The sequence below is a fragment of the Phyllostomus discolor genome, chromosome 3 (genome assembly GCF_004126475.2).
Source record: "Phyllostomus discolor isolate MPI-MPIP mPhyDis1 chromosome 3, mPhyDis1.pri.v3, whole genome shotgun sequence".
NCBI classification, from domain to species: domain Eukaryota; kingdom Metazoa; phylum Chordata; class Mammalia; order Chiroptera; family Phyllostomidae; genus Phyllostomus; species Phyllostomus discolor.
This window is the reverse complement of record NC_040905.2, coordinates 51,516,752-51,588,840: the sequence shown is the minus strand read 5'-3', so window position 1 is coordinate 51,588,840 and position 72,089 is coordinate 51,516,752. Positions and strand designations below refer to the sequence as shown.

General features: G+C 38.0%; 1 long non-coding RNA gene and 1 other non-coding gene across 2 annotated transcripts; one reads left to right on the top strand and one right to left on the bottom strand.

Annotated features, from left to right (window-relative positions):
* The first annotated feature begins 32,888 nt into the window (after positions 1–32,888).
* Positions 32,889–33,052, top strand: LOC114514806. Its single transcript, XR_003686121.1, has one exon. It is a non-coding gene; the product is annotated as a U1 spliceosomal RNA (small nuclear RNA).
* A 6,621-nt stretch (positions 33,053–39,673) lies between these two features.
* Positions 39,674–70,317, bottom strand: LOC118499312. The gene is made up of 5 exons (XR_004901834.1): positions 70,129–70,317; positions 52,114–52,118; positions 44,988–44,993; positions 43,316–43,327; positions 39,674–39,685 (listed from the first exon to the last, which is right to left on the bottom strand). It is a non-coding gene; the product is annotated as an uncharacterized LOC118499312 (long non-coding RNA).
* Between the last annotated feature and the right edge of the window lie 1,772 nt (positions 70,318–72,089).

Genomic DNA, 72,089 nt, shown 5'->3' with positions numbered 1-72,089 from the left:
GACAAAATACCAGGCCAAACAGACATGGCTCTCCAAAACAACTCTCACCCCAAGAACAAGGCATCCAGGAGAAGTCTGGAAGTCTGTGGAGCATTAAGTGTAACCACAGCAGTATTAGACCTCAAAGCCAGCCCAACTACTCACTAGACTAACTTCAAACCACATTCTAAACACCTAATGAGAGGAAAGGTGTATCTGTTTCCAGGCATAAAAACTATTTACCTGAGTCTTTCCTATCTAATACAAGATACCAGCTTCAAAAACTATTATGAAGTCTATGCAAAGGAAGGAAAGAAGGCACAAAGCAAAGCAATCATCAGAACCAGACTTAGCTATGATAGCTGTGGGAACCATCTGACAGGGAATTTTAAAATAATGATGATTAATATATTAAAGGCTCTAAAGAAAAAAGTAGGCAACATGCAAGACCAGATGCCTAATTTTATCAGAGAGAAAAAGAATCAAATGATGTTGCTAAAAATGAGAAGCACATTGGTGAAGCTAAATAGTGAGTTTGCGAGGCTCACCAGTATATTAATTCCACCAATAAAAGCATCAGTTATCTTGAAGAGAAGTAAATAGGAATTACCCAAAGTAAAATATTAACAGAAAAAAAAGAGTGAAAAATAACCCAAAAGCTGCAGAACAATGCCAAATATTATTAATATGCATATAATTGGAGTCTCAAAAAAAAGAAGAGGAAAAACAGGGCAGGAGAAATATTTGAAAAATAATGGTCAAGTTTCTCCAAATTAACAATAGATACCGAGAATAGATCCAACATGGTCAGAGAAAACCAAGCAAGATAAATACTGATACACACCTTCAAATGTCATATTCAAAGTGCTGAAAACAAAAGATAAATGCAAAATTTTGAAAGCAACTAGAAGAAAAAGAAAGATTACATCCAGAGAAAGAAATGTAATTATGACAAAAGATTACTTATCAGAAATCAGTATATCAGAAGACAGAGAGACATCTTTAAAGTTATGGATTGGGGGTTGAGGGTAGGGAGACTACCAACTGAGAATTCTGTGACCTGTGAAAATTAAAAACTGAGGGAGCAAAAAAGCATTTCTCAGACAAATATAAAATGACTGAATTCACTGCCTGAACATGTACACACCACAAGAAATGTTAAAGGGCGTTAACCAGGCAAAAGTAACATGATATCAGACTGAAACTTGGAAACACACACAAAAGTAAATACCGTAAGTCAGTGGGAAGCACCAAAGGCTGAGAAAAAACGTCTGCAAATTAAGTGTATGATTATTAACTTACACCCAAAATACATAGAACTCTCAAAACTCAATTTATAAAAACACATACAACCCAATTTAAAAAAATGGACACATTTCTGAACAGATGCTTCATCAAAGAAGACATATGGAAGGTAAAAAAGCATATGAAAGAATGCTCAGCATCAGTAGTCATTAGGGAATTTAAATTCAAACCACAATAACATAACAATACGCAGAATGACTAATATTAGAGAAAGCTGGGTTAAGGTCAGAGACTCTATCTTTACAAATCTTCTCTAAGTATAGTATGATTTAAAAATAAAAAGTTACAAAAAAGCCATGGGGCCATTTTCCATTGTTGAGGCTGCAGCAGAAAGGAGATCATACTTACTAGCAGGGAGGACAACAGGAGAAAGAGGACAGCCTTACAATGCTAAAGACACCTTTTGGCCGGGAAGGCCCTTGTTAAGTGACACTTGAAGGAAACCAGAATATGTCACCCCAAAGTAGCTCTCTCTGACATAAAAATCATTTTGAGCTAAAAGCAGTTAAGAAGCACAAAAAGGGAACAATTCTCTGCCCAAATGCATGTAAAGGATGTAAATTCTCCTTTAACTGGAGACAGACTTATCAGCCAGGAGATGGCACTGGAACAACCTGCCAGCAAGTCTTACTCCATTAGTTTCCTCCCATATATTTGCCTTCTCACAGTTTCCTATTCTTGAAAGCTTAGAACTGCCTTCCTTTGCTTTGTCCTGTCATTTCTCTATAAATTTATTTTTTTCTGTTGAAGATGCTATATAAACTGGATGTCAAAGCGGTCATGTTGAGTTGCTTTTGGTTTAGTAACTGGTGATGCACACTGCAGGAGTTAATAGCTGTTTTTCTCTTGTTAATCTGTCTTTTTGTTAAAGAGCCCCAGCTAAAAACCTCAGTGAACATAGGTAAAGTTTGTCCTCCCAAATACACTCAGGGATGTAAATATATCCTAGGGACTAGCTGACAACACCAGTATATTCAGGGCAATCACAGACCTGTAAGCTTTGGCAATCACACCTCACTTGCCATACATGATCAAGTCTCATGTGATGAGTTTTCCTTAGTTGTTTTCTGCAATATTGTTCATAACCAGGTAATAGAGTATAAGAAAACAGAGAAGAAATCAAGGACTTTCTCAGGAAATGAACTATCTGGTAAATTTAAGTGACCTCATTCAGTTCTGGTTTATTATAATGTCCAATAATGAAACACACTTAAGTTAAAAAGTGGGCTATTTCGGTGGTGATTGTGCCTGTCTTAATGACTACTTCTACTTGTAGTTATGGACATTTTCCCCTTTCATTTAAGACAATTCTAAGACCCACCAGGCAGAAGTTGATTTGGGGCTTCATGTAGATCTGGCTTCATTGATTGGGCCTCAGTAAGCTCACCTTCTAAACATTATTATTCTTCAGTCTTAAGAGTCTTTTTAAGAAAAATTTAAAATGTTAAGAAATAGTCTTGGATTCAGACTTTAACTAGTACTTAAAATCCCTTTCAGGTGTCCTCACATATAACCACACAACATCTGGTGAATTTCTCAGAAAACATTGGCCTAAATAGCCTTTGAAATCAGTTCATAATTCTGTCGATTAAATTTAAAATAACCGAAAATAGGACTTAAAATTTCCTTCACTCATCTCCACACTTGACCACCTCTTAGGAAGCCAAATACAACCTTCTTTTGGCTGATGAACCATACATTTAAACCACATTTCTACAAATGTATCAAATGGAGACCTAAGTGAAGGAGTTCTAGCAAGTGCTCCAAAGAATACTCCTCCATCTGGAATGAATATGTAGAAAACCACCCTTTGCTTTATTGAACCATCAGGCTTTCTACGGAGGCAAAATTCGGCTGTATCTTACTTTCTCTATAAATTAGTTATTCTAGCTCTGCAAATGAAAATTAGACCCCAAGAACTATGCTTCCATCATCCATTTTTCTCTGCACCCAATGTAGAGAGGAACAATCTCAATCATAAAGTACTTAGAGGTATTCCTTATCCTTCTTATCTTACTTAGTTGGCTTAAAATGGGTGGGAGTGCTCCACCTGCACATCAGTTTGACCACAAGCACTCTCCACCAGCTTTGCTGTTCTAGACAAGGGAAGGAGCCTCCGTCCTCAGGAAGTCATCATCTGACCAAGGGCTCCTGTGTCCATGCCTTACCATGAGCCTGGAAGAATATCGAGTGAGTTCCCTCCTTTGGCTCCAAATCACCTCTCAACTCTGTTTCCCATGAGAAGCACATATTCACAGGGAGAGGCTGCCTTTGGGTGTGTCCTTTTGTGTGATAAATAGGAAGGAGTAGCCAAACTCGAGGGCAGAGGGCATAGCTATCTACCTCACCACCTGGTGTTTGTTTATTTTCCAGATTCTCTCTAAGAATTGTGAGAGCTTTGAGATCATAGACTATGTCTTAATGTCATCATATCTGACCCAGAATAAATGTTCAGTACCTTTTAAAAATTACATATTAGCAGTACTAGTTAATCTTTGCTGCTAACAGCAATAAAAATAGATGATAGATAGATAGATAGATAGATAGATAGATAGATAGATCGATCGATCGATCCTGGCCAGGTAGCTCCATTGGTTAGAGCATCCTCCTGATATGCCAAGGTTGCAGGTTTGATCTCCAGTCAGGGCACACACCAGAATCAACCAATGAATGCATAAATAAGTGGAATAACAAATAGATGTTTCTCTCTCTTTCTCCCCCTCCCTCTCTGTCTGTCTGTCTGTCTGTCCATCTGTCTGTTTCTCTCTCTCTCTCAAGTCAATCAATCACCCAAATACCCCAGAAAACAAACAAACATATAAAAATAAAGACAAACTAATTGGGTTTTATCTACAGTGGGTGTTAATAATAATGACTATTTGGTTCTTCAGGAACATTTTCATTTAGATATATAAGCTACAGTACCTACGCACAAGAATCTAAAACCCAGCAATGGAAGAGAAGAAAACAAAGACTATTTTCTAACTACTTTTTGTAAGCAAGACAATTTCTAATGAGCTACATACCTCACAACAGCTGGTTTGCCCAATTCTCTTTTTTAGCTTGCACTCTAGTCATAATGAGCTTTGCTTTTAGCCTTGACATAACAGCAGAATAATGGTATTTAAAAAGTAATAATCCACTTAAATTTGGGCATCCCCAGCCTTTGAAAAAGAGAAATGAACTCATGAACAGGTTTGAGTCATAATTTGGTTTTGTTGGAGTCTAAGAAAAGTAGAACCTGAGTGCTGAAGGCCTCTTTCCATAAACATACTCATTTATTGGCTCTATCTGAAAACCTACTGAAAACCTCACAAACAAGTTAATATCTCTGTGATGTGTGCAGTTCCTTAAACAAACTGCTTATCATCCTGTTGAGAATGTTTTCACTTGGCTTTTTAACAGACAGTCAGAAAAAGAATAATACCAAGAACTCCACAGCTGCTTCTGCATGAGGCAAGAGTTTTCCATCCATACTGTAGTATTTGGCCCCCAAGTCACTTCTTACACTTCACAGTGCATGTCTGCATAGTGAGGAAGGAAAGGGAGTTGGAACTTCATGAGGCCACATGAGAAAGGAATTGCTTCTCTTGGCCCTAGGTGCTAGGCAATTCAAGAAACTACTCCCTGGGATGTGCCAACAGTTCTTTATTAACTTCAAGATCTTAAGGCTAGAATAGCCAAAGTCAAGGTGGATGTTCTTAACATCTTGACACCTATGGCCCTGCCCAAGAGCTGCCAACAGGCCTTTGAGGGAACTATTGAGACACCCTCATTCCCTTTTCCCATAAGAGACACGGGGGGACCATACAATGTAATGGTTAATGGCTTTGAGGTCAGGCAGACTTCAGTTTAAATATCAGCCCTGCCACAGACTAACTTCTAGAGAAGCTTCTCTGAGTCCTGGATTCTTAATCTGTAAAATGGAAACAATTAATAATACTAAACCTCATTAGTTTACTTGGGGAGGAAAGAGGGAATGAGAGTAAAAGTACCAAAAAACAAAGCCAACACACAGTAAGCTCTCAGTGAATAGTAGCTATAATTATAAATCTCTCTTCTTTCTCTCTTAGCATTCCTCTCTGTTTCTTTCCTTCCCTCCTTCCTCTCTCTTTACATGTCAGCCTGCCTCTGCCTTAGACTTACCAGAGACATCTAAGAAGACCCACAGTCCCTGCACAGGCAGCCTCCCTGCCTAGAAACTACACTGGCTCCCATTTAAGTCTGTAGTTTCTCTACCACAGGATGGCTTTTCCCACCTTGTAAACATCAGCCAAGTGCTTTTGCTTGTTCAAAGGGCTTTCCTTTATACAGTTCATTGAAGTTTGCTTCCTACCTGTAGTATTTTCTTCAATGATTTGCTTACAATGCAGTGCTCTGTGCCACCCCTAAAGCATTCCAAGTATTATGATGTTGAAAACTGGAAAGCTATAATTATTTTGGTTGATAGTGAATTTTTATTTATTTTTTACCTTTTACTTAGAAACACTTCAAAGTTTCAAGAACAAGAATAGTGCAGAGCAGACTTGTATACCCTTTAGCCAGATCCAATTATTGATAACATTTTGTACCATTTGCTTTATCATTTGTTCTCTCTTCCTTTTCACATATATATGCACATTGTGGTCTAAATGTTTGTGGCCTCATAAAATTCCCATGTTGAAAGCCAAACCCCTCGGGTGATGTTATTAGGAGGTTAGCCCTTTGGGGTGATTAGGTATGAAGGTAGAACCCTCAAAAATGGGATTTGTGCCCTCATAGAAGAGGTGTGACAAAGTTCCTTTGCCTCTTCCACATGTGAGGTCACAGTGCAACAATGGATCTCACTGACACCAGATCTGTCAGTGCTATGATCCTGGGCTTCCCAGTCTCCCAAACTGTGAGAAAAAAAAATGTTTGTTATTTATAAGTTATCCACTTTATGGTGTTTTTGTTATAGCAACCTGAACAGACTAAGACTGTGTGTGTGACATGTTCATGTGTGTGTTTGTGTTTGTATATGTGTGTGTATTTATATATATCTATATAATACCATATTATGTGTAAAAAGTAGATACAATATTTTTATACACAATTTGAAAATAAGTTGCATACACATTGAGTCTTTACCTCTAAACACTTCAATGTGTATTTCCTAATAAAGGTATATTCTTACATAACCACAGTATAGTTATAAACTGTACTATAATTATATATCATTGATAAAACTCTTTTTTGAATACACTCTTCTTATTCCATTTTTTCAATTGACCCATTATTTTCTTTTATAACATTTTTTCTTCTACTATAAGTTCTAATTTTGTATTGCCTTAGTTGTTTGATCTTTTTATTCTTCTTTAATTTGAGCATTTCCATAACCCCAAAACCTTTATTTTTATAGCAATGCATTCTTCTTTCCACAAGAGGCCTCATAAACTTAGACAATATGTTGAAGAATAATGTTTCCTCTTCTCAGTCTCTCTCCAAACCTAAGACAATTTAACCAGTCATTTCAAACTACGTCAGATGTGCGATTTCCATTCTAGATTACATTTTCTTCAATGTTACCTATTTGGAAAGTGAGTGAAATGAACCCCAAAACTCCTCAGCTTTATTATTTTGTGTCCCAGAATAAGAAAAATGAGCATGTTGCATGAAATCTGTAAATATACTTAACATGTACCAGAAAAGGCATCATTCAGCATATTTCTTCAAAAGTTTGAAGTATTTGAGAACACTTTACTGATATTCATTATTTTTCAAAGGGCCCTTTTAGGAAAATTTTAAAAAGTGGTGTTCATCTCCCTTTAAATATATTTCATGTACACTCCAGTTTGAAAAAATCAGAGGCAGACTTATTAAAGAATGGCTATGACAAGGAAAAATTCAACTGCCAAAGATATTAAAGATATTGAAAATCAGTAGCATCGATTTTATCTAGGCTCTAATAGCTGCCTTCTTGGGTCTTTCTCTGGAATAAAGTGTCCCATTGGGAAGTGCTAAGCATGTGTTCCCTCCTCTAACATTCAGCTCCTCCTCTCATGCCCTTATCTACCCTCTCCTTAGATACACAGAGAAGGTCTGCACAGTTGGCCCTGAGGCCCTGAGCAGGCTAAATACCCACCCACATTGCAACCCAAAGACTCATACCCGCTCTCCTCCATGATTACCCTGGAATTCATACTCTCTTATTGAGCAACTACTAATGAAGACTTCCTAACTGTTCTATACAGCAACTTGGACAAGAGCCAGTGAGAAAGTGCTGAGGGCTTATAAAAGTGAGTGTAAACTTAAGCAGGCCAGTGAAACACAGAACCCTTCCAGATTGCAAACTTAGATGTTTTGCAATAACATATAAGTCAACTCTTAGATTGACCTAGATGTGTTTATCAATGTTTTCTCATGACCTAAGATTGCCCTAGGCTGCATACAAAAGATAAAGAGAGATGCCATCTCTGATGTATAGTATACAGTTGGGGGAATGTATTCTTTTCCTATAATCTGTAGGTAATAGCCAACACTTGTTAAATACTAACCTGTGTCAGCTACTATTCTAAAGGAGTTTTACACAGATTAAGTTCTTCATTGCTCTCAACAACCCTGTAAGTAACATCCACATTCTAGAGATAAGTAAATTGAGACACAGGCAAGTTGAGTAACTGGCCCAAATTCACAGAACAATAAAATTTAATGTCTCTAATACTTTCCAATGGAAGATGCTATGGACTTAATGTTTGTGCCCTCCTTTCCTAATTAATATGTTGAAGCCTTAACCACCAATGTGATGTTATTTGGAGATGGGGACTTTGGGAAGGGATTGAGTTTGAATAAGGTCATGAGGGTAGAGCTCCCATGATGGGATTGGTGCCCTTATAAGGGGGAGAAAGGATCAGAGCTCTCTCTGCCAGGTGAGCGTGCAGCAAGACAGCCATGATCTATAAGTCAGGAAGAGGACTCTCACCATTAACCCAGCCATGCTGGCAGCCTGGTCTCAGGCTTCCAGCCTCCTGAACTATGATCAACAAATGTTTGCTGTTTAAGCCACCCAGCCTAGAGTATTCTGTTACAGTTGCTCAAGGTGACTGAGACAGAAGGTAAACATCAACCCCTTGTGTATTGGCTTTCTTTGCAGTTACAGACCTGGGAGTCTGAAAGGACCAGCAGGAGCCTACAGAGGCTTAAAGACAGCAGGCTCTGAATAGCAGTCTAGATAAAAATCAACAATATCTCCCTCTGCATATAATTATGACTGTTTTTGAGGTCTTGTGGATGTGGTGGAAGGGAAGATTAAAGTATGCTAAAGGCAGGTGAGACTGCTATTTGACAAAAGGGACATTGAAGACCTCAGAGGCAAACTGATGTACCTGTGAGCATTTGCTAAGTTTTATTTCAAATTTTTTCTGAATAAAGTAGATATCAAATGAAATTATAATCACTGAATATTTTACTCTCTTTGCTTTTCCCTTTAAAAGCCATTGCATTCCCTTTGCCATTGCATTCTCAACTAAATGTTTAGTGTTCCTAAAAGAACTAAAAGAATAAGAAATATGGTTGGAGAAGCAGAATAGGAAAACAAAAAAAACCCTTATAATAGAGACTTATATTGTTCTTATATTAGTTTCTTAATTATTGGAGCCAGTGGCTTTTATAATGCCTTGTATCCTTTCTTTAAGATTTTTGAAGTTTTTAATTTGTGCGATTGAATGTTTTTTAATTATAAAAGTAGCAATTGCTTTTTAGTGCCTAAAGCACAGGTGGCAAACACAAGGCCAGCAGGCCAAATCCACCCTTCCACCTTGTTTTATCTGGTCCGGCACCTTGTTTCTACCTGGTGGCTGCGCCAAGCTCCTTGGCCCTAGTTAAGGGGTAGTTACATTTATACAGTCCTAAAATTACATTCGGCCCTTTGAAGGCAATGGTGAGGCTGATGTGGCCCCCAGTAAAAATGAGTTTGACACCCCTGGCCTAAAGTGTAAACAATAAATAAGCACTCATTGGAGTCAACATGGAGTTTTCAAAGTTATACTCTGGATATGCCCCCTGGCATATATTTTGGTATTCACAGTTTTTTTCCCAAAAAACTTGAATCATTATTTTAATATCAGAGATTTTGCATAATGACCCAGATTTCTATTCTCTTCTTTAACAACTAAGACTAGGACGATATTATCCTATCATGACAATCAAGTTCAGCTAAGTAATGGCCGTGGGAGGTAGGGAAGGAAGGGAAGAGAGTGCATCAGTAATCAGGCCTGTTTGTCCTAATTTTCCTGCACAGTGGACTTTGGGAGTGAATGAGCTCATAAGAGGAGGGAATAAAATAAGCAAACAAAATGTATGTTAAACAAGTCATAAGAGGTGTTCTCATGTATAGACAAGGAAAAATAAAGGGTAAGGGAGACAGACACTGGGCATTCATCAGGAATGTGAAGTTTTTTTTTTCTTTTCCAAGCAAATTTCAACCAAGTCAAATCTCCCAACTATAAATGAGACTAAAATAGATCAGAGAAGAATAAATAAATTAACAGTGCATCTGGAGCCTAGGAACAGTACCTGACACATAGTAAGTGTTCAACAAATATTGACCATCATCATCATCATCTATTCAAAGAAAGTCATAGAAAAATGGACAGATTGAATGTTCCACCATGCAGTTTTATATCAACACATGTAAGTATGACCTATGTGTTTAGAAATGTTGCCACTTTATATTTAAACCCTGACAACTTAGTGATTTAATAATGCAATTTCTTATGAGTATTTGACAACCCAAAATGTATGTTTTAGCTATTCACACAATACATGTTATTGAACTTGCAATAGTTCTCCAGCCCTCTAATTCTGTCCACCCACTACCCAGAAAAAAAATCACAAAAACTTAGTAATCTAGTGAGAAACTTTTCTTCATGTGACTTGCAGTACCCCTTGTTACTCTGCCGTACTGGATAAGCAATGGTTCCCTTTAGCCCATAGTGTCTATTAACTATGGAAACCGTACTTACATGCCATGGTAAACATGGATTATTCTGAGGGCCTGATTTGGTAAATACTGTAGTCTGTGGGATTTCTATATAAAATGACAACAGCAAATGTAAAAGGAAATCTCTATAGCTTTTACCTAAATTTCAAGGAGGAGAAAGGTTGAAAATTTCTTTCACAGTAAACATGATTAGGTTTCAGAAAATGATAAAAATACATTTTTAAATGAATTTTAAAGAAAGGAAAACCACTTTTCATTATTTTCTTTTATATTTTCTTGTTGTTCAACTAGAGTTGTCTGCATTTTCCCTTCATCACTCACCCCCACCCCATCCATCCCCACTTCCCTTGCCTGATTTCATCCCCACCTTGGTTTTGTCCATGTGTCCTTTATAGTTGTTCCTGAAAACGCTTCCCCACTCTCATCAAAATAAAAAGCTTGTGCATGCCTAAAGAAAACAGCATTAAAATGAAGAGAAAAAACTGTATGGGAAAATATATTTCTGATAATAGCTCAGACAAGGGTTTCATCTCCAAAATATATAAGGAACTCACATGAGTCCTCTCCAGGAAGACAAACAACCCAGTTAAAAAATGTGCAAAAGACCTGAACAGATACTTCTCCAAGGAGGACATACAGAGGCCCCAGAGACATATGAAAAGATGCTCAGCATCACTATCTACCAGAGAGATGCAAATTAAAACCACAATGAGATATAACTTCACACCGATCAGAATGGCCATCATTAACAAATCAACAAACAAGTGTTGGAGAGGTTGTGGAGAAAAGGGAACCCTAGTACACTGCTTGTGGGAATGCAGACTGGTGCAGCCACTGTGGAAAACAGTATGCAATTTCCTCAGAAAAACTTAAAATGGAACTGCCTTTTGACCCAGCAATTTCATTGCTGGGATTGTATCCTAAGAATCCTGACACACAGATCCATAAGAACCTATACACTTGTCATAATTTATTGTTATAGAAACAGATATAAACTTTTTTACATTTTAATACTTTATTTTTACTGTATTATTTCCATTATGATTTGTCCCCCAATACCCTCTTTCACCTCCACCCACCCCCTACACCTGCAATCACCACACTATTGTGTATGTCCATGAGCTCTTTTTCTTTTTTTGCTCAGTCCCTCCAACCCTCAATGCCACCTGAAGAGCTATCAGTCTGCCATCTATGAGTACATCTCTATTTTGCTTGTTAGTTTAGTTTGTTCATTAGATTCCACATGAGTGAAATCTGTAAGAGAAAAAATGAGATATTCCAGACAGGCATCTGACCACACATATAATTTCATGGTAGTGATTAAAAATACTAAAAATAGGACATTGGGTCAAGATGGTGTCATAGGCAGATATGGCTCACCTCGGCACATAACCACATCATCAAAATTGCAACTAAAATATAGAAAAACCTTCATTCAGAACCATCAGAAAACAAGTTGAATGGAAGCCTGACAACAAAGGAATTAAAGAAGCCACATCCATCCAGACTGGTAGCAGGGGCACAGACACAATAGGCTTGTCCCTCATTCACATGCGGTAGATAAAAATTCAGGAGGGATATGTCTGGAGTAAGGAGTGTCAAACCTACACTAGACCTCCCAGCCCATGGTTCCAGGGGCAGGAAGGTAAGTCCCCACAACTTCTAGATGCAAAATCCAGAAGAGATTGAGTTGGTGGAAGAAACTTCTGGAACCCTAAGCAGTTCCTCTTAAAGAACCCACACATGGACTCACCTACTCAAACTTACTCCTTCTGTCCAGCGCTGGGGCAGCAGAATGAAAGGCATCAGTGGCATAAAGGGAAGAGCTGAAGTATCTGGCATCAAGGTGAGCACAGGTCATGTTCCCTTCTCTAAACCCTCCCCCGCACAGAGCCGACAAGCTGGCATAACTGAGACTCCATCAACCTGGAAAACACTGTTTGACCCACCTTGGAGATGCCCAGAGAGTCCATCTTACACAATTTATGGGCTCACCCAAGCTGCTTTTCCATGTGAATGACTAGTCTTGGCTCATGATTCACAATTTCCTAAATCTTCTCAAACAAGCAATAGCTAGCCTCAGTGAGCCCTAGGCCCAGCACTAGCAGCAGCCAGCCTAGATTCACAGCTTGGCTTTGCCTGGGAATCTCCAAGTCCAGTACAAGTAGCAGCCATCCCAGATTGCTTTATAGTTCCAGCAGGGTTGCCCTGGGCAAAACACAGGTGGAGGCTGAACTAGGTCTGCACCACCAGGGAAACCCCAGGGCCAGCAGTGGACAGCTGTAGACCACATCAGTGCAGCCCCTCCCTGCCTGATCATTCACAAAGGGTGGAGGTTAGTGGTAAGTGGTCACAACTAGTCCTGCAGTTAACTGGCTTGGGTAAATCCGTCCCATTGGTCTGCCAACAGCAACCAAGGCTCAACTACAAGAAATGGGTGTACTTAGCCCACCCCAAGGGCACACTTCAACTACCAAGCTTGGGTGATAGGAGAGACTGAACCACTGGACCCTACAAGAAACCTACTACATTAGGTCACCCTACCAAGAAACAGAGTCAAAACAGCTGTGTATAAAAAATAGAGCAAACATTTGGAGGTTACCAAAATGAAGAGACAAAGAAACATGGCCTAAATGAAAGAACAGATCAAAACTCCAGAAAAAGAAATAAACAAAATGGAGATAAGCAATTTATTAGATGCAATGTTCAAAACACTGGTTATAAGGATGTGCAAGGAGCTTAGCGACGACCTCAACAACATAAAAAAGATTCAGTTATAAATGAAGGATACACTAATTGAAATAAAGAACAATACAAGGAAACAACAGTAGAGTGGGTGAAGACAAGAATCAAATCAATGATTTGGAACATAAGGAAGCAAAAAACAATCAATCAGAACAACAAGAAGAAAGAAGACTTCAAAAAAATGAGGATAGTCTAAGCAGCCTCTGGGACAACTTCAAGAGGTCCAACACTTGCATCAAAAGAGTATCAGAAGAAGAAGAGAAAGAGCAAAAAATTGGCAATCTATTTGAAAAAATAATGAAAGAAAACTTTCTTAATCTGGCGAAGTAAATAGACATGCAAGTCCAGGAAGCATAGAAAGGCCCAAATGAGAGGATGCAAAGAGGTCCACTCCAAGACACATCATAGTTAAGATGCCAGAGATTAAAGATAAAGAGAGAATCTTAAATGCAGCAAGAGAAAAGCAGTTAGTTTTCTACAGGGGAGTTCCCATACGACTGTCAGCTGATTTCTCAAAAGTAACTTTGTAGGCTAGAAGGGAATGGCAAGAAATATTAAAAGTCATGAAAAGCAGAGACCTAAAGCCAAAATTGCTCTACCCAGGAAAGATATTATTTAGAAATTGAAGGGTAAATAAAAAGCCTCCCAGAGAGGAAAAAACTAAAGTTCATCATCATTCAAGCAAAATTATATGAACCATTAAAGAGACTTATTTTTAAAAAAGAAGATCAATTTACAATAACTAAGTGCTGGAAGCAACCTAGATGCCCATCAGTAAATGAATGGATCAAAAAGCTATGGTACATTTACACAGTGGAATTCTATGCAGCAGAAAGAAGGAGCTCCTACCCTTTGCAACAGCTTGGATGGAGCTGGAAAGCATTATGCTAAGTGAAATAAGCCAGGCAGTGAAAGACAAATACCATATCATCTCACCTTTAACAGGAACCTAATCAACAAAACAAAGAAACAAGCAAAATATAACCACAGACACTGAAATAGAGGACAGGCTGACAGTGACCAGAGGGGAGAGAAGAGGGAATTTCAGGGGAGAACTGGAAGGGTTTACAGGAACAAATTTAAAGGACACATGGACAAAAACTAAGAGGAGGGTGGTAATGGGAGGGAAGTGTGGGGAGGGTTGGGTGGGTGGGCTGGAATGGGAGTAAAATAGAGAAAATTGTACTTGAACAATGATTAAAATTAAAAAAAATTAAAAATAATAAAAATGAAAGAATATCAAAACCATCAACAATTAAATAGCAAAAAGTATAAATCTATCAACAATTAAATCTAAAAAAGAAACTAAACAAACAAGAAGAACAGAGACAGAATCATGGTTTTGATGGTTGCCAGATGGGAGTGGGGAGGGGAAGAATGGATGAAGAGGAGAGAGGATGAAGAAGTACAAACAGGTAGTTACAGAATAGCCATGGGACGTAAAGTACAGTATAGGAAATGAAGTAGCCAAACAACTTATATGCATGACCCATAGACATGCACAACGATGAGGGCATTGCCTGAGGAGTGGGGGTGCTAGGTGGAGTGGGGCAAAGGAGTTAAAACCAGGACGACTGTAATAGCATAATCAACAAAATATAATTAAAAAATAAAATTTAAAAAAAAACAATTCCTAAGATAAAAATAAAAATTAATTAATAATAATAAAATTATTTATCTAATAGTAATTACACTTATTTTCAGGCAAAACTTAATTCAAATGCATCATTAATTCACATACAATAAAATAGAGCTGTACATCTACTTAAAGGTAAACAATTTTAAAGTTTTCTAAAATCAACCTCATTTTTTAAAAAAACTGTGATGAAATTTGGAAGATGTTTACTTTTAAACAAGTTAAGACTTCAGCTTGACCTCCTTAAGCATTATGTGTTTTCAGACTTGGAGATAGTCTTGAATAACTAAGCAAGCTCTAATCAAAATGGACAGCCTTGCAAAGGAACTGCATGGCAAAATCATACAGTTATAACCTCTTGTTCTCCACAGTAATCATGACAAGGCATTGTGAGAAATAATGAAAGAATGTATAGGTTTAAGCATATACACTTGTGTGCACTGGCAAACTCAAAAACTGCATTTGTGTGGAAGATAGCTAGAATGTACATCCCCCTAGGGTTTATTCATTAAAATGTCCAAGACACTTCAAAGCAGTCTCTTCTCAGAAAATATCCCTTGATGTTTAAAGTGGATAAGGACCCGTATTCTTGTCTGAATACGAATTTGCTGTAAAAAGTTGTTATATTTACTTCCATATATTACCATAAAAAGGGAGGAAAGAACCTATAATCTGCTGAGAGAAACTATTAAGAGTATGATTGCTAAATGACCCCCTCAGCATTTTCCATTTCCCAATACATCATTACATTGAGTAGCATTTTAGGATAATTGGGAGATAGACACACAGCCTCTCAGAGTCTCCTTACAGAATTAACAGCAAAACACTATCTGTAGTCAATCCACTCCACCCATCATCTTCTGACATAATCATGCATAGCTTGCCCCGAAGCCACAAGGGCAGCTCCTGGACCACAGGCACACTGGGAAGTGTATTCACCTATGATCCCAGAATGACATTTACTTAGGGAAAGCTTTCATCCCAGTATTAAGCTTCTCATTGGGAAATGCTAGATTTCATGGGGTTGAGGAGGTAAGAGAAGAAATTTAGCATCTCCTGGATGTGAAGGAGAAATAAACTCTTCTACATCCTGGCCTATTTATGGAGAGAAAAGTTGATTTTTATGCAATTTGAGCATCTACCAGAAAAGGGGGCTACCAGAAAAGGGGACTGCATCCAGGGCTTTCTTCACTCTGCTGCACTTGCTGAGGGCATCAGTCAGGAAGAAAGCCAGCTATACCAAGACAAATGTCTCCACCTAGACCCCAAGTGGCCTAGAGCTATATATAGTGCACATATACCAGGATTAAAAAAGAGGAAGGAACTTCCTTCACTAAGCAAGCATCTATGAAAAGTCTTTGCACATTTGTGACACCTAACTCTTCCTTTGTGAGAGCATCAAGAAGTGTGGTATGCCTACCAAGTCCTTAAAGATATATTCATGAAACCTAGATGAATTATTTAATCTGGTTACTGAGTCTAATGGCCTCAATATATAGCACATGACAACAAATTTCTGTTTTTGTATAACCTACATAAAGAGAAATAAAATTAAAAAATCAGTGCATGTCCATGATGTTTCTTGCATGTTCATGACACTTTTTGCACATACCCTAGCAGACCGGTCACTTCCATGAAAGCAATATTTTACTCACATGTGAATATATAAAACACATTGCTCTATTTTTAATCTAATGGCAACTGCCGAACAATTAGTGATTATCTAATAACATGATTTCTTGGCTTAATGGAATACAGTTTAATTAAATTGGAACTCAGCACTCCTGTTACTCACTGAAATTTCATAGTGACCTAAACAAATTCAATGGAAACTTATTCCAGGGAAATTTCAGTGGTTCAGAACATACTTAAAAATCTTTTGACGTCTGGGAATATTCTACAATGCACACCAAATTTCTTTAGGCTGAGAACTTCAAAATCTCTCTGCAATACAAATGCTAAACAGAGGTGACATCTGACCTTCAAACCAGCCAGCTCTGAGCAGTCCTCAATTAAAATATTATGTGACCCTATGAAGAGATGTAAACATATATGTAAGATATAATTTCCTGCAGTCTTGAAAAGTCCCTTAAAATGTGGTGATGCTGTTCATGTTTCACACAGCCAAGAAGGAAAATGAGTTTCCATGAGATTCACTTTGGCTGCCTTCAATACATGCTTTAAAAAAAAACTGTCTTATTGCAACGTAATTATGATACTCTATTGAGTGAAGATTTTCAACTTTAGACTATCAGAAATATCATTCTGTACAGTTCAAGGAACAAGTGTCCAAGAGTTCTCAATAGTTGTCCTCTTTCATTTGAATGGGCAAGAAATGTTAAATTTTCTAGCTTTGATTCCCAGGGACTTGAACCAAAGGTCAACTGGTAAAAGTTATAAGGAGGCATATATGATCTCAAAATTGAAAGATTTTTTTCTAACAGCTAAAAATGTTCAAAAGGAGAGTGAGTTGATTTCTGGAGATGGCACATCTGTGTGTGTGTGTGTGTGTGTGATTCACATATAACTAAAAACACACTTGGGATGGAGAGAGGACAGATGCAGTATTTATCCATTTATTGAGCTTGTTTTTGAGACCTTGCCATAAGCCAATCACTGCTGGACAAAGTGCCTCGAGCTCCTTTGTGATAGAGGAGTCCCTCAGAAAATACATGCTAAGAATTTCAATGAATGCTTTCTCTTTCCACAGTTCCTAAGGAAATTTACTCCAAATATCACAAGATAATTTGATAGTTCAAAATATTTATCTTAAACCCCATAAAAACACATAATAATTAATGGTAACAGTCTGAATAGAAAGAAGCCTGTGTAAGTTGAACATATGTTGCAGCTCTCTCTATGTCTCTCTCTGTCTCTGTGTCTTTCTCTGTTCTGTTTGTTTCATTGATGAATCAACCATATTATAACAAATGTATACTATTTAATAAAAATTCCCATGTGATATTTACTTACCATAGTCTTTGTTTCATTGCTTTCATTAAATAAGATTTTATCTTTAAAAACTGAGTGATTATTGAGAAAATTAAAGTATTGACCTTAAAGATCATTTTAAAGCACGTTAAAAACTAAAATCATGATAAAATACATTCCAGACCTCCATTTAAATTTTTGACTTAAAACTTATTCATATTTAAACATCTATTTTTGTCTTTAAAAGTTGCTCCTAGGTATAGGTAATATATTAAGGCTTCACGTTGTGAACAAACTTTCAAGCAATGTCCTTACAGTGTATATTTCATAAAACAAGGTGACTGCAAATCTAGAACTTGTTCTAGAGCAATTTGTCATCTTCTATCATGACCTGTGAGAGCTTGTACTTTTAGGTTAATATCTCAGATCTTAGAAGCCCCATAGAATGAAAAAAAAGGCATTGTAATTTAAAATTTCTAGACAATGATAATGGTTAATGCACTGACAGTTTGTCCTTGGGAAGAACAAAAGTAGAGAAAAATTGAGTAATTTAGCCTCTTTTCTCAGCTATACCATTGACAAAATATATGATCTGAAATGTTTCTTATACTCAGGTTCCATATTCATGAACTCTTCCCTTAAGTTCTACACCAGAGTGTTATTGGACAGGGGATACAAAAATGCTTTGGAAAGAAATCAATGTGTCACAGACTCCTGATTTGGATGTTTGTGAAGAAAACTCTTCCTTATTTTTTTATCTTTATTATGTTTATTAAAGGATTGAAAGACTATTTTAGAAAATTTAATGGAATATGAAACAAAATGACAGAATGATCAATAAAACCAGTATAATCACTCTGACATCAAGAAGCAAATAGTAAAAAATTCAAGTAAAATAAAAGCAATTTATTGAGAAAAAGAAAATTTTCAAGTGAAGCAATGGATAGGTTCCCAGAGTGTTTGATAATATTATATGGGAGAATATCATATAAACGTATTGGAAAAGTATTTAAATTTGTTGCTGATTCAACCCAAAATTCTGACATCAATGTATTTAATGCAAAACTCCTAATATGTTACTATAAGTACATTAAAGAAAACAGAGGAATGTAAATGATCAGTTTAAAGACTATTTAAGATTAGTCATTGCTCAGAAGTCTTATAGCTTATATAGAAATTTGATAGAGGTTTTCCCAAACTTGATGATAATCCTAAATACTCACATGACATTAAGATTCGGTTATGAAACAAATTTTTCAGTCACATACACTGGAGGAAAAGTTGAATTATATTTCTGTTTTCTTTATAGTAATTTATGTTACAAATATATATATATCATAATTAGTGATTTAAAACTATTATGCCAGCAAATGCTAGGAAAAATTAAGTGAATTTGTCAGGTAATAAATTAATAAAAATATAGCATTTTTCTGGATTAGGTAATGTTTGTTAAATTTAGGTTTTTATAAAAATCATTTGTTTTGATTTCTATCCTTATTCTGAAAATGTATGTTTGTCTACTTTCATATGGTCAATTTGGATTCTTTTTCTTAAAAAGAGTTCTTGAAAATATAAAAGTTCCAGCCCTATACACCTGGATCTGCCCCTGCCAGAGATCAGGGAGGATTTTAGTGGGGAAATGATTTCTAAATGAGACCATAAATTTATGGAGGCACTCACTAGGTGAAGCAAGAAGAGTGGAAGAATGTTTTAGGCAGGGGGGACAGCGAGAGGAGAGCACGCAGAGCATGCTGGAAAAACTGAATAGGGTTCAACACAACAGGGATGTGGGGAGCATGAGAGAGAACATCGAATGTGGTCGGCAGTTCCTAGAACTACCCACAGGAGCCCAAAGCCAGAAACCACTAAAATAATCATCACCTGAAAAATGGGTAATCAAAATGTGGTCTATCCATACAGTGAAATATTATCCAGCCATAAAATGAAGTACTGTTACATCCCACATGCTGGAGGTGTGACAGGACAGTAAAAAAAGAACAGGAAAATTCCTGGGTAAGTGGAATAGGCAAACTGACACAAGAAAATTTAACAAAGCCAAACAGTGTGAGCAACTTAGAGTCGGCTGGTGAAAATCAAGAACTTACCACCCCTAACCAAGGACATGCGAGAGCAAGTGGTTTATACCTCTCCTCCTTAACCAAAGAATACTGAACTTAAATCTCCCTGGTCTGGAAAATAGAGAACAAAGACCCAATTAATGTCATTTGTGCCAGTTAAACACAAATATAGATGAAGTCAGAGGAACAAATAAAAATAAAAACCCTGTTAAAAGCCAGACAGACATAAGATAAAAGTAAAACAGTGTAACAGACCAAAGGATATCCCAAAACCCCTCTATGCACTCATTTTGATGCATCATTATATTAAAAATTCACATGGAAAGTTAATTAATATTCTACTAAAACTCACTCCTAAGATTCTCATCCACAGAAAAAAGATAAAAAGCCCCCAGGAAAAACACTCAGTGTGGGCTCTCTCTAGAGCATACCTTTGCCCCTTCCAGGGCATGAATCTTTATTTCCTCCCAGACCCTAAGGGTCCTCAGGAGACTTGCAGCCAGGGGAACAGGGGATGGCAGCAGCTCAACCTGGGCTTACCCTCGATTGTGTCTCCAAGGCCTCCTGTATCTCTGACTTCCCAGACAGCTAACAGCAGCCCCACCTTAGCTCACACCCTTCCTATAACATTTCTAGGGAGCCAAAGCAGAACACTGCTGAGGCTCTCTTCTGTTACTTCTTCTGCCATAAGTCCTTCCTTTGTTTCACTGCCCCCAGCCCTAGTAAAAGTACTCTGAAAATCACCTGGATTTGTGTTGTAAAATCTTTCCTACACAAAGTCAAGACCCCACACACTACACAGGTCAGCCTGAGGCAGACCCGTTTCAGGACAGTACCTGTTTGGTAACAGAGGAAACCTGAAAACATCGTGCTAAGTGAAAGAAACCAAACACAAAAGATCACATATTGCATGATCCTATGTATTTAAAATACTCAGAATACAAATGCATTGAGACGGAAAACAGATTAGTGGCTGATGGGAAAATGGTGAGTGACTTCTTCACAAGTATGGGGCTTTGTTTTGGAGGGTTGAAAGTGTTCTAGAACTAGATAGTGATGATGGGTTGTGCCATATATTCTTTAAAATGGTTAAATGTTGAATTTTATATTATGTGTATTTTATTACTAAGAAATATATGTATATGGTTGGAAGTCTAGACGAGAGCCAGAAAGTGAAAGGCCAGAAGACCAATTTGGGAGGTTAGTGTATAAGTCCAGTGTGGTAGGCAGAACAATATCTCCTCCAACCCTTACAAAGATGTCCATATCCTAATTCTTAACACCTATAAATATGTCATGTTACATGACAGAGGGAAATTAAAGTTGCAAATAGAATTAAGTTTGCTTATCAGTTGACTTTAAAATGGAAAGATTATCCTGAATTATCTGTTTGGACCTGATTTAATCCCTCAAAAATAAAAGAAAGAAGCAGAAGAGAATTAGTGTTGGAGTGAAGCCTTGACTGGCAGATATGGTCTTTAAAGGTGAGGATGGGGTTCATGAGCCAAGGACTGTGGGCAGACTCTTGAAGACAGAAAAGGCAAGAAAGAAGATTGTTTCCTATAACCTCCTGAAGAAACACAGCCTACAGATTCATTTTAGACTTCTGTATACAACCGTAAGACAATAGTGTTTTAAGCCACTAAATTTGTGGTAATTAGTTATTGTAGCAATAGGAAACTAATACATATTCTACTATCACTCTGGATTAATCCATTTTAATTAAGTTTCTTCATTTCTGAATTTAACCCCTTTGAGATCCATTTTGGACTCCTGACCTCCAGAACTGTAAGATAATAAATTTGTGTTATTTTAAGCTTCCAAGTTTGTAATAACTTGTTTGGCAACAATTGGAAACTATTTCACCTATTAAGTGACAGCCGTGGCCTAAATTAGAGTGGAGAGAAGTAGGCATATTCAAGAGATTTTTATAGAGTAAAATTGACCAAAATTTGCTCTAGTTTTAAAACAGACATTGAGAAAAGGGTAAAGGGGCATATAGAAGAGTTTGGATGTCTCCAAGATTTCTAGTTCGAAAAAGTATGTTGTTGGCATGATTCCCTGAAGTAAGAAAGCTGCTGCAGGGTTTAGTTTGGGAGGGGAAGTCCACGAGTGCAGCATACTCCTGTGACATCTCTATCATGAGAACGAGGAGAGATGTCTTAACATGCAGCGGAAAGTCAGAAGAAGCATGTTATTAACTCAGAGTCGTAGGTAATAAATGAGGCCATCCACGCAGATGATAGTGTGTGTGTGTGTGTGTGTGTGTGTGTGTAAAATGAGAAGAGAAGAGAGTCCATGAAGGGCCCTGAGGAACACAAGCATTCAAGGTCCAAACAGAGAAAGTGATGCTAAGAAAGGAGACTGAGAACAGTAGCCTGAGGAAAGACGAATCTGAAGGAACCGAACAGAATATTGTGTCTTGGAAATAGCCACTTAGGCCTGGGAGTCCTGTGCAGGAGCAGTTGTGATAAAGTGATGGAATTTGAAGCTTTATTGGAGTTGATTGAGGAATGAGTGGGAGGTGAGAAAGTGGTGAAGTGAAGACAACTGTTCTAAGAAGACTTAGGGAGATGGATAGAAGTGCTGGTATTTTCCGGGTGGTAAGAATAGCACTAGCCATGCTTTGGAATAAATAATAAAACTAGTGTGTGAATGTGACCATGAAAAATGGGCCAGGTGAGAACACTAACTACTCAGTAGATGATTGAAAGGATGAAGTGTGCATGTCTTTGAATCCCACAAATCCAGTCCACACTGCCCAACATAAATTCATTTGGGGCTGTATCATTATGCTTCACACATCTAGGAGTGTGCTGATAACTTACTGGTTCATTCAAAGGTAGCACTATTGTCAATAATCTCTCTGCTAGCAAAGTGAATAATTAACTAGGATTCTGGGCTCTGCTTTATGCCCCTGTTTGCTTTCTACACTCGATGTAGAAAACACAATCTTCAGATTTTCTCATGCCACTGGAGAAACAGCCTCAGAGCTACCAGAAACTCACTTAATGTGTGAAATATTCTGTTTGCATCTGAATGAACAGTGGTATCTTAAAACCCCAAAATTGTTTCCCATTTATTAAAAAAACTTTATTATTGGCAGAAAAGCTTCCAGACCTCATTTTTTCCCTACACAATGGCATGATGTTTCTGCTTTCTTTCCCCATCCGTATGTAATTTAATGTAACAGGTACCATTGAAAACTGCAACATTTATTTGACTCTAACAGCCAAAAGTTTGCTGATTTGAGCCTTTGGGAAAGGCATTCAGGAGGGCTGGCATTCTGCCACCAATCCTATGGTTTGGAACCACCTCCCACATTAATCCCTACTCTATTTCGTTCATGTGTAGCACTGCCAAAAATGTCCATCTGCTGGGGCTGACTACTCAATGAAAGCCAGAGGCAAAATTGCAACCTGGAGAAATAATAAAAGAAGCAAGCAAGATACACATCTGTCTGGACTGCATTTTTCACTATCCTCAGCTAGCCTGCATATTTCATAATCAGTGCATCATTCAAACCCTTGAATGGGATTGAATTCAAGGGATTCAGCGAAATGGCAATGGCCATGAAATCAAGGGAGTAAGGATAGCACTGCCTGTTTCACCATCCTTTCAACAAATTATATCTGAAATTGGAAAGAAAAAAAAAAAGAAGGGTTTCTGCCAGAATTTTGTCCCCATCAGGTGCAGGACTATTCTCTTGTGTATGGGCAGTTACATGCCAAATCATAGGTGCAGAGAAACCAACATTTCATTGCAAAGGTTAAACCTTTACCTATTCCAAGCTTTTTACTTTTTTAAAATCCTCACCCAGGATATGTTTATTGACTTAGAGAGAGAGGAAGGGGGAGGGAGGAAGAGAGAGAGAGAAAGAAACATAGATCTGTTTCCTCCTATATGCACCCTGACTGGAGCTTGAACCTGCAACCTTTTGGTGTACAGCATGATGCTCCAACCAACTGAGCAACCTGGCCAGGGCCCAAGCTTTTACTTTTTAAATTCAACTAAGAATTGTCTCCCAATGTAATTACATTGATCTCTGGTATTACCATTTAATATACTAATAGGACATATTTAGATCTGATACCATGAAGGTGAAAGAAACAGACACATTACCTAAAATAAAATATCTTAGAACTGAAGTTAGAGGATGAAGAAGAGTTACTATGTATATCAGTCTTATTCTGGATGGAGATGGATTTGCACAAAAGCTATAAGCTCTATTTGAGGAGTAGTTTCAGATTGTTATTTTAAAAAATGACTTCTTAAAAGTATTAAAATAACTTAATAACTATGAAGTTACCTACCAGAGAAAATTTTCTAAGTATTACTAATTTATTGAATGTTTTTAATAGGCTACAAGCAGAAAATAATTTTCTTCTTCTCATATCCCCTTTGACCTGATTTATAAACTAACGTATCCCATCCCCAAATAGAACCTCATGAAATTATCATTGCCTTGTGAAGAAGATGCATCCAGTTGATTTCAAAGCTTTAATCTCTTGTGCAATTTAAAACTTCTCCCCTTCCTCAGCTCAGAAGGCTGAAGTGGGGGAAAAGGAGTGAGCTTGGCCAGCCTCTTTAATATTTCCCCATACTGCTTCTACAGTTCCTCTTTTTTACTTACCAGGCTCCTTTGGCCCCTCCAGGGTTGTTACTGAGAGGGGGAGGGGAGATGAAATACTTGGTTAGGACATTTGTATCAAAGCTCTCTGTGTATGAAGCAGCAAAGCATTGGCTCTTTCTCAAATGGGGTACTTTTGTGAGTACCACAAATATGCTTTTCCTCCCCCTCCAGTTAGGAAGCTCTGAGTGCAGTTCCCCAGTGTGAGGGAGGCTCTCTGTGTGGCCACTTAGCCCCAGCTGCATCTTTTTTACTTTCAAGAGGTGTTCTGAGTCAAAGGTAAAAAAACAAAACAAAGTGGTTTCTCGATCTTATTAATCTGACTACACAATAATCTTAATGCCTCCCATGTAGGTAGTGACACCTGTTATTATACACCCAGATAGTGAGAAATATGCAATTAACAGTTGCATTGAATTTAACCCCTGTTTACCCACAGGTAGAGATGGAACAAACGCCAGGTAGAAGATACCAAAAGGAGTTGGTTCTGTGGACCTTTTAACCTTGGGCTGATGCTGAGATACCTTAGGAAACCATGAAATACCACATTAACAAACAGTGCCCTCTCTAACCAAACTTACGGGTTACTGATTCATCTTTCGTGTCAAAAATGTTTATGTGAATATTCATTTTTAAGAACTGTATAATCATTCTACAGATTTCCTGTTTTATTCTATTGGCTCTCCAGTATTAAACATTTTATTTCACATTTTTAATATTTTAAACAGAAATGTGATGAAGATCTTTGTTTATTTTTTCTACAATTTGTTTGATTATATGTTTAGAATGCATTCCTAGAGTGAAATTATGTTTATCATGTTTTATCATGATAAATGATAAATGTTTATCATGTTTTTAACTTTAAAAAAGTTGCAATACTGTTCTGTAGATAAAAAACAATGTAATTTTGATAATTAAACCTCTTTAGCATTTGCTGAATGAGGAGCTTAGATAAAAATGGAATATTATTCATAGAGGAAATTTAATCCATTAGGAATGTACTAAAAATAGTGTTTGTTGACATTATATTTACTTTGTCTAACTGTCATTACTTAAATTGGGTTGTGATTTGATTCATCTGTTAAAAGGAAAAAATGGTCATTGATTCAAGCAAATGAAGAACTGAATTTGTCAAACTGAAGAATTTTAGCTAATTGTTTCCAGAAGCAGTAACACTGATATAAACCAAAGACTGGTCACATTTAAGCAGTGTGACTTTTAGCAGAATCATATTTGTCCTTTGTGACACCACCACACAGAGGTGTTGATTCTCATCTTTCCAATGTCCCAAAATTTATGGGAACATGTACTGGTCCATATGTGCAAAGGAAACCCACTAATCTACATAGAATAATGATTCCAGAGACTGAATATGTAATCTCATGAGCAGTAAGACTTAAGTCCAGTTCTGACAAATTTACGGTAAGGCACTGGGACAATTGGACCTCACTATCCTCACCTACTAAGTACAGAGTTGGACAGTGATTCCTAAAAAGACGCTTCCAATGCTAACACTGAGTAACTCCAGAAGTGAGAGTGAATTTGCTATACCATTACCAATTAGGAAGTTTCCCTGGAGGGATAAATACTTGATGAGAGGTAGAAAAAGCTGACCAGAATTGTAGCTTTTTAATCCTAGAACTCATGCAAAAAATACTCTCTCTTAGGATGTCTAGACAAATGGGCCAAAACTAAGACATTTATTTGAAAACACCAAGCTCCTCCAATGCTGTGGTCAGTCTCAATTTGGAGTTTTTATTTCAAGTGTAATTGAAATTCTTGTATTTTTATACTCTTTGACTAAGGTTCAGATATCATTTCACCAGACATTTCTAAGAACACAGGCAAAATGTGATTTCAAAAACCTTTTACTTCAGGAGATACTACCAAATCAAAAAAAGTCTTTATTTTAATTAAAGACAAAAATGTGTATTTAAGCTCTTTTGCTTAAAATAATGTTTTTCTACCGAAAATGAATATATGACACTAAGATAAGCTATATAAACTATAAACAGAAAATTTTCTTGTGAAAAAATTATATACTTTTAACTTTGATGATCTAGTCATAGTTGATAGAAATGTCCATTAATATATACCATGTTCTTAATTACTTGATTGTATTATATCCACCTCTTAGTATAAATCTTCTCATGCAAAAAATTCAGTTTTAAAATATCAAAAAAATAAAAATAGAAAAATAGAAACAATTGTTTTCCATAGTTGCTGATATTACACTAAGAGTAAGTAGAGACTAGCTAAGCTCTGTAGAATCCAGTCAATAGAGTGGGCTGTTTTGGTGATAAGTCCTCACAATAATTATCATAAAAAAGGACATGATCTGACCTTCTTAATCTTTAATAATTAGAAATCATAAAATTGGTCAGGTGCAACACCCTCTGGAAATGGAAATATGTAAGCATGACTATGTCTTTAGAGCTTAAAGATTCTATGTGAGATGAAATTCAAATATCAAATAAAGCAACTGGATTTTCTTTGAAAGCACAGATTATGGGACTCCTTCGTGCAAATCAGAGGTGAATAAATAGTATACCCTCCATTTCACCAATTGACCAAAAAATTCACCACCCTCCAGCTCTACACCGTTTGCCAGATGCTCCCAGGGGAGTAAAGAATAACTGGGCTAATGAAACAAAAGATGTTTTATTTTAATGTATTTGACCATGAACAGATTCCAAACCAATATTTCTTTTTCAAAGGGTGATTTAATAGGAAATCAGATAGCATCAAAAAACATTTTTAGTACATGATTTTCCTCTATATTACCTTTCACCAGCTCATTCTCCTGCCCCCACTCTCTCAACCTTTTCAAATGCACACCCAAAATCGAAACCACTGGCGCCTTTGCACAGAGGGGAAATGTGTATGCTGCACAGATGTACTGCTGCCTTTGGGACTTGAATCACCCAAACAATCTGAGTTAATTACATCAACTGATGTAACCCAATTCCTTCAAAAGAGATGTCTGGCTGTGAAGAATTTTGAATGGATATTTAAAGCTTTTCTTAGCCCCCTGGAGAGGGCTTGAAATTAGGAAGATATTTTACTAGGGAAAGTCGTCTATCTTTGCAAATTCAATATTTCTATGCTCTTTACCCACTCATAGTTTTCTATATTCTTTTAAACACTTAGACCGTTTATAGACCCTAATACTGCAGGTATAAAACTTTTATTAATAAGGGAAGGGAAGACAGTACTTTGTCAGTAAAGTAGTGGTAAGTCATGTTAGCAAACAACAATAAGATAAGCATTGTTCTAAAAAACGTTAAGAGGTCTTCCACCAGGCAAAGTCAGTTCTGTAAGGCCATTTTTTAAAAATTATTTTAATGATCTCAATGGTTTCCTGGGTTCTTTTCTGCTGACTGTGTCCAGGGGTTGCTGTCAGCCCCCTGAATGTGTTTTCTGGTGTACAGATGGTGGGAGGGATTGTTTTGAAATCAATTTCTTGCATGGCCACCCCTCCAAAACCACCCAAAGCAAAATCCATGCCACACTTCTCTATCTACACATTGAGGACATCTTCAAAGTTACAAAGATTTATGATACTACCAGCATGTTTTAGCATAGTGGAGTCAAGCCACCCTAAATATAGTCTAAAACGTTTTAGGTTGCCTAGCCATGACTGGGCTGGAAAATTAGAGCAATGGCCTGGACACCACTCAAGGGAAACAGTATCATTAAAATACGGTGATTCTGTAATTCCATCCACTCAAACAAATGCATTTTTATGGTACTCAGAATGAAAACCTGCCATGTTGGCAGACAACTTGGTGAGAAAGAACATGACCATGAACGCATATCTAGTAAAGATAACCATGAGATTCATCTTCTTTAAATTCCAATTGTGGAATCAGGTTAAATAATAAACATGACTGAGGAAATTTAATTAATGCTGATAGCACATGCTTAATTTATGTGCTTATAATAAAAAGGGCACAGTTCACTGAGCTAAGAGGAAGAATGCCAGGTTTATCTTAGTAATCCATGTTTATAATATTCTAATAATACAGAAATTATAAAAAGCAACTTTCCCTAAGAAATCATAACTGGTAAGTGGGAGAAGACTGTTAGAGTTTTACAGAAAAGCACCATATATTCAGGAGGAATTCATCACTACATAAATATGGTATCTGATCATACCAATGAACCATGAAACTGTATGTCAACAAGGAGTAAATAGATGTCCCACTCAAAGCAAAATCATTGGAGAGGAGCCCACATAGCTCGTTAGTTTATGATGTCCACACATTCATTTTGAGGAGCTATCAGGGATAGCACCTCTGAGGATATCTTTATGTCTTGTGTTTCACAGAGCTTCAGGTCAATCTGATGAGTTAATCCCCCTATTCTGTGACCAATGCCAAGATGATGTTGCTTGGAAATCCTACATGATGGTTTAGTGATACCAGTTTTAGAGCTCCGGATAAAAATGATTTCTGGCCATCACAATCATTCAAATGAAATGTCTCAGTGTCTCTCTTACTCTGAATCATAAGGGTTGTCAATCTGTTAGTACAGTTTTAGCTCCAAGTGGCAAAATGCAAATAAAACTAACTGTAGGCAGAAGCTGTCTCTGTATTTCAACTCTAATATTCTGCTTTACTTTGTTCTGCATGAGGGTTCTTTCCACCTGCAAGTCAAGATGACTGTTTACAGATGCAGCCTCAAAATTTTTTAATTTAGCATTAGCTTCCCCAGCACACCTGCATAAAATGAAGAGGTATATCTTAGCATTAGCTTCTCTTAGTGGAACATACCTTTCTCTCCCTAGCTACATAAAGCAAGAAAGGTACACCTCTCTCAGAAAAGGAGTGTCTGCAGTTGAAAACAACAGATCCTTACAGTAGGTCTTAATGAGCCACAAGTTTGAAACTAAGCCATTCCTTCAGGACACTCTTTTAGGATAGTAATATCAAGTACAGGCTCACTCCTTCAGGACACTCCTTTAGGATACTAATATCAAGCACAGGCTCACTCTGATTATGTCAGTATTGTTTTCAGAAAAGAATTGCTTCAATGCAATGCCCCCAACACACACACACACACACACACACATGCACTAGATTGAGAAACCTCATCTATAACTGGTAAGACAAAGTGGATGGTGTGTCTCAACCAGATTCTGCCCCCATACGTTAATCAGTGAGAATGGAGAAGTGACGAATAGTCCTGCCACCATCTCTGCTTTCCCTCAATAAGACTTGTGTTTTCAAAGAAAAGTCAAGTTCTAAAATTCAACAATAAGAAAAATGTTTGCTTATAGGTATTTTAAAAAAGTGTAAAAGTGACATACCTAGAAGTCAGTTGGAGAAATTGGAATTCAACCCCTACAAAACTGAAGGACCTGTGAACAAGAACGTTAGGAAGTGGACAGGGTTCCAACAGTGCTGTATCACATTTTGACAACTTCCTTTGGGGTCAAATCTCCTATGCCTCTTCATAGCCCAGAGGTAACTACTAGAAGCTTTAGCAAAACCTATTCACTCAAGCGATGTCATTTTTCTCCTGTGACCTATGAGTCCAACAGGTTTACCAGCCAGTTTAGAGAAGAATTCAGATTTGACTATTTACTTTGAGCTCATCTAATTCAAACAAATACTATCAAATTTAGCTAACTACAAAATTTGCTTCCACTCTAGCCCAAATCTGTGAAAAATACCCTGGAAATAGCACACAACACACCAGGATAACAGAATGTCTTTTTTGGGTATCCCCAGTTCAGGACTATCACGGGTATTATTTTCAACATTTAGCACATGCTAGAGTTTTAGGTTAGTGCAAATTCAGTGTGTAAATATGTTTGATTTTTATTCTATTTTGTCTAAAATAATTTCTATTCATTGATTTTCTACCTAACTGCCCTCTTAAATGTCACTACATGCCCATGGATTTATTAAATGAAATTTAAATCTTAAATTAAATTAGGCTTCTCTTCATTCAATAGTAGTATAGCCATTCTCTCTGCCTCTCCCATTAGTAGACAAGCCAACATTAAAATTTATTAGCTGAATTGGTAAAACAATATCCAATACCACCAAGAGCTCATTTAAGACCTTTGAAGGAATCAAATGCCAAAAAAAAATTAAAGGAAAAGCAATAATATATAGATCAACACAAAAGGAGTATAAAAACTAATAGAGGTTTAATTTGTATGCTGGTAGAAATTAGTTCTAATAGCAAAATTACCCACTGACAAGTGTATTTTTTATGAATGAAGAAGGCTTCTCTTAAGTCACATAACACATAGGTCTCAAAAAGAAAGAAGGCAATATCAATTTAGCATTTCTGTGTGTATATCTGCCTTCGTCAAGTTTGGTTTATGATTTCCTACACAAATATTGGGAGAGACAGAAGGGACTTTTTTGTGAGTATCTGGCAAGATTAGAACTGAGTTGATGCTCATTATCCTGGGGTTTAGTGAGGCATCGTGGAAAGTTTCCCCTTTGGAGTAAGACAGGCCTGGATTTGAATTGGTTGTACCCTGTAAAAGCCACATATCCTTAGCAAGTTACTTAAACTCTCTGAGCTTTACTATTTTGACCTGCAAAAACAGAGAAAAATATTTAACTGATGGAGTTATAAAGAAATTTGAACAAATTAATGCTTTTACAGTGTTTAGAACATTTGTAATAAATTACTACTATTATTATTTTAGAATCTTAGAGTTGGCAGAGTTTATTTAGCTCTTTTAGTCCAACTTTTGACCCAATGTGGGGATTACCCTCTCCAAAATTTCCCTACGGATGATCCTACAACTTATAGTGAAGGAGAACTCAGTCTAAAATGTAGCCACTCTGTTTGTATGAATCTCTTCCCTATAATAAACCCCCAAACTACCTCCCTAAACTTATACACACAGCCCTAGTTCAATCCTCTAACATTAAACAAACAGTACGTTTAACCCTTCTCATTCATGACAAATCTTAAAATATTTGAGAACTATTCAATTAAAGAAATTCTTAGACTGTTAATTACCCTGAGGAAAATGTCTTTTTTTTTAATCAAAACTAAATATTTTTATGCCATTGGTTCAAGACCTTTGATGTTCTGGCTGCTTTTCCTTAGATGTAGCCTCATTGACCAAGCCTAATGATTGGTGCTTTTTATCAATTCTGTCAATCCTGAAAAATTCTTAACCATTGTCTTTTCATGTATTTATCTAATAGGCCTTTCTGGTACTCCAATTAGATATATGTTAAACAATTTGATTTTTCTTTTTTAACTTTTCTTTCCTATTTTTCATCACTTTGTCTTTCTGTTACATTTTTAGATATTTCTTCAGCTCTATCTTTTAATTTACTAATTTTCTCCAATTATATCTAATCTGACGTTAGGTATAATTGATAAAATCTCCAGTGAGATTTTAACTTCAAAAAATTTTTTTAGTTTATAGAAGCTCCATTTCTTTTTCTTATTCTTTGCTTCCATTTAAATTCCATCTTTCATTTACTTAAACATGTTAAATATGCATCCAGAATACTGAAAAATATAGTATAACATAGTGGTTAGGAGCTGTGCTCTAAAGTTAGACTGCCCAGGTTGAAACACCAACTCTACCACTGAATCTTTATGGGTCTGGTTCTGCTGTTATTTCTGCTAATTCTCTCTTTTGGTACCTTGTTTGTGATTTCCAATCCTGATTACTTGTGCATTGGGAATGTATCTCTGGAAGTTCCATGAGGCTTGAGTAATGAGTGGATTTCTGCAGAAAAAAAATGTTTATTTCCTTCCGACTGGTGCCTGGAGGTGCTACTAATTTGTGGTTATGTAAAAACAATTTCTTAGATTGTAGTTTTTTCTGATCATTTGGATTAATTGGATTTAAGCCTTAAAGTCAGGTGAGGTTATGACTCATCACAGATAAAATTTTCCCTACTGGCCAGGTTGTTCTGCTATCTCCCTTTGTAAAGTAAAATTTTAAATGCATTCTTTCACAAAGGGGATAACCTATTTCATTTTCACCAATGAAAGACATTTTAAGTTTCAATTTTATTATCTAGTCTATAAGCTATATATACCAAATTTTCTTAGCCTTTCTTTAAATCACATCAATTTTTTTCTTTTCTACTAAATCATTCCCACATCAACAGGCTATTATTATTTTGGGCACCATTAAAAAAAATCCTCGTGTAACCTCATATCTTATTTCATTGCCTTTCTTTATAGCAAAAGTTTATAAAATGCTATTTATACCTGTTATTTCCAACTTATTTGTTTCCATTCTATCTTGACTCTATTTCAGTAAAGTTTTTCTCTCATCCATAACCTTCACCTGGCTAATGCTTTGTTTCTGTTGACCTATTAACTGCACTGATATGTTTACCACTTAGCCTTGGATACCACTGTAAACCGGTTTCCTAATCTCTGGCTCCTCCTGTTCGGTCTTCTTTGCTGGTTCTGCATCTCCATGACTTCCACTGATAGGCATTGTAAGTGAGGGATTTTGTTGGGTTTTGATTGACTAAGCTATAAAGCAGATGAATATTACTGCTTCTACTTTTAGCCAAAGCCAACGTATAGATTTCAAAGTTTTTTATTACTTTATCTTGAGTACTTTTCATAGGAACCCAGCAAAGTATGTATTATCAATACTATTAATAAATTTTAATACTTACCTGGCAAGGGAGATACCCTGATCATGAAGGCACTTTCCCCAGGGCAAGACTCATCCATTACACTCTGGATGTGCTGACCTCTGTGATTTCCTCAAATGTGAGAGACTTGACTGCATAATTTGTGGTAGTGGGGGGCTGCATTCACATTCTCCCCTAAAAAATAAAAATATACATTTTAGCAGATCATTTTGGAGCCCCTTTGCATGCATATGTTTATCAATATGTCAAGAACAAGTGTTTTTTTTTTTTCAGGCAAATCTGTTAACCTTTACTTCTAGGCATGTTTGATATGTAGATCAGAAGAATGCACAAACATAATTAACTATGTTTTTACCAAATCTTTAGACACTGTCCCCTCTGATGTTTTTGGAGAAGAAATGATAAAATGTCTAGGAAGTTCACAACCCATGTGTAATGAACAGTGCTTAATAGATTCAAAACAAAAATAGGAGAAACCTTTAGTGACATTTTGTAGTTAAGTCCTGGCCTTCAATTGCTTCACTTATTAGTTGATTGATTAAACACATATTTATTCAGTGCCTATTTTCAGCACTGTTTTATGTGCTACAAATATATAATTTTCCTTTGCTTCATGAAGTTTTCATTATAGTAACAGAGACAGGGAATGAATAAGTAAAATATACCCTCTATTAAACAGCAATAACAACTTAAAAATATAATCACAGGGAAAGGTGATAAGAAATGTGTGTGAGGGAGTAGTTATGAATAGGATGGCCTGCAGAGGATTTGGTGTTACAACAAAACATGTAAAGAATTGAAAGAAGGGAATGAAGGAGACTACTATTGCTTTACTCACCATTGCACCACACTATTTAACATAATAGCCAGCACGGATTGGTGCTAGATAATCTTTTTGAATAAAATAACAAATATATAACAGTTGGTTTTCTGCAAAGTCCTTTACAATACTGACCATATCAGAATTTTATTTTATTTATTTTATTTTTATTGTTTTACTATTTAAGTGATCTTTATTTCTTTTTTAGTTGTTGTTCAATTACAGTTGTCCTCATTTTCCCCATTACTCTCCCCACCCAACCCACCCCACCTCCCACAGTCAATCCTCCCCCAACCCCATTGTCTTTGTCCATGGGTCCTTTGTACATGTTCCTTGATGACTCTTCCCTTTTTTGGCCCATTATCCCCTTCCTTCCTCCCCTCTGGTTACTGTCAGTTTGTTGTTTATTTCCATGTCTCTGGTTATATCTTGCTCGCTTGTTTATTTTGTTGATTAGGTTCCACTTATAGGTGGGATTGTATGGTATTTGACTTTCACTGCTTGGCCTGTTTCACTTAGCATAATGTTCAGCAGTTCCATCCACGCTGTCACAAAGGGTAGGAGTTCCTTCTGTCTCTCTGCTGCATAGAATTCCATTGTGTAAATGTACCATAGTTTTTTGATCCACTCATTTACTGACGGGCACTTAGGTCTCTTCTAGCACTTGGCTATTGTAAATTGTGCTGCTATGAATATTGGGGTGCATAGGTTCTTTTGGATTGGAGTTTCAGGGCTCTTAGGATACAATCCCAGCAGTGGAATTGCTGGGTCAAAAAGCTGTTCCATTTTTAGTTTTCTGAGGAAATTCCATACTGTTTTCCACAGGAGTTGCATCAGTCTGCATTCCCACCAACAGTGCACTAGGTTTCCCTTTTCTCCACAGCCTCACCAGCACTTGTTGTTTGTTGATTTGTTTATGATGGCCACTTTGACTGGTATGAAGTGGTATCTGATTGTGATTTTAATTTGCATCTCTCTGCTGGCTGGTGATGTTGAGCATTCTTTCATATCTCTCTGGGCCCTCTGTATGTCCTCCTTGGAGAAGTGTCTGTTCAGGTTCTTTGTCCATTTTTTAATTGGATTGCTTGTCTTCCTGGAGTGGAGTTGCATGGTTTCTTTATATATTTTAAAGATCAAACCCTTGTCTAACATATCATTGGCAAATATATTTTCCCATAGAGTTGGTTCCCCTTTCATTTTGCTGTTTTCTTTAGCTGTGGAGAAGATGATGCTATATCAGAATTTTAAAAAGCATTTCCTATAGCACATATTCATCTGGCTTTGATTTTTCACTTGTACCTACTGATGACTAGCCATGAAGGTTCAGAACAGGCCTCCCCAAAATGTGCTACTTTGGCATGTGAATTATTTTGAGCTGAAGGCAATTGAGACCTTGCAGGCTCAAGAGAAACTTTCACCCCTCCCTGAAAGAATTTAAATTTGGAGCCTTGTTCATCATAAATGTTATCAGCAGAAATAATTTTTTATGACCTATCTATAGGGCTGGGCAAATATTTAATTACTGAACATCTGCTTTTCTTATCAACCTATAGATGACCCTCCTCTCTTCTGAAGCCTCACGTGCCTAAAGTCATCCTAGCTCAGAATGCCATACATACCTCATTTTACCTTTCTGTTTCTGGACCTCTCAGGCATGTCAGGTCTCTCACTCTGTCATGTCTGTGGCGTTTTCATATGTATATGTATATAATTAAACTGAGTTATTTTTTCTTGTTAATGTCTCAAGTTGACTTAATTATTAAACTAGCTGGAAGAAACTAGAAGGGGAGAAAAAAATTCTTTGCCCATAGAAGCAATGATTCTCTGGTCACTCCAGCTGCTGTTGGAATGCTCCATGTTGTTTCCCCTTATCTTAAAGACGGTTAGAAAAAGGCTACTTTATAAGTTGTCAAGAGTACATGTTAGCTGGGGGTGAGAGAAGCGAGTTATCAGGAAGCATGATTAAATATTTGTGCTTTTATTCCTTTTGAGATTTTGTAGTTTATTTTGTAGTGATTTGAGTCAGGTTTGAGGGAGGTTTCAAGAGGAAGCAGGGGAGGGAAGGATGAGACAGGTTCTATTGACTCTACACGTCAAAGAGAATCAAGTCAATAAAGTCTTTTGGAAAAGGGTGAAATAAACACCTCCAACAACTTTTAGAATGCCCTATAACACAGATAAGTTTTTCCTTGAGGGTTTCACCAAGGTTTCTCAAGCTCATGGTTTATTAAAAACAGCCTGGCCTTCCCAAGGGAAACTGACATGTCACTGATGCCCTTTGTTTCAGTGTCTAGTTTGCTGCCAGTACACACAGCATCCCTCTCACTCTTTCTCTTTAGGATTGTCTCAAACGGTGAAAAGTGGAAAATATGAAGAGGGCTGTTATGACTACCTCTATAATAGCAGCAACCATTAGGGAATAACCTTCCATTTCTTGTAATTAAATTGCTTGTGATTTTTCAAAAATACATTTACATCCAGCTAACCTGCCAAATCCAACAAAATTAAATTTTCCTGAGTCTAAGGATAAAAAGTCAGCCATCCCCAAACAGAAAGTGATCAGGTTGGCCAGGTTGTTTTCCAGAGCTTTCCTCTGACCAGCCGAGACTAAGGTGATCCTGAACTGGAGAGAAAATGAATCATATAGGTCTGAAATTTCAATCCACAGCCCACTGCTCTTCCTGCTTTTTAATACATGTCATATGGCCAAAGGACATAAAGAACTGTTTTTCCTTTAAAATATCTAAATTCTAATGATAAATGGCCCTTAGCACATTATACTTCCCACTTTCCTATACCAAATTCTTAAAGAATTAAATGAAAAATAAACAGTAACAGTAGGGTGTGGTCTCTTGCTCCAGGCAGTTGTTAGTTTAAGAATCCGTTTTAGTGAACGCCACCCTTACCATTCCTCCTCAGTCCCGGGATTCACATTCCCATCAGCCAAATGTAATCTGCAGATAATACTCTCCTCACCTAATTGAGGTAAAGCATGTTGAGAATTTGAGAGAAATAGATGATTTTAAAGCCCAACTATTCAAAACCATATAAACTTTTAAGTTCAGCTACACTGAAAAAGAATTGGTATTTATTAGAACAAGGTCTGGAATGAAGTTTGCAATTATCCCTATTTCTGGATAATTTACATACATTCCAGAGGCACAACTTATGAACACAAAAAGTTAATGTACTAAGTAGTCATCATAGTAGATCTCCTTAGGACTCCATCAGATAAATACATTGTTGGCCTGACTACATTTGTTTTATGCCATTGAAATCAATGAATTGTATGTCTTTGTTCTATAAATTGTTTCTTTTTACCAACGTTGGTCTCTCCCAAATAAGTGAGAGTTTTTGGTTTAATACCAATATTAATTTTTTCCACACAATCCCTCCATTGATGTTGTCAGAGGAATACTATCAATTTCTATAGAGAGAAGTCAAAGAACCTAAACAATGTAAACAATATTATCAAAATTTAGGTAAAGTTATTTTTATTTCACAAACTAGATGAAGTAAACACTTTAAAACATATTAGAACATTGAACTATTTATTTATTGCCTTCTTTCTTGATTTTCTAATTATGACTTTAATAAATTTATTTAGAAATTAAACTCTTCTCTTATTAAAGAAAATAGGGGGAAAGAAGAATGTGGGCAAGCAAAGGTTTTGAAGACAAATTACCAAATTTGTATCACCACTCCTTGCACAAGTCTACCTGAGTTCTCCCAGCCCTACTATCTGTGCTACCTTTGTGATCTCAGCCAGGGAAATTGTGCATCAGATTCTGATCTGTAAAATGAGGGAGTTCACTTAAGTACTATCCATGGTTGCTTTCAGCTTCAATGAAAGATAAATTCTTTCTTATGATTCTTTAGTGGGTTGACATTTGAAGAATTGATGGAACTAAACAAGCCAGATTTCTGATTTTACTTTCTCTCAAAGATGTCAATGCTGTGAAACATTGCTGTGTGCATGATTCCTTCTGTTTAGAGCTCTCTGGGGGCAGATTCATGGAAACCAACACTGAAGGAACCCAGAATGGTCACTTGGCTCACAGGTAGAAATCCAGATGCTGGCCATGCCCTGTTGCAACTAATTGAGCAGAAACCAATAAGACTCCCTAAATGCCTGGAAATTTTGAATTAGAAGGAGAAAGTCAGTTGATTACTCATAGAATTTGGAGGTAGATAGTCATTATTAGCAGAAAGTCTGGAAAGGCCACAATGGATTACATACAAACTCAAAAAATTTAAAATGATTTATTCGAAGATTAGGGAAGCTTGCTCCTATTTACTTGTACCACATTAATTAGACATTTTGCTATTAGCTAGTAAATGAGAGGTTTGGAACTCTTTGAGACAGACATCATTTAGAAGATTATTCAAAAAGTCCCCCCTTTTTTCTACACAAGATAACATTAAAGACAAAGAGTTTCAGTCACAAGGCTGTGCTTAGTCACAACCTTCTGTGGTGGAATTTCTCTCCACAACCATTTCAAATGTGTGAGTACAGACTGGAGATATCGCTGCCTCAGGCGTATTAAGCTCGAACATGACCTGTCATGGGCCCTCTTATTTGGACTGACCTGCCTCCTCCTTTCAGGCTCAAAATGACCAAAAGAAATTATTTCAAAAATAATTTTAACTTCTCCTCTCTCAGTTGAGGCATGAAGAGGTGACCCTGCTCACTGTTTAGCAGAGGAATTACAAAGTAACTATGCAATAATTCTCATGACAGGATGTAAAATCTGTCTTTACCATAAACTCCTATTTCCTGTGTCAATCGGTAATTTTCTGATTAGACTCTTAAAACTAGAAATGACTAGTTAAAATAACTCCAAAATCAAGAATCTATTGTTACTTTAATGGAAAATGGAAAACAAATCACAGAATTAGATGGTCATTTTGAAAGTAAACTAATTAAGCCCTTTGCCTGCAAAATGATGCCATATTAGATGGACAATTATTGCTCTAATCTTCAGATGCAGGTGTTCCAAGTGGAGGTGACAACTCCCCAGGTCATGGTAATCTACCTGCCTGCCAAAAAAAGGTAGGTGAGTTGACCTTAGAGGGGTTAGAGTAATCTATTGCAACTCTGGGGCAGGGGGCAGGGGGGAGGATTGGTCCTGATGCAGAGCCATCTCAGTTAAGAACTCAAGGACCCAAGACAGCACCCAGAAATACTCTTTATGGGTGGAGAGTTTCCATCACTGTTTCCTTAATTCACTCACTCAACATTTGATTGTGAAATGGTCAAAATATTCCAAACACTGCTCGGAGCACATGAAAGATAAAATAATAACAAGATCTCTATTATTACAGCTCTTACATTCAATATGGGAGGAGGAAAAAACAAACAATTGAGTATATGAGAATATGCAGAGAATAGCACTCATGAGGGTTGGGTGTCTTCTTCAGATTATGATGTTGACCTCTATAGAAGTCACATGCTGGAATGAGAAAGACAATCAAGATGTTGAAAAACACTGTTCTTTTTTTTTAAAGACTTATGTCCAGTGCCTATTTCTAGAGAGATCCAGAATAGGGAAGACTAGGCAGGCCTGCCTCTCCCCCATGGATGCAAATCTGATCATGTCCCTGAGAATGCCCCCAGTTGCTGTAGGTCCCACAGGACTGGGGACATGTAGGTGAATGGCTCCTCACTGGCTATGCACTCTGTGCCCTGAAAGCCTGTATTTAGGCTCTTTAGGAAGAGGGAGTAAAATATTAGCTTCATCCTCTGGGGATAGAGAGGGTACAGGATACCTCTCCATTTCTATTTAGTGCCAAGCCACCTCAGAAAAAGTAAGGGACCCAGGGGATGAGAAGTTGTCCCTTCATTTTCTAGGGTAATCACTTATAATCCCCCATATTGAGGTCTACTTTATTATTCCACAACTAAGTTAATTTTCAAATCTTTTCTCCACGGTGCTCCTAATAAGAAGCAGATGTGGGAACCACCTCAGAACCAGGAGAACCCCTCTCTCCTATCTCTCCCAAACTCTGTTGCAAATAAGCCAAATTTAAACCAGCAATCACGTATGTTTCCAATCAGCACTCCAACTTTCTCCCCATGGAAGGAACTCCTTGGCTTGCACAAGGGAAGGAAATGTTTCCTTCAAACAGCAATGCCAGGACAGGGAGCAGCTTATTCTCATGATATTTAACATGCTAACCAGCCAGTGCAGTGAGAAAATCAACGCAGGAGCAGCCAGGGAGAGAAAGGAAAGGCCCGAAGCCAGCAGAAACAATGAGAAGGAGAGAAGAGGACTGGGGAAACATTTATAAAGTTTGAGAGCATAAAGCTCAGTTTCCTAGAAACCTAATCTATTGTGGATCCATGAGGAAGTGTGGCTCTTGGTGAAACGTGCTATCTCTCCCTTATCTTGCATGTCCCTTATCGTAAAAGGAACAAACAGAAGGGATACCCTGAAATCCACAGGGTGGGTGGGGGCAGCTTTTGTGATATGTGGAAGGGGAGGCATTAAATTACTTCAGCTAAGAAGCTAAAGTGTCTTTTTGTGTGTTTTATGGCAACTCTCCCTTGTTTTCAGTAAGAAAATAAAAATATTGTGCCATACTACGAATAATAAGTAATAAAAGGCCATGATGGCCCAAAAAAGAGGTCCTCATGGACAAAACTGATTTGGAAAGAAAGGTAAATAAAAATGTAAGAAATAGTCATTCTTCCTCCCATCCTCACTCATACTTTTCTAGACCTTCTCAGAGTTCTTAGGAAACATGTGAACTCAGTTGTGAAAAATGTTGAGCTATTTGAGGCTTCTGGGCTGTTCCTTAAAAGAAATAGCCTAAATGGGAATATTGTTGTTGACACTGGCTTTTGATTGGGATTTTTTAATATATATGCAGGATAAGGTTACTTGTGAGAATATGAGCAGCAATTTCACTGTGCACATAGTCTTTATCAAAAGTAATTAAGCATTAAGCTAGTCTTCCATTTGAAAGTCTTTTATTAATGAGATCTGTGTTGTGTGCTTGTCGCTTTCTGACAGCAGTTCTCAAAGCAGGGCAAAGCAATGGCATCCATAGTAACACTCAAAACACTGGAAGACTGGTGGGTAACTTAATAAAACTCCTGAGGATACAAATAGTTGATTGTCTAATTGACTAAACAGATAGTGAGTAGCTGACAGTTCTGGGAATTAAACTGGATATTTATTTTAATCTGTTTAATTGAAAATTGGAACAACATTTTACTGTACAGTAAGTTTATATAAATTTTTTAATGGTTGGTTAAGTTACATGTTTGTTTTCAGATGACAATTATAAAACGTTTATCACATGTAGCATTTTAAGATATTTTCAATTTTCCCAAAGCACTACAGCAAAAAAGTTTACTGCAATAAACACAAAAAGTCAACAGACCATCACACTATGTTTAAAAGAGACTTCCTGGCAACCTGCGTTCAAATCTAGCCTCTACCACCTTCTTGCTCTGTGAGCTTGGGAAAGTTACTCCACAAGTCTCACTACAACCATTTACTAAATGAAAGCAAAATAATCCTGAGCTCAGGAGGTTATTGTGAACATTAATAAAAGAAAGCAGGTCAAGCCATCAGTAGAATGCCTAGCGTATGGTCAGTACTCAGTTATTTTTATTTACTTTCTTTTGCAACTTGGCCCTAGCAACTAATCTATATATTTGCTGGAATTGCTCACAAACTCCAGCTCTGAAGCCTCATTGTTCAGCAGAAACCTATTAGCATAGGGATTATTAGAGAACACATGGACTTTTTTTACTAAATCCCAAAATATAGAACCACAGTTACAGACAGAGAAATGCTCTAGCAACAGCCATCAAGTAAAGAACATGTTTCAGAACACATTTCATTTTTACTTCATGCAGAGAGAGTTGCTCATCACAAACTCATAGAATGCTAGCCCAGTAAGAGGTCTTAGGCTAGTCAATATACAACACCCCTCATCTCTCTACCACCCCACTCTCCATGGCCTTATTTTACAAAGGAAAAAAACACAATGAATTGTTATAGTCACCCCCAATTAATTAAGGTTTAGAAGCAATACGGAACCAAATTTGGGGTCTCTCAATACATGGTTAAATTGTTTTGGTTTCTCTCATTTAAACTGATGACACTTTATTTAATATAAACGAAAGTATGGGATGCTTACATACTTTGCTCACTAACATGACCTGGTAAGTGTGAGCCAGAGGCCACACAGCAACCATGCCACTGAATTGTCAGGCAGAGCACACTGGCTATTATGTTGTCTCAGGTTCTTTATTGAAAAAATTGCCATCACCCCTAGGGTTTGAATTCCAATATGGCTGATGAAGCAGCCTCACAAAAAATGGACATCCTATTTCCCCTGCCTGTATTATAGCAGAAATGCCCCCTGGACAAGGGAACCAGGCTCCTTTCTTTCAAGTCCTGTCCAGAAACCTGTAGAAATATCTCTTCTTGGCAGCTCAGGACTGCCACTTGCCATTGCTTTGGCTAGCAGAAAACTATTGAAAAGAGACTCTCTGGGCTACAATGGAAATCATCAAAGTTACTTACAAAAACCAAATAATACACCTGTTTTAGTGAAACTTAGCCAATCAACTTTTAAAATTCCAAGAAAGAGAATTTTCCAGGTATTAATGCAGGTATGTCTCCCTGCCAGTGTTGCTTTTCATACAGTTGTCTGCAGAGAACTCGGACATCACAGTGATCAAGGTTTTCAGCTCTTCGAGCACCCGCAGCCCTACCTGAGCTCTCCAGATTTTACGAGAGTACCCTTCCTCTCTTCCTGAATTGTATGCCTGCTGAGTTGGCAATTACTAACAGCTCAATCACTTAGAGCTTTAGCTCCAATATAGTTAGCTTCAGTCTCTCCACAGGAGCCTCATTCCTTCTGTGTACCTCAGTAGCCTTTGTACAAATAAAGGCTCATTAAGAAGATGTGGGTTCTGTCTCCTAACTGAGGACACACTTAATAATCTCTTCTTTCCAACACTTCTGCTGTCCTGGATAGTGACATCCAACAGGACAGACTCGGGATCTCCTTCCTAGCTCTCAAAACTTGGGGCTAGCGAGTTTTTTTCTAGGAACAACCTTGGGGCCACACCATATGTGCATCTAAATTACATAAATTTAAGCATACAAATTTTGGGATTGAGTTTGCAATTGAGGACAATCTGCTTGCCTTCCCTTCAATGAGAAAAATGCCCCAAAGATAGGAGAAGTAAATCTGTTTTTCCCTTAAGTGTGATTGGAGTATTTTAAAAATGCATATTTTTGGAATAGCATGCCTCTATTCCCCTTCTCTCACCCACTGCAAAAAAGAAACAAGCCAACGTTGTCTGGTACTCATCTGTTTAGGAATCAGAAGGAAAACTGGCTTTATCTTGGTTTCCAACAGAGCATCTTCCTTAAAGCTCTTGAAGAATTATTTTGTCTCTGTACTTTTCATTTACTCACTGCCTTTGGAATTTAATCCTTTCTCTAAAATGTAATTCCACTGTAGTCCATTCTTGACCAGGTTGTAATACATCATGCAGTTCATGACCTGTCATGACATTCATGACAATTTATTATCATAAAGCAATACATAAAAACAGTCAAACCAGAAAAGCCACCTCTTCTCTTTCAGACTCTCCCTGCAAACTCCTATGATTCTGGGGTTAGAACATCCTTTAAAGTTCTAACCCCAGAACTTTAGAAGTTCAGAAGTGTGAGTAAAGGGCAGGAAATAAGTGTTTGGAGGTAACATAGTCCCTCTTCAATGGAAGAAAAGCATCAAGTCCACTTGGCCCTTGGAGTAGCTTTATAACATTTTACAAGAATTGTGAATTCCTTGCTTTTAAAACACCACATCAAGTTATTCGGGTTATTCCTGAATGTTCCTCAGAAGAGACAGTATTTAGATGGTAATATCAAAAGATAATAATACTAGTTTCCAGCTATTCTACTAAATTTGAATATGGTGAAGTTGCCTTACCATCTTTGTCTGAGATTTGCTTTTGTTGTCTCCCCCCAAAAACACAACAGATAAAACATAAGAGTTCACTTAGTTCAATAGACCAAGGGCAGAATGGAGTCTGTAATGCAGTCAGAAAAACCACATGTAAGGGAGCTCTAGCTAGAACCTGGTAAAGATAAATAAGATGTCAAAAGATTTAAAAAGAAAAAAAATGGCAGCATATGTTGGTTCAATAAACCTCCACACAAATAAGGCAGTATTCAAAAGCTGAGCCTTCTGAGAATGCACAACTATGTCATGGCAGACAAGATATCCCCTTGAAGATAAATGAATGCAGTACTACATGCTCCCACAACTACATCAGAATTACAACTGAACTACAGAAAAACCATCATTCAGAACTTCCTGAAACTTAGCTGAACAAAAGTTCTACAACTAAGGGTATGTAGAAGCAGCCACGTTGAGACTAGTAGGAGGGGAAGAGATAAATATAGGCTGGTTTCACACCCACATGTGGCAGACAAAAATCGGGAGGGATGTCTTGGTGGTGGAGGTTCCCCTTGAGGTATGAGGTATCCCAATCCCACATCAGGCCCCCCAACCTGGGGTTCCAGTGCCAGGAAGAGAAGTCCCCAGAACTTCATACTGTAAAAATCAGTGGGGATTGTAGCTGAGTGAGACTTCCAAAGTCCCAGATGTTTCTCATAAAGAGCCTGTATATGGAATTACTTAAACTCACTTCCTCTGAACTCCAATATTGGGGCAGCTGCTCAAAGGACACCAGGGACATATGGGGAGTAACTGAATTTTCTGGCATCATGGCAAGAGCTGGAGGAGCAGCTTTTGCTCAGACAGAAGTACTGGCAGAGACCATTGATCCTTTACCAAGCCCTTCCCCACAGAGCCAGCAGGCAGACACCATATCTGAGACTCCATCACCTGGCTCACCCTGTTAGCTCATGCTGGTGATTCCCTGAGAACTTACCCCACTTAAGCTGTTTCCAATGGTTTTCCATAAAAATGGCCTGTCTTGGCTTGTGCTTCAGATTTTTTAAAACATTTCAAACAAGCAGCATCTAGTCTCAGCATGCCTTCTATCACTGGCTAAGTGGCTCCAGACTTCGCACCAGCAGCAGCCAGCCTTGGCTCACATGTTGGCCTCTCCTGGGCACCTCCAAGCCCAGCAAAAAATAGCAGCCATCTACAGAGCACTTCATAGCTCATGCCAGGAAGCCCCAGGTAGAACACAGATGGCAGCTGACCTTAGTCTATAGCCCCAGAGCCATCTCACCTGGTGGACAGTTTTAGACCACTTTGAAGCACCACCCAACCACCCCCATGAACAATACACTCAAGGGGCAAACTCAGTGAGAACCAGAGCACTGTTGAAGTAAGTCTTGCTCTGTGTGGTGGACCCCTGAACAGCTGATCCACAGCTAGTACTTATAGTTGACCTGCCTGAGGGTAAATCCCTTCCAATGACATTCCAACAATCAAGACTCAACTACAACAGGAGGGTATACACAACCCATGAGGAGGGAGGAGGAGCTCACTTGAAGTATACAGCTTGAGTAAACAAGAAGTTTGTGTCATTGGAAAGTAGAGGATACCTACTATTTGGGCCACTCTAACAAGACCAGGAAACAGCAGCTCTACCTAATACCTAGAAATAAACACAGAGAGGCTGAGAAAATGAAGGGACAAAGAAACATGTCAAAAATGAAAGAACTGAACAAAATTTCAGAAAAATAACTAAACAAAATGGAGATAAGCAATCTACTAGATGCAGAGTTCAGAATAAAGGTTATAAGGATGCTCAGTGGACTTAGGGAAATAGTAGATAAACTTAGTGAGAATTTCAATAGCATAACATAATCCACAAAAAAGAAATAGTCAGAAATGAAAGGTAACGATAACTGAAATGAATAATTTATAAGATATTAACAGTAGAGTTAATGAAGCTCAGAATCAAATTAGCTATTTGGAATACAAAGAAGCCAAAAACAAACAAACAAACAAACAAACAAACAAAATCACCCAATCAGAACAGAAAAAAAATTCCCCAAAATCAGAATATTGTAAGGAGCTCTGGGACAACTTGAAGCATACCAACACTCACATTATGCTGGTGATGGAAGGAGACAAAAGAACAAGAAATTGAAAACCTATGTACAAAAGTAATGACAGAAAACTTCCCTAACCTGGTGAAGGAGATATAAAAGTCCAGGAAAGGCAGGGAGTCCCAAACAAGATGAACCCAAAGAAGCCCCAAACAAGATACATCTTAATTAAAATGCAAAGAGTTAAAGACAAGAAGAGAATCTTAAAAGCAGTAAGAGAAAATAAGTTAGTTATCTGCAAGGGAGCTCCCATAAGACTGTCAACTGATTTCTCAACAAAAATTTTACAGGCCAAAAGGGATTGGCAAGAAATATTCAAAGAGATGCAAAGCAAGTACCTACAACCAAGATTGCTCTATCTAGTAAAGCTACCATTTAGAATTGAAGGACATATAAACATTTTCACAGACAAGAAAAAGAAAAAGGAGTTCACCACCACCAAACCAGTATTATATGAAATGTTAAGGGTCTTCTTTATGAAGAAGAAGAAGAAGAGAAGATATAAATATGAACAATAAAATGGCAATAAATACATATCTACCAACAATTCAATCTAAAAAAAAAGCAAAATAAACCAACAAGCAGAACAGAAACAGACTCACAGATACAAAGAACATTTTGACAGTTGCCAATGGGAAGGGAGTTGGGAAAATGAGTGAAAAAGATGAAGGGATTAAAAAGTGCAAATTAGGTAAACACAGCTCACCTCCTCATACAACCACATCAAAATAACAACTAAAATGTAGGACAACCATCACTCAGAACCATCAGTAATCTAGTTGAATGGAAGTCTGACAACTACATAATTAAAGAAACCACATCCATCCAGACTGGAGAAGGGGTGAAGATGTGGAACAGGATGGTCCATGTCTATGTGTGGTGGATAAAAATTTGGGGGGGAATATCAGGTGCAAGTAGTCCCAGCCCCATACCAGGCCCCTCAGCCTAGGGTTCCAGTCCCAGGAATATAAGTCTCCATAACTTCTGGCTGCAAAAACCATCAGGGATTAAGTAAGTCTAAGAAACTTCTGAAGTCCCAAGCAGTTCCCCTAAAATAACCCACACAAGGTCTCATTAAGATTCTCTCTGAGCTCCAGCAATGGGGAAACAGCTTGAAAGGTGCCAGTGACATATGGGGAGGGAATGAAGTCTGGCATCAAGGTGAGAATTGGGGGACAGTTTTATCTCAGACAAAAAGGCAGGCAGAGGACATTGTCCCTTTCTAAGCCCTCTCCCCACAGAGCCACACAGCCAGCAGGCAGGTGCCATATCTGAGACTCCAACAACATGACTAACACTATTTGCTCTGCTCTGGAGATTCCCTAAGACTCCATCCCACCCAATTTAAAGGCCCACCCAAACTATTAACCATGACTTCCCATATGAATGGCTGGTCTTGGCTCATGATTTACAACTTCTTAATCTTATCAAACAAGCAACAGCCAGCCTCAGTGAGCCCTCATCCCCATATCTCTTGCTAAATGACCCCAGGCCCAGCACTAGCAACAGCCAGCCTAGATTCACAATTTAGCTTCACCTGGGAATCTGCAAGCCCAGCACAAGTACTAGTACATCTCAGACTGTTTTAGAGCTCATGCAGGGTGGCCCTGGGCAGAACAGAGGTGGGAGCTGACTTTGACCTATACCACCCAAAAAATCCCAGAGCCTACACACCAAGTGGACAACACAGTCACATCAGAGTACCACTGCCCTGCCTCTGCACAGCTGATCTTCCACAAAGGGTGGATGTTGTTAGTCAGTGGACACAGCCAATCCTGCTGACTGGCCTGGGTAAATCCCTCCCATTGACCAGATAACAGCAATCAAAACTCAGTCAAGAGGAGGGTGTACTCAGCTCACAGAAAAGGCACACCTTGAGTACCCAGCTTGGGTGATAGGGGAGTCTGCACCACTGGGCCCTATAGGATACCTACTGCATTAGGCCACACTACCAAGACAGGGAGACATAGAAGCTCCACTAAATACACAGAAACAACCACAGGGAAGCTGCCAAAACATGCTCAAATGAAAGAACAGATAAAAACTGCAGAAAAATAACTAAACAAAATGGAGAGAAGCAATCTATCAGATGCTTTTGAACCCTTTCAAAACACTGGTTATAAGGGTGCTCAAGGAACTTAGCAAGGACTTCGGCAGCAAAGATCCAGTAAGAAATACAGGATACAGTACCTGAAATAAAGAACAATTTACAGGGAAACAACAGTAGAGTGGATGAAGCCTACAATCAAATCAATGATTTGGAACATAAGGAAGCAAAAAACAACCAATCAGAACAATAAAAAGAAAAAAGAATACAAAAAAATGAGGATAGTGTAAGTAGCCTCTGGGACAACTTCAGGAGGTCCAACACTTGTATAAAAAGAGGAGGAAATTGGAAATCTATTTGAAAAAAATAATGAAAGAAAACTCTCCTAATCTGGTGAAGTAAATAGACATGCGAGTTCAGGAAGCATAGAAAGGCCCAAACAAGATGTATGCAAAGAGGTCCACTCCAAGACACATCATAGTTAAGATGCCAGAGGTTAAAGATAAAGAGAAAATCTTAAATGCAGCAAGAGAAAAGCAGTTAGTTTTCTACAGGGGCATTCCCATACGACTGTCAGCTGATTTCTCAAAAGAAACTTTGCAAACTAGAAGGGATTGGCAAGAAATATTCAAAGTCATGAAAAGTAGAGACCTACAACCAAGATTGCTCTACCCAGGAAAGATATCATTTAGAATGGAAGGGCAGTTCAAGATCTTCCCAGACAAAAAAAAAACTAAAACTAAAGGAGTTCTTCATCACCAAACCATTATTATATGAAATGTTAAAGGGACTTATTTAAGAAAAAGGAGATCAAAACTATGAACAATTAAGTAGTAACAAATACATATCTATCAACAACTGAATTAAAAAAACAAGCTAACCAAACAAGAAAATCAGAGACAGAATCATGGATATGAAGAAGGTTTTGATGGTTGCCATATGGGAGGGTAGTGTGGGGGAATGGGTGAAGAGGTGAAGAGATTAAGAAGTACAAGTAGGTAGTTACAGAACAGCCATGGGGATATAAATTTCAGTGTAGGAAATAGAAGAGCCAAAAAACTTTTATGCATAACCCATGGACATGAGCAATGGTGTGGGGATGGTCTGAGGAATGGGAGATAGTGGGTGGAGGGGGGCAAAAGGGAAGAAATTGAGACAACTGTAATAGCATAATCAATAAAAAATAATTTTTTAAAAAAGAAGTACAAATTGATAGTTACAGAGTAGTCATGGGCATATAAAGTTCAACAAAGAGAATGTAGTAAATATTATTGTAATAAGTATTTATAGTGTCAGATGGGTATACGATTATGAGATACATCAGGATGATCACTTAGTAAGTTATATAATGTTTAATCACTGAGGTGTACACAAGAAACTAATATAATATTGTACATCAACTCTAATTAAAAAGTAAAAAATGAAAAAGGACACCCCTGAGAGATGAATTAAGAACTATTACAGAAAAGAAAGCTCAAAATGTCTAAGAAAAAAGATTCTAGAGGTAAAAAGCTCTATTATAAGAAAAGAAAAGAACCTTGACCAACAGAAATAATTTAGGAACTTCATGGTGAGAAAGAAAAAAATATTATACATTTTTTGCAATTTTCCCAAGATCTTCAACCCAGAAAAATGTGGTTGGTACGTCTGGCATCCTTGCCATCTGCATGTTCCTTGGATGAGGACTTGAAGCCTGGAGGCTGAGAGAGACAGACAGCCTCGGTCAAATGCACAGGAACGATCTGGCCAAGTGGCTCAGGGAGAGTTGGGAACATCATTAAGCTTCCTTTATAGTGATCTAATATTTTATTTTTGCTTTTATAAGAATAATACAGAGAATAGCATGTACTTTAACCCTAGAAATCACTGAGAAAGAAGATAATCCAGTGTCAAAGACAGAACTACCCATTATAGACCAGAGTAGCATCTGTTGTTATATAGTGGCTCTAACATTTAAACTACTTCAACGTGGGAAAGTATTTTTTGCATTGTTGCATAAGATCTAAAACACTAATTGATTGGCATCACTAATTGATTGGCAAAAATGGGAAGAATCAGCATCACTAATTGACTGGCAAAAATGGGAAGAATCACAGCACCTATACCAGAACCACAGTTCTTACATATAAGCTATGACTGCAACTAAGTTTGTCCTCAGTACACAATGCCCTCAATATTCAATCTTCAAGTTGTATTTATTAACTTCACTGCTGTCTGAAGAGGCTCAAAGACTGTCATTATAAAGCTGAAACTAATGCAGGACTTTCTCCAAATAACAGGTCTGTTCTGGCAAGATTAGTTCATAAAACATAAATCCTGAGAATGAGGAAGACACTTTGACTACGAAAATAAGACTGGCTCACAAGAAAACAATTTAATTCCCAGATTTAGAGATACCATTTTTTGTCTTGCAGTGTCTTAGATTATGCAAACATAGAAAAATACCCTTTACTGAAGAGGATATTGGCTTAGTTTTCAAATCAAAATTTTATGTAATCCAGGAGATACTTCCAGGGCCTATTTAAATTTTTTTAATATTCTGTTTTATGATACTACTTTTGTTAAGCAGTATATAAATCATATATTTGTTGAAGGAAATAATCCCATTTTTGAACTAAATTCTTCATTATACCATAAAACACTTGTTCCAAAATAATTATTTAGCCAAAAAATAGCTGCTCACAATGTAAGAAAAAAATTACAAGGTTTCAAGTTGTCTGTATTGAGGCTCACTAGATTTTACCTATAGTTAAGTCATGACTGCCTTTTGGACTGGAGCTGAATTTTTTTTTTTTACTTATTAGTTTTAAAACTAATCTACAATTGCCTTTCTTACAGGGATGTGCTCCACTGCAGAATGATACAGGAATGAATCTATGGGAGGCAAGTAAAAACAATGGTTTTCTAAAAATATAGATTAAAAGAGCCACAAAGTAGATGCTCCATTAAAAAAAGAAGTGTGTGTATATATATATATATATATATATATATATATATATATATATATTAGTTTTGCATGTGCCTCTCACTAGTCACAGTGTTTTAGAATAATGCAAGCCTTTCAAGGACTGCCTAAAGACCAGGATGGAATCTCTGAGGTGCTTCTTGAAAACCAAGATAGAAGCAGGAAAAACTGTTCTCTCCAGAAGCAGTGGATTCGTTATCAGACTGAATAATTCAGATGTACCATTAACCAGCTATGTGACACTGAAAAAATTACTTAACTTCTTTGGTTCTCATGTTTATTAAAAAATACTATATCCCTCACAAGATTGTTGTAAGAAGTGTGATGATGGGAAATTCTCCACTGCCTTAGCAGACACTCAGTACTCTTTGCTGCATAGTAATCCATTCTATCTTTACTGAAGCAAAATTTTTACCTACACTCTTTAATCACCATCATCTGGGTCCTTTTACTGATGAAATCTACACAGGTAAAATTGGAGTTATTACAGTATGTGGAAACCAGTGGGTGGATAGTATATTGAATGGTCTGATTTAAATTATAAAGCTTCACGGTATTTAAGAAATTCACTTTGGAAGGCCTGGGGATGAGGGCTTCGTGTTTCCCAGAACAGCTGAAACTGGGACACTAGAGGCCAGTAGGTCTTTTAACTGTAGGACATCTTAAGGCTCTGTGATTTCAATGTGAGCCCCAATTCAAAAGCACAAAAACAATTTCTCAGCATCTGTAATGAAGAGTTTTCTCATATGGAGAAACTGTATGTTTAACAACAGTTAATAATTTTCCTTAGCAATGTGGCTAGAGGCAAACAATGTTTGCAGATCTCTTGGGTCTTATGTGTAAATTAGTTTGCTCATGAATTTCAAATAGGAACACTATATATACTAACAAAACATTACTCTAAAGAACCAACTAACTATATAACTGAGGGCACACCAAATCAGGAACCCTTTAGAATCATAATGGATGGTAATGGGAATGACACTCCCTTCCTGGTCTTTGAAGGAACATGCAACAGTTACTCAGTGACCACTACTGGTTTCTCTTGGGTGCCCACTGTGAGGTTGCCAGACATACATGCAGTCAGAGTTGCAGATTGTGGTTATCCACAATGAAGGCTTTAGACCTAGGCATCAGAGACATCTTTCTAATTCAGTGCCATCCATGGAGCTGCAACTTGAAACCACTTGTGATTTGGTTTGGCTCTTACGATGTTGAGTAGGGGAGTTGTTGATGGTTGAGTTGGTTCTTGGTGATTGGTTGTTTCTTCCTTTGTTTATTTTGGTTTCAGATTTTTTTTATCCTGGGAACAGAGGATAAATACATAGCATATACCACCATAGCTCAAAACTCACCCCAGCAAGCAAGGTACCTTAAGCCTTTCATTATTATTATCTTTCAATTATTGCCAGCCAATCCTGTTCCTGGGTCCTGGATATCTTCCCTGATATTCCCAACCATCCATTTTCCTCTTCAATGGATCTTCCTGGGAAAAATCAGACTAATTTACATGGAAAAAGAAAACAAACCTCAACAAATAAAATGATGCACTAGACATGCTTATCTAACAGCTGCCCTATTATATTCTTTACAGTGAGTCTCCCTCCCTAGTTCACAACCCTTCGAAGCTATTCAGGTCTCTATCCTGGGAATCATTCTGTCTAGTTTGAGGCATAAGATACATTCATAAATAACCACAACACAATATTAACAACAGCTTTTTGTTATAATGAATTTCAATATTCTAGTATTTCATGATCTCTTTGATTCTCACAAATATCCTGGGAGAGGATTACCATATTATTCCCATTTATAGATGAGGACATGGAAACTTCAAGGAGATAAAGTACATGGCCAAGGCCAGCCAACAAAAAAGTGGGGAAGTCAAAAATAGAATCAGATATCCCACTCTTAGTCCTTTGCCTATGGAAGTCCCTCTTGTGCAGGGACTTCTATTCTGATGAAAACAAACTAGCCAGCTATCCATTCTGATGAAAACAAACTGACACAGGGGCATGGAGAAGACACAAATGAATTCCAGCTTAAGAAAGTGAAAAAGAAGCCCTTCTTACTCACTGTTTCATAGACAAATATCCTATGTCCCCATCCAGACTCTAAGTCTATGGGGAGACCACTGGATCTCAGTAATAATAGCATGATATTATTTGTTGATAAATAATACCAGGTGCATTGCAAGATGAAAATATATAAATATACACAGCCTTATTTAATTCTCTCAGTGTTCTTATGAGGTAAGGATCATCATACCCATTTTACAAATGATGACATTGAGGTACAGAGAAAGTAAATAATTTCCGTGAAGTTAAACAACCTGCAGGTGCTGGCCCCAAATGTCATCAGCACAGCTCCCACAAGCTGCACTAACTACCACCCCTAGTGGTAAGAGCTGAACACATGGTAAATTGTACAAACACTTCACTGAGACACAAGAACTAAGGCATGAGAAGCTTAATGCAGAATGCTGTGTTTTACTCGCACATGCTAAACTCATGTATTTGCAGAGACATACCCTACAAACCACTGTCCATTTCTACCTTATAGGAATAAGAGAAATAGTGTATAACTTAGAATTAATAAAATGTGTAGAAACCATGACAGGCAGAAGAAAGTCCTTATTCCTCAGCAGTGGCACAGGACAGACTGGAGAGCTCCTCACTATGTCACCTTCCTCCCCTCCCCTCAGGGCAGTTCATGTTCACCCTGGGGGACGCCCTAACCTCTGTACTCCAGGGGTTAGCAGGATGTGGAGAACAAGGAAGGAGATTTGAGCAATAAAAGTTTTAGGGACTCAGATGATTTCAAGAGAAGTTGTGGAATCACATTCCCTCATTTCAAATAAGACATATTCCTATCTCTAGTGTCACACTAGTTCAATTTAATAAGTTGTTCCATTGGCCCCATACAGCCTTGCGATTCATTTTACACAGAAGCATTGATTGCTGTTATTCCAGCACTGCTGGCTCTTATGTCTTGCCAAGTGGTATGGGCCTGTATATTTATGGTTTAACTGGGTCTCCTGTTTATTCCCATTGTTGGCAATAATTACATTAGCATTCACATTTAGAGGGAAAGCAAATTAACCTCTTCTTTGTTGTTAAGGACTATCACTGTGCCTTGTTTCAGATCTATCTGGGAACAAGAGGAGCGTGAAGCTTGCCTAGTCTTACTCCAGAAAGTTAATACTGTAATTGAGAGCCTGGCTAATAGTCATCATTGGGGTGGAAAGCAGGGCTCTGTGCCAGGTCAGCATGCACCAGCTTTCTGTTCAGCCGAGACCTCAGCCTGGGGGCTAGACAGCTTTTGTGGTCCTATGCTAGCCATGGATGGAGTGTTAAGCTTCCAAAGCATAGCTTTCCTGAAAGATATGAAAAGAGACTAACTCTGTGTAGGTTTGTAGGGTATATTAGTTGGAAATTGATCTTAAATTGATTTTAAATTGATTTTTATATATAGTACTCAGAACCCTTCTGTAAGTAACTAAACCCAAGATTATTTTCATTATCTTTTTGACACAAAGTCCCTTAAAAGAATGCTTAAGGACTTTCTACCTGTATGTGGATGTTCTTCACAAGAACATCTTGTTCTTGCAAGTTTAGAGGCAAGTTTCAGAAAATTACATGGATCGGAGAAGCCATTGACCACAGTGAAAAATGACCCAGAATCATTCCATAAGACCTAAGAGAACAAAGAATTACTCTTCAGAGAGGCAATGAGTACTCAAGAGATTTGGGAGGGAGAGAGAACAGAAGGACCTATGCCAGAAAATTATTTGAAGCTGTAATGAATTCATACATGGAATATGCTTCAAATACTGCATGGACAAACATGCAATAAATGTTAACTATTATTGCTATCATGATTTCATAAGGACCTATTTGACCAATGAGGAAATTAAGGCATGAAGAAGGCAAACAACTAGAATTTTAGCTCTTATATTCTGTCTCCATTATGAATTTCCTCAGAACTAATGTTAGTGCTTAGTGTTCAGCTAGAAAAGGGGAGCAAAGGGAACTAGACAACAGGTTTAATAAACTGGTAAGTATAAGCCTGTTTGCTTGCTCAGCCAGAAAGCTGCAGCTTCATACTCCAGGGGATTACAGCATTTCTCCAAGCAGATTAGCACTCCCCCCTTCCCCTGTCCTGCACCAGATGACCAGATGAGAGCAGGGGAAGGCAGGCACAATAGAAGTCAAATGATACAGGGAGAGATGCTTGACCAAAGAGGTCTGTCAGTCTACTCTAGGGAAAGAAGGGATTGGTTGGAAGGTAAGGCCATCCAAAACCCATGGAAGCCAGGGAAAGCAACTGGTTCTTTTTGAAAAGGCACCTGGCCCATTCCAAATCCAAACTAATCCCAGGAGAACAAAGAAACTCTTTCTTGCCTGAGTGACTGGCACTCACCCAATTGTTCATGTACTCTCTCACCCAGGAGTACATGACCATGTAAGTCTAGCAGCTACCGGGCTGGCAGCAGATGGCATACACTCAGAAAAGACTAAGAAGCTCTCTTTCTTACTCATTAACTGCACTCACATGGTTCACTCACCTGATCATGTGGCTCTAGCACCAGCATGGCCCATGGCTGTATGGGCTCCATACAGTCTCCAGGAGGGAGCTGGATGCACTGGAGCAGGAATAGGCTAAACTACATGCATAGGACTGAGACCACTTAGCAGCTACTTGCAGGCTCCAAAGGACTAAACTTTAATATGAAGCAGAAGCTCTGGACACTGGATTTTGTCTTGGCCTTGCTGAGAACACAGCTGGGCTTTTTCTGTGGCAGGACAGAGGGAGATTGGACATTGGAAACTCTGGGGGAAGCTTCTAACACAAAAACAAACAATGCAACACCACAATCTCTCATGCATGGGTCCTTGAAATGTTTTTCTCATGATCTTGTGAAAGGGCTTAATTCCCACCTACAACACCAAGACTCAGCTCTGAATCCCATAGCCCTTCCCTCTTGCAGTAGCTACTCAAAGAACAAAGAATAGAACACGCCTGCCCTCAGCACTTCCACTTTTATTGGTTAATATACAACCTTAGGCCCTGGTTTTTAGGTTTATGGGATTTTTTTCTAAAATCCATATGACAGGTTATAAAGAAAAATCCAAATAATTGGTAAACTAGAGACTTGCCTGTTGCTATTACTAAGGTCTTGAGCCTTGTTTTATTATTTAAAATCATATTGTTGATTGGAAATTAACTAGAAAAAAGGAATTTAAGATGATTTTTAGAATTTTATAGCTACATAAATCTTTCCTATAAAATTTCAGCTAAAAGAGGTCAAAAGAAAGTTTGTGCAGTATTTGATTTTTTTTAAATAAGAGATAGAAGTAGAATAACAAAGCAAGATTTGATTTCTGGGAAATTCCTAACTAATCAGTGTCCACAAAACCGGAACAGCTCTGGCTTCATGGCCAATGATGGATTTTTTTTTCCAAATTTTGAACAAAAACCCCACTCTGATATAATGTGGAAGTCTGCAGACCTCTGGCTTCCTTTGAGGAACCCTGAGGAAGTGTGGCTAAATAATGCAAAGGCTGCCTTTGGCAGAATTATTAACATTCATTTACATCACAAAAGCCCACAACCTAATCCAGTCCAACAAGCAACTACTCACAACCCCAGCAGAACCAGAAAACGAAAGCATGTGAAATTGCCAATGTCAAGACAGACACTGGAAACACTACAAAGACTAAAAGCTTTCAATCCCTTGTAAAGCCAGACTGTTCCCAGGTTTCAGCTCCTTGGCTACATTTTCAGGTCTCCGTGTACAGATCCTTCTTCGGGTCAGCAATTTTCTTGAACTTTCTACAGTCTTCAACTTGATTATAAAGAGAAGTTTAGAGAAAGGAATAAATTGGAATATGTTTTCCATTTTATTAAATTTATTGGGGTGACAGTGGTTAACGAAATTATGCAGATGTCAGGTGAACAATTCTACAACACACATCTGTACATTGTATCGTGTGTTCACCACCCTAAGTCAAATGTCCATCCGTCACCCTTTATCCTCCCTATACTCTTCTTCACCCCACCTTTTCACTGTGCAGTTGTCTGCATTGAATTTTGTTCTCTTTTTTCCCTCTTTTTGCTCAATCCCTCCACCTCCAACCCCTGCCCTGACCAGCTGTCAGCCTGCTCTCAATCCATGAGTCTGTCTCTATTTTTCTTGTTAGTTCATTTTATTCATTAGATTTCACATATGAATGAAATCATATGGTACTCATCTTTCTCTGTCTTTTAGGAGTTTTTTTAATAAGAATATTTCTCTCTTTCCTGCAGGAGTATGGTCTCTGGGCCTCTGGAATATTCCCATCTTTCTAGTTTAGGAGTATGAACTCATAGTTCTATTAAAAAATATACTAGCACAAGGATTGGCCACAGCAGGGTAATTACAGAACCTGAAGACCATCTTTAGATGTAGGTGGTTTTCTAAGTGGGAAATGTATCCACTGGTGATTTATGCACGAATAAGGCAAAAGGATGACAATCTAGAAATTCTGTTGTGTCACCTGTAATTGTTCAGTTATTCGCTCCACTGCATTGCCAATCTGGCATAGGTAGAAACCGTTCTATGAGGTCAAAGACTCATCAGGGGCACCAAATTAAAATCAAGACTCATCCAAGTAGCAGCTTCCTCCCTTTTTTGCTACTTATGTACTTATGTATGGTTCGTTTCCTTCCATGGGCCAAAGTGCCTAAGTCAATTTTTCCAGCTCATCTCCATCAAATCACAAAGCTCTCTTTTGTCTTCTTTCAGGCTCCACTGAACTCAGTCAAAGGAATCAATTCTCAAATTACTCCAGTGATAAAATCTTTTTGCTGCTAGTAATTCTGGTGAAGTCTCACATTTGTTTTCAATGTTTTTGCACACGTTGTCCTTAGTAACCCATTCCTATATTCCTTCCTTGGAGAAAGCATTTGTTTTTCTTTGCTTTTCATCTCGTATTCAAACTCTTCCCCCTTCTTTATACCTTTATTTTTGTGTACCCTTATGTTATATATTTCAAATGAGGGGGATATAATAAAAGAAATTTGGTTTCTCAGTAATAGAACAGTTTAGTAGCCAAATAGGTGTCAGTGGGGCAACCCAGAGATTTGCAGCACAGAAAACTGCAACCACCATGAGTGGACACAGGAGTCCCAGGACCCAGAAGCCAGGAAAGCTGGGACCACAGAAGCCCATCCAGCAGAACAAAAAGCCAAGAGAAAATAGAGCCACTGCTGCAAAACAGAGCCAGGGCAAATACTCTGTTTCTTCTCCTTCACCTCCTAATTTCCTATTAGCTGAACTCAGCTGGAAGCCTGGGAAGTGCAGTCTACATGGGTCAGTGTCCCAGTCATTCACAGAGAAGGACAAGGAAGGAATGTTAGAGCAGAGGCCGATGACTGACTGTTGCAGTCCCTAAGCCACCATCTACTTAAAATTCACGTAAAAAACAATGCCTCAAATTCCTGCACACATGTTCACTTTGCACATTTGATTAAGATCATAAATGAACCTTGGAGTTAAACTAGGCTCCTTCTAACTCTCTCATTACATTATATTATTGTTCATTTCTAAGACAAAGAAATAGCCTCATTGCTTCCAATGGCACCACTCACTTAGCACATTGACTGTCCTGTGATAATCAAATATTTCTACAAAAATATTTTTTGAGAATCTACTAACCATAATGCTTGGTACTATGGGAAATAAATAAGAGAACAAGGCCCTTAAAACGTCATGGGGCAGACTGGATAATCCAAATAGATTACTAGTACAAGATAGTGTTTCAAAAGGTATCAAAAGGTAAGTGAGAAAAGCGAAATGAGCAGGGGGTAAATCAGAGAGAAGCTCTGGGAGAAGTGGGTCGATGCTGGTTGTAGAGTAGGATTTGGTTTGCTAAAGAGCAGCAGCTCAGGAAGAGCCATGAGGGCAGATGACACCAATTGCATGGCATTTTAGAAAATTTTGCCCAAAGAAATTAATTTTATCTATTTTTATTTTGTTTTGCTAGATATTAACATCTCCACAATACCAGTGGTTGTGATAAGCTCTTGACTGGTGACAAGTACCTAACACTATAACAATGATTCAAGTTCAAGGTTACCTGAAGCATATGGCTGGATTAACATCCTATGGGTTTTGCATTACTTTTTCCTTTACACATTTACTTAATCCCTGCTGTTCGGCACAGTCATTTAAGAATATTTACTAAACATATTAAATTGACAAAGAATACTGCCAAACCCAGTGGACACTATTCTATATGTATTTTATTTGATTCTACAGCAAAGACACTGTTGACCTCTCATCTTGAAAGACAATTGATTCCCTCTTGGCTTCCTCAATATCATACCCTCAGAATTTCTCCTCTACTCTCTAGTGTTCTTCTCCCTGTATTTGTATTTTAAATGCTGTTCTCCAGAGATTTGGTATTAGGACTCTTCTCATTTTATGCTACTTACTTCTCAAATGACCTTATTTCCTACCCATGATTCCAGCTACCACTATATACACCTCTGATCCCCAAATTTAGAGCTTGAGCCCCACCTTCTCTCTGAAGACCCTGACCCAAATATGCAACTGGTTATTGGGTATCTCTAACTAAATAGTAATTGAATGTCATAGGTAAGCCCTGTGGACTGTACATTCTCAATATTACTCAAGCCCACCCTTCCTTTTCACATCCATTGTCATCATAGCAATGAATTGTCATTCCTTGTCTGGATTTCCTGCTGTTGCTTCCCTTCCTCCAAACTTACCCTTTGCTGGCCTCACTTCTACCTGACCTTCCTGAAAGACAAAGCTGGTCATCTTACTCCTCTGCTAAATTATGCTTTGAAAGTTGATGTAGCCCAACATCCCACCTCAACATTTGTAGGGCCTGGGGAAGGAGTAGAAAGGGAGGTCCACCTACTATATACCAACTTACTTAAGCTCTATTAATCAAGCTAACAAGCTGTTAAATATATTCTCTTTTCTTAACTTGACAAATGTACTTTCATTACTTGGAACCCCTGGTTCAAATTTATACTTCTCAAACTCTGTAATGTTCCCCACCAGCACTTCACTGTATGAAGCATCTGAATAAGGGGCCTCCCCCTTTGTCCTCTCATCTCTGGCTCCATCTGTCATGTACATATGTAGGCACTGCAGCCCACAGCCTGCTCACATTCCCTTCAAACAACTGTCCCTTACACATCCCTGAGTATGGAAGATACTGAGAGCTTAAGCAACAGAGCCAAGATTTTAACATAAACTTTATACGCCCAGAAATAAATTGATAATTAAGCCATACTGCCTCTCCTAAGATTACTGAAGATTTGCTCTCTAAAGCATTAAATGAGATCTTCCACAGGATGTATTTTGCACCATGCCTGTACCCTATTCTCCAGGGTTTCCACCTTGTAGAACTCTAAGGGCATCAATCACATTGTGTTCTCAGTCATACCATACACATGAAATGGAAATTTAGAATGGTACTGTGCAAAGCAGCTACCCAGGTGTTCTCCCAGAGATGACATTGAGTGATGATAATTAAATCAGATAACATACTCCTGTCACTGCGTTTGCTCAGATGTCATCCTTCCCAAACAGGCATGTTGCATGTGTAAATCACCTGGAAGAGCTTTTAAGGATACATGCAACCAGAGCAGGAAAGGTAGGAGAGCTGCCAAGTGATGTCTTGCCTGGAGGCACCACAGTGAACTCGGAGGAGCTCTGGGGATATTTTGCATTATGAGAGAAGCCACGATCCTCTCCACCTGCAGAACCGGGCATGGCCTACTAACTTGGTATAGTTCACACCCTCAACATCAGATAACACTACATTCTTTTTAATTACATTAAATCTTTGTGAACCTGGGTTTTCACAAACACTGTGATTAAAAAGCAAGTACTGCCCAAAAATCAAAGTAAAACACAAAATGAGAGTGCCAATGTCCAATGTGATTTCAAAGTTTGAGAAATTTAGCAATGTCCAATAGACACATAATTACATTGGCAAAATATGCAGTTAAGAATGAAAAAAATTTCCCTCTCAAAGTATGTGTATTACCTCTTTAAGCAGTCACTAAATGTTTAGAACATACATATGTATGAAGTTATGGGTAGCTAACTACTTAATAAACAGAAGGCTCAGCCCACATATTCCCAGAATGAGTCCTACATGATGCAGACCTGTGCATTTCACTCTATTACTAGGGTTTCTTTTGACTGGAGAACACCATGAAAAATTACTGAGAATCTGAGGGCCCCATAAACTGAGAAATTTTGGTAACATCTGGTGTAATCCCTTTATTTGTATTATTGTTTATAACCCTTACAGTAACCTAAGTGGTCAAGTACTGTAAATGTTCCCAATTTACAGATATGGGAAGCCAGAAGCTGAGCAGCAACAGGACTAAGCTGAGACCACAAAATGTCTCAATAATGGATCCAAGTTTCAAACCCAGCTTTCTGACCCTGAAATTACCATGCTTCATCACTATGCCATACCTAAATCCAAATACACAGATAATTTTGTCTAGACAGACCTTTGGGCAAGGATGGTTGTTTCTTCACAGAGCTGAATCTGACCCCTAAGAGAGAACAACTAGAATATGTTTGCCTTCCATCTTGTCTCTGTGCAGCTCAGGTTCTCAGAGCTGTTTGCTGAAATAACCATTTTGCTGAAATCACAGGCTCTAAGCTCCTGAAAACTGTGTGTGTGCTCTAGATGAAAGTCACCTTGTATCCAAGCAAAGGAAATCAAAGACTGTCGACAGTGGCAGCTTGAGTTCATCAACTCTATCAACTTGCTCAACAAACATTAAGTACACAGGCCCCTGTCTGAAGGAGTCTCTGTGGAAATCCCAGATAAAATAGCAGAAATGCATAAACTGTTCCAAAAGCAACATGACCCATCCATTTTGACACGTCTTTAAAATGTGAAATACAGTCTAGCCAATGCAAGCTAATGCAGAATGGGAGCTATAGACATAAAAAGTGTCTCTCCAGGAAGCTAACAGCTGAAGCAGGGGTCAGCAACCTGTGTGGCATATGATTTGGAGTTAGGTTCTGCTCGTTTTGGAGAGCCCTAACAGGGGTGTCCAACTTTTGGGTGTCTCTGGGCCACCCTGGAAGAAGAATTGTCTTGGGCCACACATTAAATACATAAACACTAACAAAAACTGATGAGCAAAGAAAAGTCTGTGCCTAATTTTCATGATATCCACCACCACAGTTGAGCAAAAAATTCCTCACATAATAACCCTAATTATGCAGCGGCCTTTTTGATCATCTTTTAAAATGAGCAGGTCCCAAGTTTGTGATCAGCAATATAGAAAATGTATATATCTAAGTAATAAAACTTAGTATAAAACTTAGTAATAAAACTAAGTAATGTTTTAAATAAATATGATTTTGTGTTGGGCCACATTCATAGCCATCTTGGGCCAAATACAGCCTGCAGGCCACTGGTTGGACACCCATGCCAGACAGACCCAGTTTAATGGTCCTCTAGGGGGCTTTAGATAAAAAGCATCTCTGTTCTTCTCCCTGAGTTCCTGAAGTTACACACCATACCTTGCTTTAGAGAGGAGCAAAAGTGATAACACTAAGGAACTGAGCATTGATAAACCAGCGACACTCCATCTCTTTCTCCCTTCATCCCCCTGCTCAGCATCAGCTTCCTTCTCAACACACCATGCCAAAGTCCTCAGATAGTCTCCAATTGCTGATGTGTATGCAAAAGCCAAAAGCACAGTGCAGGTATGGCAAATCGTTCCCCAAGTGAAATAGCAAAGCTTTCAGAAGAGTTAATATTGGATAAAGTCGATGAACAATGATATTGGAGAAACATTCAACTATTACATAAGACATTGACAAATGAATCTAGCAGTTGGACTAGTTCGCAAGTGAAGAAGAGAAAATTAACAAAAGTTAACACAAGACTTTAACAGAGAATGGTTTGAATATCCAAAGATTGAGAGGGTCTTTAAGAAAACTGGCATCAAAGAGTTTTTTTGCATTTTTTTTGCCAAAATGTCCATATGAGCCATTGTGCTGCCTAATCAACATATAGTATGTTATGCATTTGCCGTAAATTTAATCCTGTATATTATGCAAAAATTCAACAATATACCCTTTGTCTTAAAAATATATAGTTGTAATTATGTCTAACTTTATTTGATATAATTCAATTGATTAATTTTGATAATTTTAGATGAGTTTTCTTCAAGGTAAATCACAAATTTTTAAAAAATATTTTCTATGAAAGTTTGGCTCTATACAAAATGGATCAGCTTAAGTGTCATTATTTCACCACCAGTCACCAGATGCTAACAAAGACCTCTAGGCAACAGGCTATCATCACTTTGAGATCCTGACTCACCAGGTGCTATAAAGACCTTTTTCTCTGTGAATCTCTAATGACTCAGGCATCAGTAGAGTTGTCCAAAGAAACAGAACCACCAGGACATTTATTTTAAGGAATTGATTCATGCAACTCTAGAGGTATGGAGGGCCCAAAATCTGATGAGGGAGGCTAGTAGCCTGGAGATTTAGTGAAGAGTTGCAGTTTGAGTGCAAAATCAATCTGCTGTAGAACCAGGAGAAGTGTCTGTTGCAGATGAAGTCTACAGACAATGTGCTGGAGAATTCCCTATTATTCAGGGAAGAGGTCAGTCTTTTGTTCCTTTTAGTTGTTTAACTGATTCGATGAGACCCACCTACATTATGGAAGGCAATCTGCTCTACTCAGAGTCCATTGACTTAATGTAAATCTCACCTAAAAACATTTTTACAAAAACACCCAAAATAATGTCTGACCAAATATCTGGGCATTGTGACCCAGAGAAATTGACACATAAAATTAGCCATCACAGCTTCTATAGATTAGAAGAGACAAGACCAAATTAATAACCCTAAGTAGCTTCTGGAAATTCCAGGGAAGTTCTGCAAAGAAGTTTTGAGAGCCAGGTCCAGGCATAGCCTTCCACCAAGATGATGCTTCTTGGTATATACACTAGTTGTAGGCGAGAGGATGAGAGAGATTTTAACCATGTCAGGAAGCAGGCTGTTAGCTTCTAAATAAAATTGTTAGAAAGGAGGATAACAATAGACAGCTAATGCATCACACACCTCTTAAGTACCACTTCAAAGTCTTTCTGGTCCACACTACCTCTTATTTCTGCTGCTTCTAAAGTGACCAAAGCAACATAGTCTTTGACCAGCTCTACAGGGATGACTGGACAGCACAATACATTTCTCTCTTTGGGCCTGCACAGTACATTTCTCCTTTCTGCCTGGGATTTCTCTGACATCCCAGAAAAAAACCCACTGAGATCTCACACCTGTGCACATAAGAAGAGAGAGAAAATGAATGCCCAGAGACCAACGCTGATCATTAAGGAATGGGATTCCAGATCCATTTCAAAAGGGTTCCTTGAAGGGAGTGCCACCTGTATCAGTGGGGAACGTCATTAAAAAATTTCTCTGTTAGGTCATTCCCCCTTCCCCACACCCCTGTTCCCTAAGATCCCATTTTCAAGTAAACCACCTGCCTGCAATTCTTAATCTCAGGTTCTGCTCTTGCATCTCAATCAGAGGGTGAAAATCTTTCCTCTGCAATTATAAGGAAAGTTTTAAGTTAAACATTACAGCCTATTGTGTACAAAATAATAGGCTGAACATTATTTTACCCCGTGGCAAAAAAACTATAACTGAACAAGGAGTACATGAAGAAGCTGGTGTAGGTGAAATATAAACAAATTTAAAAGTCCTTGAAAAACAATAAACACACTTCATTTTATAAGTCTCTCAGTTCTCTTAGTCTGGGTAGCTATTTAAATAGTCTCCACTTAATTGCTAATGTTTATACTGCGACACTCTTTCCATTATTCCTGAATTACGTTGGTCTCCTCTGGCTCTTTGTCTGGCCAAAATGCTCCCTTGATTTAGGAGATTTCCAGAAACCCAGTGATGTTCCTAAATATTAATTGATTGCTCTAGGCCATAACAGAAACAGCTTATTGTTTATTTCTACAAATCCCTCAAGAGATATAGCTATGATTTTGTATCATTAAAATACAGAAAAATAAATTTTTAAATGTGTTTTAAAAGCTAGGAAATAGAGAACAAATAGCCTAAAAATCAAAACTGCTGAGATTGTCAGAGATAGCAAAATTCATTCACTCATTCGTTTGTTCGTTCATTTGTTCATTCAGTATCATGCCAGGCACTATGCAAGCAAATAGGATAAGACCTGGGATCCACCAAAAAACCTAGGAAAAAAGTTAAGGGACCTTCCATTATAATGTGATTCTCTTGGAACTGTCAATATAAAACCCTATTTCTTAACTAGGGGAAATCAGGTGATTCATCCCAACCATTCCCCTGGTCATGAAACTGGTTTAGAGGCAAGCATGTGACAAATTGGTCCATCAAACATCTCCTCTGGATTTTCAGTTGGAATGTACAAAAGAGGGGGTCTTGACGTCTGTACCACAGAGTTGGAAGACTGTGAAGTGGGCCTGCTAGTGGCCTTCTTCTCTGCCACGTGGAGAAACCATGCGCACAGTAGTCGAGTCTAGAAGGGACAAGAGATGGACAGAAGCAGATAGTTGTCATTTTTAAAATATCTGTACCTTTCATGCCTGAGGCCTGTTTGACTCAATTCATTTCAGTTATATGAGTTTAAAACTCCATTTTATACTTGTGATAAAATTGGTTCTCACTCTCCATTGGAAGGGCCCTCACAGTGTCCAATGGGAAAGATCAGTTGTGAGGATAATCTCTCTACCCTTTGATTTCTATGAGGGTGTGTTTTTCCTGGTTCCTTTGTATGCTTTTTTCACTGTATGTCAAAGAATGTCGATCAACTCATCTGATCTGTAAATTTGAGAAGCGTGAACAGAGGACACTCAGCTGAGCTATTTTCTTTTGTCTTCTTGGGGGCAAGCTGCCTACAGTGAAGAGAATTCTTTTCCAAGCCTCTGTTGAAAATCTTACCTGAACAGGCCTTTTCTTTCATGACTTGCAGGGGGAAATATCCTTAATTCAATCAGGGGTGTCCAACCCATGGCTTGCAGGCTGCATGCAGCCCAGGATGGTTGTGAATGCAGTGCAACACAAAATCATAAATTTACGTACCACATTTTAAGATTTTTTTGTGTGATTATGTGTCACAATGTATTTAATGTGTGGCTCAAGTCAACTCTTCTTCTTCCAGTGTGGCTCAGAGATGCCAAAAGGTTAAACTCCCCTGTTAGAGTTTAGTAGGCCTATTTTCCTACCAAGAGAACCATGTCCTCTGATTTGTCTTTTAAAAAAATAATAACAATAGTTGATACTTACACACTGATTACTATGTGCCAGGCACTGTTTTTCTCCTAACTTTCTTTAAAATATATATATATTTATAGATGTATAAATTTATATATATGTATATATATGTGTGTATATATATAAATTATCTCAGCAATCCTTTGTGGGAGATATATTCTTGTTATCCTCATTTTTTATTTAAGAATATGACACATGGACAGTGTCAGCAACTCTCCCTAGATTACACCACTATCAGTAGCAGACCTGTGATTAAAATACAGTTCATGTGGTCTGGAGTTCATGATCTAACCACTCTTCCATATATCTCAAGTACTGAAGGAGACACATTTGCCATACCCTTTCACCTTAATTCTCAGTTTGTTCAAGGGATACTCTTTATAAGACTCCTTAAAATTCCTGACACTTATTTAATCACACGGTTGGGATGGTTCCTACATTGAAGCTGTACCTAAAGAAAGAACTATTCCCAGTTCTAAAGTTCAGTGACTACTAATCAACTTCCCTTTAATATGTCATGCTCATAGTATAATAAACCTATACTACCCAGGAAAATTCAACTTCACAGGCCACAAATTCTTTTCTCTTGATCAACAAAAAAGGCAACACTGCGATTTTTTTAATAGTCTTTAAAATTTCACTGCTGATTTTTATGATGCCTGTCATAAAGTTTCGAATAGTTGAACAGATACAGTGTGATATTACGTGTACCAGTGAGCTGAGCTTCACTGTGAACAGTCAGCTGCCCTAATGGAGAGTAAGCAGCCAGGAAGTGGACGGTTAGGAATACATGGAAAGGCCAAACTTCAGAGGCAGCTACCACAAGGGCTTCCGCTAATCCAACCACCATCAACCCTTGAGCATTGATACTTAACAGAGAGACTGTCAGAAACAAATTTCATCTGGTGGAAAGAATGGACTATTTTCTGGCATAATGAATGTTAAAAATGAGCTGTCCTTGGTGAAATTAAAGTTACTGAAACTATGTCAATTGGTTAACATAGTTTAAAACAGGACATAAGAGTCTAGCACTAGACTATGTCCTCCACTCTTAAAGATGGAACTTGAAGCTTGAGCTCTTAAAAGTCTTACATCCAACCATTTTTAGGGGTATTGACTGATGGCAGTAGCAAGGATGCTGCCTCTGAAATGTGGTTGTAGCCACCTTAAGTGAACTGCCTGTGCACTGTGTGGTTTGGTAGGGCACATAGAGAACATGGACTTGGAACGTTATCAAGCCTTGAAAATGGGTTTATAAAATGGCTCATATTAGCTTGCTAGTGAATGTTGACTTCATAAATATCTGTTAGTTATGACAAAGCCTGGTTGGAGTCTTGCTTTACTTATAACAGCAAAGGTTTGGTGGCAATACTAACCTGCATCCAGGGCTGACTACCATTATCTACTAAAAGGAACTAAAGAATTGTGTAAAAGAAAACTGATATTTAAGTCCGATCTACTGCAGATAATGGGAGAAAATGAGGATATTCTCTGATCCTCATATGAATCTGTAATTTCTAACGTAGCCATAAATTCTAACCACACAAGCACTAATATGAAGTGATTGTGATAGCTTTCCCTCCCTTACTCAAGAAAGAGATGCATGGTCTACTGTGTAGTTTGGTCTTCCCTTAGAGACTTCATGAATACCTATTGGAGAAAATTGTCCTAGAATGTGATCTCTACCCAAGGCCAGAACCTGAGACATTTTGAAACATCACAAGGAGTTCCAATGAGGGAACCGTTGATAAATTCTAGTTCAAAACTGTATTCAAATGGAATCCTTGTACATCTGTGACAATATACATCCCATTCATGATATATTTAGGCTTCATTCAGTGACAAATACCAGGAGTTAATAAGAATTCTAAAAGTGTCATAATTGGATCTTTGGTCATTACATCTGCAACACTATGGGGTATAACAAGAGTCATACTATTCCTAAGCAATTTCTTTGAATTAACATTGTGTAATAAGAATAATGGTCCCCCCAAAGATGTCCATGACCTAAACCCCAGAGTCTGTGAAGATGTTAGGTTTCATGGCAAAAGGGAATTAAGACTATTAATCCAACGACTGTGTGATGGGGAAAGTATCCTGGACTATCCAGGTGGATACAATGTAATTCCAAGAGTTCCTGTAAGTAGAAGAGGGAGGCTGAAGAGAACCAGAGACATGGCAGTGTAAGGACTCAGCCCAACATTGCTGGCCTTGAAGACAGAGGATGAGGCCATGAGCCAAGGAATACAGGCAGCCTCTAGGAGGTGGGAAAGGCATGGAAATGGAGTCTCCCGTAGAGCCTCCAGAAAGAATTCAGATTTACCTATGGTTTTAGCCCCATGAGACCCATTTCTGAGTTGTGACCTCAAGAACCATAAGATAATTCATTTATATTGTTTTAAGTCAATAAGTTTGCAATTTGTTATAGCAATGACAGAAAGCTAATACACAGGTTGAAAAGAACTAGAAAACATGACCACACACTCCCAATAGCCATGTTCCACATTTTCTGCACTGTAGTGTGTCCTATGGGGTGGCTGCATTCCCTGGACTCCCTTGCTTCTGGCTTCAGGAATATCAGGCAGTTGAGTGAAGAGAAGTGTCAGGATATTTCTTCCCCTACATTTTCTACTTCAATGCTGTGCCACAGTTCTTATAGGCAGCCCTCCACAGTGAAGCCCACCAGGCTCTATTACACTATTTCTTCCCTGTGCTCCTTCATCTAGTAAATTTTACCTCTTAACAATAACTGAAACTTACCTCATGTGAAGGACCAGTGATGAATCTGACCATGCAGGTGATCTGAGATTCTGAATTTCTGCCCTGTTTCTCTCATTTCATACTTTCCTCTCTCAAATGAAAAAATTAAGCCTTTTCTGGAAAATGCAATAATCGTATATCAATTTGGGCCAATCCCAGCTGTCTGATTAGCCTTAGGGCACAGCACAGTTAATATGAAATTGCTTCTCTTCTTTCTGTCTTAAAAAATTAGCTGAACACTCCCAGTAGTAAAGGTTCACATGCTACAGAAATAAAAATAAAGAGGTATTATATGGAAAGCCAGGGGAGGGTTTATTTAAGAGTAACGAATGTGAATGTGAGAATTATTGTCAAGGAAAGCCCTACTACTTTGAAATTTGTCTTTTAAGTATATCTTAGCTGTTCTGAAATCTTCAAAAATTTTTGTATAAAATACAATGTTTAGGTTAGTTAAACTTCACTACATAAATGTTCACAATGGAACTAATAGAGGAGAGCACTCAGTTTGTTGTGTATTTTATTAAACCAATTAAAGAATTTATGGAGAGAAGAAATCAAGTTAACTACCTTAGAAAAGAAAACGGAAAACAAAGTCTTTTGTACTTGAGCCAACTTCTGCAGAGTTTCACAGGTGCCCCACAAATGTGATGTCATTTTGATTGGTGCAACCTCTCTGCCACAAAGACAAATGAAAGAGCTCCTTTTAAAATAACCCTTGCACCTCACACAGGTGGTCACATTTAAAATAAAACTCCAGACTACACCTCAGAAACAGCTTTCTGAAGAAATGTTCTTTAGGGCTGCCCAAAGCACACACAAAAAAGTGATGCTGAATGTGCCAACTGCTCTGTTGAAGAAAAATGAAGAACATGGTTTTTCTGCTCTGATTAGAGTGAAAAGTATGGTGCTCGGCTAGTAGTTTTATGGTCTACAAAACATGAAGTCGCCTTTCCTTGAATTTTTAAAACAGACTTTTAATTGGTTCTGAGTCCAAAGATTGCCTCATGTCCAAAAGCTGGGCAAGAGATCATGATTTTTGGGGGTGACTACCCTCCACTTCTTGACCATCCTTTTGATCATCCTTGATTCCTTTTGATAGTCCAGCTCCAGTAATGTCCTTTTGTGTGCCCTTTGATTTAAACTTTAGGGACACCATGTTCTGTTAACCATCTTCAAACCTCTCTGAGGGGTCAGATATAGCCTATAGCAGCCCCCCATCTTGCTACTCATTACAATATTGGGGTACACAATAATACAAGGTCAGTCCATAAAAAGTCCAGCCATTGTTAGTATAACAAGAAAGGTTTGTGCAGCATCAATGTAATGTTGCAGCCAAGGAGAGTGGACTGGAATGTGCATGTGTGAACAATGATAACTTCACTGTACTAGTCAGTGGGGTGGTAGATGCCATTGAGTGAGCCTGTGTACTGTGTGGCTGTCACATTCAAAATGACTGAGCAAGTAGAGCAATGAATCTGCATCCAATTTACATTAAGCCTGAATATTTCTCTGCAGAAACTATTCTGATGATTCAGAAGGCCACAGCTATAGGCAACTGATGATTGGCAGCTTCCTCACAACAATGAGCCCACTCATGCATCACGTCTCTGCAGAGTTTTTTGGTGAAACATCAAATCACCCAGTTGGCTCAACCCCCTTACAGCCCAGATATGGTGCCCTGAAACTTCTGTTTTTTCCCAAAACTTAAATTACCTTTGAAAGGGAAGAGATTTCAGATCATTGATGAGATTCAGGAAAATACAACAGGGCAGCTGATGGTGATTAGAACTGTGTGAGGTCCCAAGGTACCTACTTTGAAGGGAATTGAGACATCATTGCCCTACATACAATGTTTCTTTTATCTTATATCTTCTTCAATAAATATCTCTATTTTTCATATTACATTCCTGGATACCTTCTGGACAGAACTCGTCCTATATACCACCTCCTTGCCTCTGTTGTTTTGAGGTCCTACCACAGCAGATCTGCTTTGGCTGGCACTTCACCCACTTCAGAGTTCTACTGCTTCCATGGCTGGATCAGGCTTTCTTTGCTCTTCCACTGTGGGAGGTGAACATTATTTTATATGCTGCCAAGGAAACCTTCTGGCTTTCATACTCAGCTTTTAATGCCAATTGAATGTTCTCGACTTTTTGTTATCTTTTTCCAGAGTATCAATTGAGGTAAATAATGACCATCCAATTCCATTGTTCTTATAGTTACTATTTTCCCATATTTTTCAAATGTTGGAAACATACATGAACTAATGCATTTCCTTCCAGTAGTATACCATTCCAATTCACCTCCAGGGAAAGTTCTAGCAATTACACTGTTTGCTATCTTATGCCAGGGGCTTTAGTTACTATCACTTCTGGAGTTTCCTGGACTCATTGAGTGGGGTGGGTAAAAGGAATCCAAAATCCCATCCCACACTTGCTTTCTTTGGCCACTCTGGTATCTTCTACTGCAGGCTAGGTTTCCCAGGAAGATGATTCTGAGACAGAAATTAGAATGTAGAAGGTTTATTATGGAGTTCTATTGCATTCAACAGCTGTGGATGGGAAGGGATAAGAGCAGGACTGATCAGAGAGAGAGAAGAAGACGAGATGTGGTCTCAGTGGAATGCCTGAGCTGACCATGCTCTGAAGGACTGACCCATAGTGTACTATGTTGGTCTATCAGTCATTTGTTTTGAGCTGCCCTGGAAAGAGAATGTGAACTTGGTTGAGGAGGTTTCGGCCTCCATAGGGGACTGACATCAAGGGCTATCAACAAGTGACACTCCCATAGCTGAAATGATAAATTCTTTAATCCTGAAGAAGACTGTGAGTAGCACATCACGATCTCCCTTCCAGTAATTTAGAACTTTTATCGTTGTGTACTATATAGGGTTATTTCTACCAATTCAGTTGTTTGGATTCTTTTGTTATTCTCTCAATGTTTGTCTCATTTTTCTTTTACCTTGGTTTTTGCCGTGCTTTCTTCCTTTTTTTAAATTACATTTTCCTTCTATTTTTTAGAAGACATATATTATATTTATATTCATTAGGTGATGCTCATACAAGTTTTAACATGCACACTTAATATAATCTAAATGTAGTAAATAACTTTTCCTTCCTCTCAAATTATACATGAAATTTAGTATGTTTTAAACCTAGTCTTTCCTCCTAATTTACATGATTTATTTTCTTTAGTATTTTATCTTTCATTTTTTAAT